Here is a 71,142-nt window from a genome sequence, read left to right as displayed (position 1 = left end):
TATTATATCATTTTTATGAGATCCTAATTGTCTTATATTGGATGGATATGAAAAGGAAAAAAAGAAAAATAATCTGATATCATTGAGAGGGCTATGAGGGAGTCCACAACTATTAACTTGAAATTAAATATTTTGAGTTATGCCTATCAAATTAATTGGTTAATTAATTAAAAATCTTATTGTAATATCTCAATTTATTCTCACATCAAATGTGAAAGAAAATTGGACTAAATTCACAATAAGATCACATTTAGTCTCTCTGTTGACAATTACCATTTATCAACAACTAAAATATTTTCTGAGCACAGTGTCTTCTGGTTGATACATCAAAGGTCAACAACTTATGGTCTTTAAAGATGTGGCAGCTTTAGAGCCTATCAAGGTTGCAGTAGGCACACGTGTGTGTGTGTGTGTGTGTGTGGAAGATAGAGAATACATAGTAAATGTACATGTAAAGGCACTTGTGCCTGTTTTAACACTCAAATAAATGCACAACTCACTGATGTTTTGTTGTTGCAACAAACTAGTAATATGTGTGTGTGGAAGAAAAAGACCAACACACAAATGTACACGTAAAGAAGAAGACAGGTATGTATGCCTGTGCAACTTAACACACGCAGCAAAACTCACTGATTAGCAAGCAATAGATCATGCGACTTCTTATAGGTTCGGTTCGATATCTCACTGCAAGAACTCGTGTCTGGTGAAAACTTGGTGTCAACTTTCAGCCTGGAGCATTGAAATGAAATAGCCAGGAGATGACAAAGGCAAACACCAGGCACGCAAGCAGCAAGTTGAGAAACCGGTGGCCCTGCCAAGAGCTCTGTGTTTCTGATGATGATGATGAAGGTGGTGGAGATGCAGTAGCAGCTTCGTTCCAGTGCTCGGTGGGTTCGGTCTCGCCTGAACCCACCACATTCTTCGCGATCGAGCCGCAAACCTCACATGTCCTGCAGACAGAAACAAAAGGAAGAACAAAGATCTCCATGGTGGAAGTAAAACCAGCTTCAAGGCTTGAGACCAAACATGAAAGCCACTTTGCGATGCAACAACCTGGCAATTGTCATGCATCACAGGATTCTAATAGTTTGTGAAATCAAGAAAGAAAACACAAACTTTCTAATGTCAGCTTTCAACAAGTGACAAACAGTAACAACCCAATAATAGGTTGGTTTTATGCATCACAGCAGCATTCTAATAGTTTGTGAAGTCAGATTTCAAGAAGCGCACAATCAACAAAAGAAGTAAAAAGTGTTCATCTCATCAGAGAAACAAAACCCTTTGAAACTTGAGTTCTTATTAGCTTCAGCAGGTTTGGTAGCCAGCTCGGTGAGGTGAAACCATTCAAAAGCTGAAACTAAAACCATGTTGTAGCTTCTTTGTCTGTCAAAATCAGTCTATTTTGGCTGAAACATCTGAGTCTCTATGGAGAAACACAACTGGTTCGTTAAACAATACCACAACAAACCAAAAACAGAGAAAGTATACCAAATGCAAAGGCACTTAAAGTATTTGTAAGATGGAGGGGGAGGACGGACGGACGGACGTTGGTACTATCTATATATCTATATATCTAAAGATAAAAAGACTGTCCCTAGATAAAAAGATTGTCATTTTGAGACGTGGAAACCAGGATTCAAGTCACCGAACAGTATCTATCTATATATCTAAAGATAAAAAGACTGTCCCTAGATCACCAAGGCAACATCTTTCTTTGATGTAATGCACAGAGTTCTGCTCCTACATCTAGAGCTTGGAAATGACGAGGAACAAAACAGCTATATGCTGGGCAATAAAATAATCAAATTTCTTATGAAACCCAACATTGACCTGAAACAATAATAAATCTAAACCATTGAGATTGATAGTTTGTATAGGTGACAGACTGACTTTTAATATGTCTAAACTACTAGTTTACGATGCTTACATTCATCATTAGACTCTTATAATTAATTCAAGTCTTCCCTAAATTTGAATACCTTCAGAAATTTGTTCCCACGCAATGGTTTCTGGCCACGGCTTAGGAATAACATCGGTTTACCAGTAGTAATTTACATAGTTCTGTGATGTTATGCTTTTCTCCCTCTAACAGTCCAAACAAGAATTCCTACTTACTATTGCATTCTGTCGATGATTCAGAATATACGGAGAAAAAGAACAAGAAAACGTTGAGATCATTTATGTTATAACGCTTACTTGTTTCCCTTGATCTTAAACCACGTCTCAGCGCATCGCTTGTGGGCAGCAGCCAGGTCGTCCTTGCAACAACACCCCAACTCGATCGGCGCACCCGCATCCGGAGATGCCTTCTCCAGGCTGAGATGACAAATCCGGCAATCGCTCCCACCTCTCTCCGGACTCGCCGTCTTACTCTCAGAAATCCCGCTCTCTAGGTCGCCCTCCAGCGAGCCGTCCGAGACCGAGACGCAGGATTTCCTGCAAGGCTCCGGAGATGCGCTTATTTCGCAGCTGGGATCGTGCGGCGAGTGCCCTGCCTCGTCGTCGCTGTCTTGGTCGCTCTCATCAGAAGGGAGCAGATGATGCCCTCCTTCGATATCCGAAGGGCATATACCTCCCTTGTCAGCCATTTGCCGATGAGTTCAGGAACAGACCTTGTGGTGTAGCATCAAACATGAGCACCGCGAATCCTTTGGAGATGGGAGAAGACTCTGCTGCTGCTATTTATTCGCAGGGGAGGGAGGGAGAGGTCGGTCCGGCATTGAAGTGGGTTGGGCTATTTGTCCGTGAAGTGAAGTAATTGTGTCGAGGGAATCGAAGAGTAAGAGAGCCTGCTGCTGCTGCTGCTGCTGCTGCTGCTGCTGCAGTGCAGCAGCATACAACAGCAGCGATGCCGTGAGTTCGTCTGCTTTCACCGTCGTCGCGGCTTTCACTCCGCCTCACTTATTTCGGTTCAGTTCACAGGTCACGCCGATCGACTGACTCCTTCCGCCGCTGCTGTCCGTGTCCTTTCAACGTGCTTTGCCTCCCCTTGCTCTGCTCGCGATCCGGCATTGAAGCGACGACGCGATGGCAATCACACGATCTTCCCCTTCGTCGTTCGACCCAGGGAAGGCGAAGGAGAAGATGGCGACGAAGCAAGAGGAGGATAATTCGAACCGAGTTGGCCGAGTGTGGAGAGGTACTAGGACAAAAAAAAGGAAACGATGATCGAGAACGGCGTCAACGCCGCCGTCAGGGAGGCCAAGGCTTCTGACACCGTTGTCTTCATCGTCAGTATCCCCACCCATTACCAAACATTACATAGCAAGCGAATCGAATAAAACACAGTCACACGGTTTAGACTTGCAACACAGACTGACCTCTCAAACTGCTAAAGCAAACGAACCACCACCAATCTCATTGTAGCTCGACGTCGTTGGTTGTGATCTTCTCGTCCTCTACTGTCTTCTTGTAGGTGTAGCACTTGGCGATCAAGAGATACACGCCGAAGTTCAGGAGGCTGAGAACGGCCAGCAGCCAGAAGAAGTAGTCGAGGTGGCCGCGATTGAGGTTGTCCGGAATCCATCCCAGCTTCCCGTTCCTCGTCGTAATGGACGTGACGATCGTGACGAGCAAGGTGCTCAAGTAGTTCCCCAGCGCCACCGTGGTAAGCGAGAGCGCGGAGCACATGCTCCTCATGGCGTCCGGTGCCTGGTCGTAGAAGAACTCCAGTTGGCCGATGAAGGTGAAGATTTCGGCCGCCCCCACGATGAAGTACTGAGGCACCTGCCAGAATATGGACATGGGAACATAGCCACTAGTGACGTCGTATAGGCCGTGCCGTGCCACGGTCCGCAGCCTCGCGACCTCCAGAATGCCAGCCGCCACCATGGAGAAGATGGAGATGACCAGGCCGATGCCCATGCGCGTCAGCTGCGTGAAGCCCCGCTCCCGGCCGGTGGACCTTCGGACCGCCGGAACGATGAAGCGGTCGTAAATCGGAACCCACACGATCACGCTGATGGTGTCGAAGATGGAGAGCGACGCCGACGGTATCTGGAAGTGGGGGCCCATGTGTCGGTCCAAGGTGTTGCCTTGCAGAACGAACATGGTGCTCATCTGGCTGTAGACGGTGGAGAAGACGATTCCACTTGCCCACACTGGAAGAATTCGCAGTATGCTCTTCAGCTCCTCCACTTGGGTGATCGTGCAGAGCCTCCATGGATTCACTGGACTCCTGGCCTTGTCTTCTTGAGTCTCTACAGCAGCCTTATCAAGGAACCTGAACAACACGCAGGAATACAGTGCGAGTACAAACCATTACCATAGGCACAAATTCTGTGGTCTCAACTGCAAACATCAAGCACTTGCAGGGATCCAAAACGAATGAAGTCAACATGATAAGCTAGAAACGGTTGCAGATTGCAGACAGTGTCACAGCTACCATAGCAATTGCATGTCTACGACAAACAGGAGAGTGATACAAAGAGTTTCGGTGAGCTTACTTGAACTGGTCTGTGTGGTCAAGCTTACGGCTGCCTTGTATGGCCGATTCCTTTTGTGTGATCTCGTAGAGCAGTGACTTATCAGCAGGCACTTTCACCCCAGCCTTCCTCAGAGATGCCACCATAACCTGGGCAATGCGTGTGAGGGGGCTTCCTCCAGGTTTCTGGTGCCTGTACAGCCGTGTGCCCATGAAAAAGCTGACGACTGCAATGGCCATGACGACCGCTGGGATTCCAAACCCCCATCCCCATCCGACGTCTGTCTGTATCCAAACTAGCACAGACGAAGCAATCAGGGCGCCTATGTTGATGGAGAAGTAGAACCAATTGAAGAACGAGCTCTTCCTCTTCTTCTCCGATTCGTCAGAGTCGTCGAATTGATCAGCGCCGAAGGAAGAGACGCATGGCTTGATTCCTCCCGTTCCCAGCGCAATAAGATAGAGCGCTGTGAAGACTGCTGCAGTCTGCGCTCTCGTTGGATCACAGACACCATTTTGGCATGAAGGTTTCAAACCTTTGACTGATGCGGTCATTGTCAGTAGTGTCAAACCCTGCAGGCAAGAAGATATCAGTGTCCAGCATCTGAATTCTCCAAGACAAGAATCCTCTACTTCCTTACCAAAATATAAACGATCATGAAGCTGGAAATTGTCCAGTATCTTCCTATGTAGGCATCAGCTATGAACGCCCCAAGCAGTGGCATTATATAGCATGTTCCTGACCAGTTAGTGACATTATTTGCTGCAGTGACATTCCCTTGGTGGAGACGATCCTTCATGTAGTTCACCAGGTTGGTGCTCATCCCATAGTAAGCCAGCCTTTCGCAGCACTCGTTTGCTGAGGTAAGCTTTGCGCAAGTCAAAAAGTTCGAACAATGCGCATGCTAATTGTACAATGAAAGGCTACAGGAACCTGAGAACTGTACCAAGAATGTAGGGACAAGCCCTCCAATTTCCGGTGTTCTTCTTGATAGCTGGGTTCCCATGGATATCGGTTGTCCCATCCTGGGTGTATTCATCTTTGATGTCCTCCATGAGCTCAAGGAAGCAAGGGAATTGCTTAGGGCGATTGTTCTTAGAAGCTCACCTGAATAAAAGCATTCAAAATATGCACACCCTGTTAATAAATACCAAGAAAGTCTCGAATCATCAGAATAGTGACTGGAGGAGAGAACAGAGTGTCCGACTCTGGTGTTGTCTGGTGTTGGATTTTAGTGTAATGCATTGTAAACTAGTGTCTTGGTATCAGATCGAGGAATATTTGTATCAGTTCTTTATAAAAGTAGTTTACGAAGAACTTGTCCACCATGTATAAACTCAGCAAAATTAAGCATCTTAAAAGATAAAATAGTTCATATATCAGAATTTTCGGTCAGAAATATGATGAATTTTGTCTACAACAGTTTTCTTCTCTGCCTATTTATATGTTCATGCAATGAGTCGCAATTTCTACGTTGTAAAGTATCAATATCAGCATACTCACAGTAAAAGAGACTAAGATGTAAACTATAAAATGAACAAGGGATAACAGTGTGAATTTAGCCTTATCCCACTTAATAGGACGCCAAGTTTGCCTCAAATGCGAACCACTGGAAAAAAGTAAACTATACAAATCGAAGGTACTTTCTCAAGTAACGATTAACTTGGACTAATCAATCATATAAGAAAGCTAGCAAAGAGGAATGGCGTATTCTTCCAGAGTAGAAACGATATCTTTAATTTAGAGTAAAAAGATCATCAAGGCAATGACTAGGCCCTCATCTTACCTGGTCTAGAAATCGAACTTGGAGCTGGTTATATCATATGGAAGAATGAATTCTTACAGATGATCTAGCGAGAACTACACGGAGTCACCAGATCCAGACGTTCTCTTCCTCCTTTTTTCTCTAGAGTACTAAGAGACGAGCGGATTGAGGCTCACAGAGGCCGCCGCACCTTTCCCACCCCTAAGCGAGAGAGGAGAGAGGGCAAGGAGATAGTTATAGAGATGAGATGAAGTGGCAATCAGATGCGGGAGTTCTGCCCCGTAACAATAGCAATTAGTGTGAAGCCTCCGTCTCTTGGAATGAATGCGGTGGTCGTTCGTCCTTAGACGGCTTTTGATGGATCTTTCCGATCCCCCTTGCGCGTTCGCGTGTGGGAGCGGAATCCACGGATGTTGTTGGCTAGCGTTCATGCGAACCCATCTAGAATCCGAATCCGTTTACTTCCGTTAATCTGAATCTCTATCAAATCAAGATACTTGACATCAAACACTATTATCCAATATTGAATCAAGATTCATAGACAAACTCAATAAGCTCATCGGGCCTGAAAACGTGGATCCAGAAAAGAATTTGACCACCACATCAGCACCATATGATCTGTTGTAGCTCAATCCACTCATTTACCACGTCATACTAGTAAATCAAAATAAAATGATTTCTATAAATATTTTGACGCTACTATTTCTCCACTTCGTCCTATTATCCTGTTGTTCACATTGTTGATGTCCTCTTCTATCATTTAGATTAATTGGTCTTGTATGCTCATCTCAGTACCCATCTCAAACTTATCCAACTCAGTTTTATTTATTTTGAAAAGACCTACCTCGATCTTTTTGAAAATTAATGATGAATTGTACAAAAGAAATAGATCAAACCGGCTCTAACTCATCTACTTCGATGATGGATCTAAATCTACCCTAGTCAATGCCCCATCCTCGATCGGATCTCAAAATATCAAGCGGATGGCCGGACTGGGCAATGGATGCGGAGGATAAATCCGAATCCGTATATTATCTCAAAATATCAGTCAACATCAGATTACCTCAAACACTGCGAGCGAAGAGGAGAGAGGAACAAAAGATTCAAACTCCAGCTGATGGAGTGTGAACGGGGCCGAGAACCGGTCCCGGATCGGCAGCTCTTTACATTATTTTTCTCTGGTGTTGACTGCTAGATCCCATCACAAGGTTCGGTCCACTCGAAAGAGACCCCCGCGGGTTCACTTCTCTTTCACCACTTGACTCACAGTGAGACCTAATCATACATAACTACATAAATGTCTATAATATATATACATATATACATAACGATCAGATGAAATCATGATGATGTAAGAAAAATCAACACAACAGATAACGGAGAAGCGACGAAATCGGAGAGGCAAGCGAAAAGTAAGATAGTGGACGAGGTTTTCCTGGCCTGCGAAGAAGAGTCATAGGCCTGTCCGTTTCGATCTCCAGGGGCGTCAGCCAGTACATTTAGATGGAGTTAAGTTCGCCAGATCGACGACGGTAAAGAGAAGGGAAGAGTTGAAAGCGAAAGACGAAAAAGATGAGGGGAAGAAAATTGAGACGATAAATTACTCCGTACCTCGACCAGATTCAGGCAATAGGTTGTCGATCCCCGACCGAGCGCATCCGGAAAGAGAGAGACGTAGAAAGAGACAACTCCTGCCTTGAATTGCTACTGAATCCACTTCACAGCGACGCCGGATCGGGATGAGAGAAGCGGATTCTCGCACGCTTATGTGATTCTTCGACGGCGTCTAACAGAAACGGGAGGTGGGCAATTCACTAGTAGAAGCAAAACTGACTTCAAGTGCAAATAAACAGCAATAATGACATTAGTAGGGCAAGATTCCCGACGAAAGTTGCGAAAGAAGAACGCCATCGCTGTAAAACTAAGACGAGAAATTACTCCGCACCTCGACCGAGAAGAGGGAGAGAACTTCTGCCTTCGAAATTTCTACTGAATCCACTTCATAGCGACGCCGGATGGGGATGAGAGAAGGGGAATCTTGCACGCTTCTGTGATTCCTCAACGGCGCCAACGTACAAGGGAGGTGGGCGGTTCGCATTCGCAGAAGCACGCAAAACTGACTTCCAAGGGACCGAACAAACACTAATAGGAGAAGGCGATGTCGTTGTCGACGATTGCAGTCGATTGATGACGCGTGGCGTAAATCGCACGCAGATGTTGATTCGATCGGTTAGCTCATCGGTTTGGACAACTCGTTCCCATGTGTGGTGTGTGAAACGACAGTGGCTTTGAGTGTTTGACTATTATAAGTCGACAGACACCACAGGTGAAGTGACTGTGACGCTGACAACGAACCCAAGTAATCATCGTTTATTTTTATAGCGTTTATTATTATTTTATTTTGCCTGATGTTTACAGTGATGAAATGACGATGGTAATTAATTTGCTCGTATTTTAGTTCGTTAGCAGTCTATTTTTACTCGTTGTTTATTATTATGTTTCTTGTGCCATCTTGACACTTGGGCAAAATCACGATGATAATTTGCTCGAACACATTTCTTCATCAATCCGTTCTTTCTTGTGTGAATTTTACGAGAGTAGAATTTAGTGCTTAGGTGAGACTAACAACTAACCTTTAATTTCGTGATGTTTGTTTTTATGAGATTAGAATTATTTTTGAATATTTTATTAATTATTTAGAAAAATTAATATATATATATATATATTATCCTAATTATAGTACGAGAATAGTAGAATAAGATTCTTAAAAAATGATGAAATTAGTGGGAGTGAAAAATCTCAAAAGATCAATTTTGATATTGAGGATATTTATATTAATTCTTCTATATCATCTCATATTCAAGAAATTATTATTCTTCAAATTAATGATAAAATTGACGAGGGTGAAAAGTAAAATAACATCAATAAACTCGTATATGATGTTGATGTTGTCGTTGATGATGTTGTAAAACAATTACAATTGACAGTTTTGAGAATATCTGAAAGGAAAAGAAAATATGTTATTTCTGATGATTATGTGATATATCTACGAGAATCATATTATGATATAGGAATAAAAACAGACCCCTTATCATTTTCACAAGCCATAGAAACTAACGGTTTTAAAAAATTATATAATAAAATAAAAAAAAGTTAAAATTAATGGACCATAATAGTATTTGAGAACTTGTTGAATTACTTAATAATTATAAAAGAGTCATCTTATAAATGAGTTTTTAAGATAAAACGTAACTTAGTGGGTAATATCGAATAATATAAAGCCAGACTTATTACTAAAGATTTTTCTCAAAAAAAGGGAATCGATTACAACGAGACATTTTCTTCGATTTCTAAAAAGGATTCGTTGAGAATCGTCATAACATTAGTAGCTCATTATGATCTTGAGTTAGTGGGAGCAAGTTTATTCTATTGATCTTATATGTAGATGATATTTTGCTTGTCAATAGTGATATTGGTTTATTATATAAAACTAAGATATTTCTCAAAAAGAACTTTAAGATGATTGATATGAATAAGGTGATATATGTTAATCGCATTGAGATATTCATGGATAAATCTCAAAGATTGTTAATACTATCTCAGAAAAGATATATTACTTATATATTGGTGAGATTTAATATATATTTTTGCTTAACTAATAATATACATATTATTATAGGTGAAAATTTCAGTCAAAACCAGTGCTCGAAAAATGACTTAGAAAGTCTATTATAGGTGTGTAGTTGGAAGTCTATTATATGCTTAAACATGTACAAGACCATATATCTATTTTGTAGTTGTAATACTAGGTAGATACCAGAGTAACCCAGAAATATAACATTGGAAAGTTACAAAGAAAATAATGAAATATCTATAGGGGACGAAAGATTATATGCTCACGTATAAGAGATCAGATCAGCTTGAAGTGACGGAATATTCATATGCTGATTTTATAAATTGTCTCAATAGTAGAAAGTCCACTTTAGGATTTGTATTCATATTAGTTGGTGGAGAAATTTCTTAAAAAATATAAAATAATCACTTATTGCATCATCAACAATGGAAACCGAATTTGTGACGTGCTTTGATGCCACAAATCAAGCTTTATGAACTTAGTGTGGTCGACTCAATTGCTAGGCCGCTAAAGATATTTTGTGATAATATCACAGAAGTTTTCTTCTCTAAGAATGATAAGTACTCCAGTAGTCCCAAGCACATAGAAATAAAGTACTTGATGATTAAAGAAATAGTTCAAAAATAAGTGTCAATTAAGAGCTTGAGCACTACTATAATAATTGCTAATCCATTTACCAAAGCTCTATAGTTTAAAATATTTAAAGAATATATTTTTAGAATAGGGTTTATGAGCAAGCCAAAATATATATGGTGATACATGTTTAGGTGGATGCTATTATTGATATTTTTCTTACTTAATTAAAGTTATTTATTTTTGTTATCCTATTCACATTTATGTTTATGTATTATATAATAACAGGATTGTCTTAACAAGACAAATTATAGATGTCATAGAATGGAGTATATCATTGATGATATACAACCGTTATGACCGCATTGATAGCTATAATTAATATAGTATTATTATGTTTATTGGACTTATTGGCATGTTTTAAAAATTCATGACCATGTATAAATGCTTTTCAAAATTTTTAAAATCCAATTAGGTAAAATTATTTTTAAATAAATTTTATTTTGTTTATTTTGATTTTGAATATCTTTTATATCTTTTATATCTTATCAATTAATTGACAAAGTGCACAAATATTAGATTATATGACCCTTTATAATTGGATATAATATAATTAATTAGATTCAGATAAATATATTAGCCAATAGAAAAGAAGTCAACATTATAGCAGGATTCCTTAGGAGATGTCCTTGATGGGAAGAACTCTCCTAATAACTTATCCTATACCCTTTACTCTCATCTATAAATAAACAGAACCTCATAGGATATAATTGAGATATTACGATTTCTCTCTCAACCTCCCTAACCATCAATAATAGTGGTCCTATGAAAAGATAGGAAGAGAGGAGAAGAAATGTCTGGTTCTCCTTGCAGATCGACGTCATTATGATATTCAGATCCGGAGGACAATACCTTTGCATATCAGACATATATCCCTTTCAGATGACATCGAAAGGTACATATCGTAAATCCAATCTATTGTTATTTGATTTCAATCCTAACATAAATTTTTTTTTCATATTACATATAGCATATTATAGATTTTATGCTAAGATAAGCAAAGTCACTATATTAAAATAATTTTATGGTAGCATTTTATATTTGTGATAGATGTGTTAATTTTATAGAAGATTAACTTCTTTATTAGTTTTATTTTCTTAGGTGATCACATAGAAAATTATCTTTTAAAAAATATTTTGATATAATTATTATCTTCGATCAATTAAGACTCAATATATAAAATATAATCAACCTAACACATCACGTCCACTATCAAGATCATAAGAGTCCAAGCATGCCACATTGATATATCATAAAAAAAAATATTTTTTTCTAATTAAATTAATTATTACATCAAAAACAATATATAGTATGATTTTATATATGTTTATATTCGAAACTAACTAAATGAATTCTTACAACCATTAAACACTTGCAGACGTGCACCAACTTGACAATCATCGTGATTTTGCCAAATAAGCATTCCACACGATAAAATACAAGATACAAAGCATATTCCACCCTTTGCCCTTTAACTAAAATGAGATTAAAAAATTAAAATGAGATAAGAGACATAAAATATAAACATTCTTCTAACTTTAAAAAAAATATCCCTTATCTAAATTCTAAATATTTAATGACTCATCTAAATATAAATAATCAACAAATGATAAAAAAAATCTAAGGTTCTTGGTCGCTTTCAACTAAATTATATATATATATATATATATATATATATATATATATATATATATATATATATTTATTTATATATATAAAACATCAATAAGTTACTTAAAAATATCATTCATATAAAAATAATGATATAATCAACACCTTAATATCATATGATTGATACCTCAAAGCCAAGTGATTGATACCTTGATATCATAACGTATGATTGAGGGATCGGATGTTACCACGTCCCAAGTTTGATGCACCATGACCACAATAAGCCTAGGAGAAGCACACTACCTCCTTTATAATCGATATATGCTATAGTGGTAACGATACCCAAACCTATAAAAGATTCCTTATGTACATTCCCAATATAAACAATTTTCTACTGTTAATCATAGTTGAATCATTTAAATATAGACTTATTGAGAATGTCCCCAAAATAATCTGTGTGAATCAGGAATATCCGAACCAATTGGGGTTGAATCCCTCTCAAACTTTACTGCTTAAACCCTCCCAGGTTCCAACATTCTTAGCTTAGCTACCGAGCCCATGGCAAACCACAATTTCCAAATGCTTAAACTGTTGATCTTCCATCAACTATTTTTTGATTTGACAACTAGTATACCTCTATTCGCTCAACAGCAAGCTCCACCAATTTCACCAACTAGGATGCCTCTGATGTAATCTTTCGAGATCGCCCAGAAGAACATGGTGTTAGATTATGTGGTCCTACATAAATGAGAAAAATATATTATAGATATAATTTGATTCTGATTATAGTTATCAATCAATAGAAAAAAAAATTAATTATAATATAATTTTTTAGGAGATATGCTTAACGGGAAAGACTCTCCTAATTATTCAGTATCTTTTGCTCTTGTTTATAAATAGATTGGATCTCATAGGGATAAAAAAAAATAGATATATATTACATATCTAGTTTTATTTTTTTTTAATCCTTATTTTATTGCTCATAGTAGTTCTATGAAGGATAAAAATAGAAGACAATATCATTATTTTTCTTACAAATCAATATCATTATTTTCTTTGGATTAGATAACGATATATTTATAGATCATAAGAAAAGTATTTTAAATAACATCAAAAGATGATTTGATATATTATTATTTGATTTCAAATTTTAACATTAAATTTTTTTCACAGCACAAAAATATTATTATAATTTTTATGTTTACAATTGATATTAAAGTATGTTTTAGAATCAAAGACTCTAAATCTAAATCATAAAGGTCTTAGATTTATTTATGTTATTAGCCTCCCATAATAAAAGGATTATCTATTTTATTTATTCTACCCATCCTTGTCACCTATTTACAAAGCGATGAAGTTTTTCTCATTGATGGAATTGTTGATAGAAACGTACTGCCCGATTGCGGAAGTGAACTACTATTTGGAAGGTAAGGTGCCAAACTCCTATCCAAATCTAAAGCACAGTGTCTTGCTTGTTTACTTGTTTAATGCATAACTTATCTACTTATTGAATACACAACTTATCTAATTGATTAACCTGACCTGGCTGATGACTCCTAACTCTAACCTAACTGCGAAACTAACCGTTTGCTTTAGCGCCCAAAGCCCTATCACTTGGCTTGCACCTTACGTTAGCTGTAGTAGAGTGGGGTTCCCTAAGAGAAGCCCTTGCTTGTTTGAATTGAGTGTTCCTAAAATGGTACATCTCCGCTAAAAGAGTCTTCACCTATCGATTCTTGGCCCAGGAACAAGACGGAACAAGCAAACTCGCTTAGTTAGATCGCAACGAGACGTGATACGTGCATTAACCCGGAAGTAGGGACAGGCTAGTCAACCTGGAATCAGATACCATGCATAGCTTGTTATCGACGATACCATCGTGAAGTACTAATGTCCCTGTTGAGGTTGTCGGTCGTATCGCTAGTCCTGCAATGGGCAACGACAGTGCTGTAAAGGGCGACAACCTTCCTCGTCGCCAGCCGTCCCATGGGCAACAGCAGGACATAACAGCGGCTACCTACGGTGGCGATGGTTTGGGTGCTGCTCGAGGTTGATGGCGTCGCCGGAAGTTGCGTGGCCTGCGGCAGTGAGTCTTGGCGCAAGTGGTCCATAAGGTGAATCACGGACAGCATTAGTGAAGCTGGTCGGGTTCTCATCTTCTGCTCAGTGGAGCAGCACCACAACAATGGGACTCGGCCGCAAGCTTGCGCGCGGGGGGCTAATGCAATTGTCATAGCCCACAGGCAAGTCAGGCGCAGGCGACGGCGAGCGACGATGGGGTCTTTAGGCAGCAGCCGAGGGCTGTGAGGTGATGGTGGTTCGCTGGTGAGGGGTCGTGCGGTGATCGTACGACAGAGATGCCACGAAGAGATGGTTGTGTGCGCCTCTGGTTGGGCGATCCAGTACGTCACTTGGCGGCTGTGCTTCACAATGTCGCAATCGCAGCGATGTGGGTTGTGGGCGGCGGACGATGACATGTGACAGCGGTATAGTGTCGCTGGCGCGGCAGAGGGTTTCGCCGGCGGCAGCGCAGCAGGCGATATGCACGCTTGGTGACCGTGTTGGGCTGATAGTCCAAAGTGGATTCAGCCAATGGTGGATTTTATCAGCCCATAATTCATACCCCCTCTTAATCTAATCCTAGATCAATATAAAGGGGGTATGGTAGTTACATTTTTAGAAGAAGGTGGTTGCGTTTTTTGGTAGAAAAGGACAGCAACGTGATGATCTTCGTAGCAACAAAGAGGAGAAAAAAAAAAGCAGAAAAATAAGAGAAAGAAAGGGAAGAAAATAAGAACAACGCTGAGAGACTATTCTCAATCATCTAGCAGTATTCTCATCTCAGGTTAGATCAAATCTATAGTAGACTCTTGCTGTGATTACTTGAGGAGGTTTTAGATATCGTAGACAGTGACATGATCCTTGCATCCTAGCTGTTCTCTTGTAATTGTTGCTAGGGTTTAGGACAAGAGATTAAGATTTGTATATTCATTATTCTCATAATTGATTATCTCTAGTTTGCCCTGTGGTTTTTACCCTTCATATTGGAGTGGTTTTCCACATATATCTTGGTATTCTATTTGATTGTGATTTCATTTAATTCCGCTGCATATCATAGCCTGCTAGTATTTGTTCATATACAAAGGTTATTCCACTTTATATCCCCATCAATTGGTATCAGAGCAAGGGTTTTGGTAATTTAATTTTTGTATTTGAACATAGAGGCCAGTAATGTTTCTCGCATAATTAGTTTAAATGAAAATAATTGGATGATATGGAAACCAAGAATGGAAGATCTCTTGTATTACAAAGATTTGTATGGACCTTTGCAGGAGGATAATGCAAAACCCACAACTATGACAGATGATGAGTGGAAGAGGTTAGATCGAAAAATAATTGGGTTTATTCGACAGTGGCTTGATGATAATGTCTTTCACCATGTTTCTACTGAAATTTCTGCATATTCTCTTTGGAAAAAGTTGGAAAGTCTCTATGAAAGAAAAACAGCTGGCAACAAAGATTTTTTGATCAGAAAACTTATGAACCTAAAATATAGAGAGGGTGCTTTTGTTATGCAGCATTTGAATGAAATGCAAAGTATTACTAACCAATTATCCTCTATGAAAATGTCTCTTGATGATGAGTTACAGGCATTGTTACTTCTCAGTTCATTACCAGAAAGTTTGGAGACACTGGTAGTTCCCCTTAATAATTCTGCTTCAGATGGTGTTGTCACTATGAGTCAAGTAACAAGCAGTTTGTTAATGAGAAGTTGAGAAGAAAGAGTTCAACAATATTTCAGAATGATTCACAGGCACTTATCTCAGAGAACAAAGGAAGGTCAAAGTCTAGAAGTAGTTCACGTATGAGTAGAAGCAAGTCAAGATCAAGAAAAGATATTGTTTGCTATAACTGTGATGAGAAAGGACATTATAAGAACCAATGTAAGCAACATAAAAAGAGCAAGAAAAACGGAAAAGAAGTGGAGTCTATAGAGTCAAAAGATAATATCACAACTACAGTGTAGGGTGGTGATTATTTGATTTTGTCTTCTTCTGATGATATTATTTCTTGTGTGTGTCAGGATTTTGAGTGGGAGATTAACACAGGTGCTTCTTATCATACTACACCACAGAGGGAGTTTTTTGCTACATACAGGCTTGGAAATTTTGGTGTTCTTAAGATGGGCAACTATGACACAGCAGACATCATAGGCATGGGTGATATTCATTTAAAGACCAACCTTGGTTGCAAGTTGGTGCTTAAGGATATGAGGCATGTGGTTGACTTAAGACTGAATTTAATTTCAGTTAAAAGGCTAGATGATAAAGACTATGATAGCAGATTTCACAGAGGGCAATGGAAGCTCAGTAAGGGATCTCTTGTGATAGCTAATGGAATGAAATGTCATACTTTATACAGGTTGCAGACTAAAACTTATGGTGAGCAGTTAAATGCTATAGAAAAAGACTTCAGCATGGAGTTGTGGCATAGACGACTAGGACACATGAGCGAGAAGGGGCTGCAAGCTCTTTCCAAGAGAGAGGTATTACCAGACCTCAAATGTATACATCTGAACCCTTGTATTGATTATTTGGCAGGTAAACAACATAGAGTTTCATTTGCTGGTCCTGCTTTGTCCAGAAAAATGCATGTCTTAGACCGTGTTTATACAGATATATGTGATCCTTTGAGGACAAAAACTCTTGGTGGATCTGTTGATATTCTTGGTATAAGTGGTGCACTTTATTTTGTCACTTTTATAGATGATTTTTTCAGGAAAGTTTGAGACTATGCTTTAAAGACCAAAGATCGGGTTATTAATGTCTTCAAAGAGTTTCATGCTAGAGTTGAAAGGGAAACAGAAAAGCAATTGAAATGCATAAGATCATATAATGGTGGTAAGTATATAGGATTATTTAATAATTATCCCAGGTCACATGAAATATAACATGAGATGATAGTTCCTAGTACACCTCAACATAATACAATTGCAGAAAGGATGAACCGCACCATCATGGAAAAGATTAGCTACGCTTTCACAGGCTAAGCTACCTAAAAGGTTTTGGGATGAGGCTTTGAGGACTGCAGCTGATGTGATCAACTTATCACCATGTACTGCCCTAGATGGTGATGTTGCAGAGCATGTATGGTCAGGGAAAGATGTTTCCTACAGGCATTTGAGAGTGTTTAGTTGTCGTACATTTGTACATATTCCAGACAATGAGAGGTCCAAGCTGGATGGTAAGTCTAAAGAATATATTTTTCTTGGCTACTCACATAATTATTTTGGTTACAGGCTTTGAGATCTAAAAAAGCAGAAGGTGTTTAGAAATAGAGACGTAGTCTTCTTTGAGGATCAAACTTTTGAATATTTGAAGAAGAAGGCACCAGCCAATACTTCTGTAGAAGGATTAGCAGATTGTGACCCAATTACTCCTCCAGTATATCAAGGTGATGGGGGAGGTGTGTAGGAAGATAGTGTTGAGCCTGATATTGATCTACCTGTAGGACATGTTGAGCAAGAAAAAGTTGGAGAGCAACTTCCCACAGAACCCTAGTTAAGAAGATCTTCTAGACAACGTCAACCTTCCAAAAGATACTCTATAGATGAGTATGTGATGCTTACTGATGCAGGTGAACTAGAAAGTTACCAGGAAGCAGTTGAAAGTGAGCAGAAAGAGAAGTGGTTAGTTGCTATATAGGAAGAGATGGATGCTCTTCAGAAGAACCACACTTATGATTTGGTGTTACTACTAAATGGAATGAAGGCCTTGAAGAACAAGTGAGTTTTCAGTTTGAAGACTTAAGAATATTATTCTTAACTAAAGTACAAAGCTAGATTGGTTGTAAAAGGCTTTGGTCAAAAGAAATGTATTGACTCTGAAGAGATTTTTTCTCCTATTGTTAAAATATCTTCTATTCGTGTTACTCTTGGTATTGCTGCTAGCCAGGACTTGGAGGTTAAGCAGTTAGATGTGAAGACAACTTTCCTTCATGGGGACTTAGAGGAGGAAATTTATATGGAGCAACCAGAAGGCTTCAAAGTCAAAGGTAAAGATAACTTTGTCTGCAAATTGAAGAAGAGCTTGTATGAGCTAAAGCAAGCTCTAAGACAGTGGTATAGAAAGTTTGATTCATTTATGATAGAAAATGGATACAAAAGAACGGCTTTAGATCATTATGTGTACATCAAATGGTTTGGTGAGGATTTTATTATTCTCTTACTTTATGTTGATGACATGCCTATTCTTGGGAAAGATATGTCTAAAATTGACTGATTGAAGAAGAAGCTAAGTGAGTCTTTTGCAATGAAGGACATGGGGCCAGTAAAGCAAATACTGGGTATGCAGATTTTCCATGATAGGAAAAATAAGAAGATTTGGTTGTCACAGGAGAAATACATCGAGAAGGTATTGGAAAGATTCAGTATGAGCAATGCAAAACCAATTGGTTCTCCTCTTGCATGTCACTTCAAGTTGTGCTCAGAACAGAATCCGTCAAGTGATGAGGAGAAGGAGAAAATGCAAAAGGTTCCTTATGCTTCAGCAGTTTGAAGTTTAATATATGCAATGGTATGTACGAGGCCAGACATCGCATGTGCAGTTGGTGTTACTAACTGATTTCTTGCAAATCCAAGCAAAGAGCATTGGGCAACAGTAAAGTGGATTTTTAGATATCTCAGAGGGAACTCTAAGGTTTGTTTAAGCTTTGGAGATGAACCACATGTGTTGACAGGTTACATAGATGCAGATATGGCAAGAGATATAGATACAAGGAAGTCTACTTCAGGTTATGTACTTACTTTTGTAGGGGGAGCTGTGTCATGGCAATCCAGGTTGCAAAGGTGTATTGCTCTCTACACTACAGAAGCAGAATATATTACTGCTATAGATGTATGCAAAGAAATATTATGGATGAAAGAATTCTTACAAGAATTGGGACTGAAACAGGAAAATTATGTTGTGCATTGTGACAGCCAAAGTGTCATCCATTTGTGTAAGAACCCAATGTTTCATTCCAAATCAAAGCATATAGATGTTAGATACCACTAGATTCGAAATATATTTGAAGAGAAGCAGTTGCAGTTTCAAAAAATTCACACTGATGACAACGGAGCAAACATGTTGACGATTTTACCAAAAGAAAGACAGGAGATATGCCGACAGCTAGTCGGCATGGCTTCACATTGAGGAGTCATGGGACAGCCTCCCTTATGGGCTGAAGGGGGAGGTTGTTGGGCTGACAACCCAAAGTGGGTTCAGCCCATAGTGGGTTTTATCAGCCCACACCAGGTGTGGTGGATGCGTTTTTAGAAGAAGGTGGCTGCGTTTTTTGGGCAGAAAAGGGCAGGAACGTGGTGATCTTCGCAGTAGCAAAGAGGAGAAGAAAAAGCCAAAAAATAAGAGAAAGAAAGAGAAGAAAATAAGGACAACGCAGAGAGATTGTTCTCAATCATCTAGTAGTGTTCTCATCTCATGTTAGATCAAATCTACAATAGACTCTTGCTGTGATTACTTAGGGAGGTTTTAGATATCATGGACAGTAACGTGATCCTTATATCCCAATTGTTCTCTTGTGATTGTTGCTAGGGTTTAGGGTAAGAGATTGAGATTTATATATTCATTATTCTCATAGTAGATTATCTCTAGTTTGCCCCGTGGTTTTTACCCTTCACATTGGAGGGATTTTTCACATATATCTTGGTATTATATTTGATTGTGATTTCATTTAATTCCGTTGCATATCATGGCGTGCTAGTATTTGTCCATATACAAAGGTTATTCCACTTTATATCCCCATCAAGCCGCGCCCTGGACTACGGTGGTTCAATGAGGCACCTGCATAGTGTGGTCGACCGTTGCTGTCGACCACACCATGCAACGACGAAGAAGCCACGATGAGAGATCGTGAAGGTGGTTAAAATAAATTTTGACCAGGTCAAAATTGATTTCGACCAAATCCGCTTTCGACCAATTTATTGATATCAGCTATCAACATATATGTATATATATACATATATATATACATATATATATATATATATGTATATATATGTATGTATATATATATGTATATACATATATATATGTGTATATATATATGTATATATGTATATATATATATATGTATATGTGTATACATATACATGTATATATATGTATACATGTATATATATATACATATATAAATATACATGTATACATGTATACATACATATATATACATATATATATGTATACATATGGATATATGTACATATATACATGTATATATATATTTATATTTATATATTTATACATATATATATATATATACATACACACACATATATATATATATATATATATATGTATATATATAAAGTGGATGAGATACTTTTTGGTTCCATTTTTGAAGTTATTGGGGTCTATAAATATCCATTACTTTTCTACATGAAAGTGCATGAAAGTATGAACAAATGCCTTAAGAATTTTGTTAGGATCGAGTCGACACCAAGAGAGTGGGGGTGAATTAGTGCGTATGTAAAATTATGTCGGTTCGAAAATCTTTCGTTCAATGAAAATTGATATCGAAAATGTTTAACTTTGAAAATATTTATAAGAATATGCAGCTAAAGTAATGAGCAAGTAAAGCAGTTTGCAGTAAAGGAATGAAAAGTAAAACAGAAATACAAACCGAGTTTTATAGTGATTCGATCGTCGTGACCTATATCCACTCTCGATTCCTCTTCACTCAAGGCTACCGGCTTCCACTACCGATTTTCTTTCAGTAGACGAAGATCAACTACCCTTATAATTCGATTCTCTTTTTGACAAGCTCAGAAGAGAACCTTTACACCCCCACTCACTCCTTTCTTAAATGTCACCTAATACTTAGAACTTGAAAGGAGTTTTCATAATATTATAATAGAGTTTTCCTTCCTTTTTACTCTCAGTTCTTATGTTTGCTGAATAGGGATGAATGAGACTTTTATAGGCTCCGAATGAAATAAAACTTAAAGCCTCATAGAGTTTTCCTTCTTTTTTACTCTCAGTTTCGATTTTTGATGTATTGGTGGTACCACCGCCTGATAGAGCCTCATAGACTGAGCTCTGGTGGTACCACCGCCTAGTTTGGGTAGTACCATTGCCCATACCTCCTTTGAGGCTGAGCCTTAAGTGGTTCCACCGCTCACCCTAGGCGGTGCCACCGCTTGGCATGGTTCCAAGTGGCTGAGTCAACCTTCTATTTGACCAAACTCAGCCCTTACTTAGGCTCAATAGCCCCCCTAATTGAGCTCGCCTAATTCTAACTCAATTATATCTTAACATTACTTTGATCTAGATAATTATTAAAAAACGTTAATCAAATATTTTTCGGTATGTCATTGGTTCATCGGCGCTTCGTCCAATCCTTCGGCGCATCATCCTCTTTTACAGCCTTTTATCCAATCGACATGTTGACCTCCACAATTCCAATCTCCTTAGTGCAATGTCTACTCTTTTAGGCTTGATGCCTGAACTCATGGCACGAAGCCTTCTGCTGATATGTCGACCGATCCTCCAACTCGACGTCCAATTTTCTAACATGTTTCACTCCAGTCCAATATTGATTCTTCCTACTTTAATTATCTCTTTATAATCGAAGCTAGTCCTACATTACTCAAAAACACGGATTAGATAATAAATTCTATCAGTTGGTTTCATTATCAAAATTTAAGATTTAACAATCTATCTATTTTTTATGATGACAACCAATTGATGACGAAGTTTAAACTAAACTCCTCATATTAATATGCTATATTGATAGAACCTTTAAATTTAGAGAAATTAAGTATTTATTCATTGCATGCATCATGAATATTGAAATAACTAATTAATCATATCATTGCATGCAACATAAAATCATGCATAATCAAAATATCTAAGTACATCATCCCATACATAATTATCATCATTATCATATCTTCTCATCATGATTCAATTCATCATCATATCTTCTCCCCTTCTGTTATTAACAAAAAGGAGAAGTGCAACTAGCAAGTTTTTAATTTTGTAAGCTAGTGAGTTCTTTCTTCTCTTTTGAGAAGTGCAAGCTAGCAATTTTTGCTTCCTTTGCAATGTTCAAGTTAACAATTTTTTAGAATGTGAAGTTTAGCAAAGTTTTTTTTTAGAATATGAAAGTTTAGCAAAGTTTTTACTTCTCTTGAGATAGTAACTTTTTGCTTCTCTTTAGATTACAAGCTAGTAATTCTAGCAAGTTTTACATCAAGCTAGCTAGCTTTAAGATGTACAAATTTAGCAATTCTTTCTCCCCTTTTGTTATTATCAAAAAGAAGGGAAGGCTACAATAGTGCAAAACTTTTTCCTTTACATGATTTTTCAAATCATCACATGAAATATATCAAGAAAAATTAACTTGATGATGAGATATACAATTCATGAATATAAATTTTAATTTATAAATATCAAAAGAAAAATTATGATTCTTTTAGATAAATCAAATTGTGAAAAGATGAATCATAGTACATGATCTTGATTAAAAAATATCTCAAGTTAAAATTTCGAGAAATCAAGATCATGATTTGGACTAACAACTAATTCAAATTCAAATCGTCAAATCATCAAAGTCACTTTGAAGAGATTCAAAGTGACATAATTAAATTCATTAATCTCTTATTGAAAAACTCGATAAGATTTTAAGAATAGAGACATTTTCAAGAATAATACATTCCCTTTTTTTTAGTTTGTGATTTATTTCATACAAGCATGTCTTTATCTTTTATGTCAAATAAAAACATACATCACTATTTAAAACTAAAAAATAAGATTTATTAAGATCAAATGTGTAACATTTAATTCTAAAATATCAAGATTTCAAATAATCATTGCATCATTAAATCATTGAGCATGATTTCATTGAATATCATTATGTTACCGATAGTTTTAATTCTAATGATCTTTCCTTTATTGTTTTAGCTAGGGAGCTTTATGAAGTATTTTGAATCTCCGATCATAAGCCTTCAGCATCAACTATCAAAATATCATTTTTGCTCTTAGCTTGTGATTGTAAATATATCTATAAGAAATGATGTTTTATTTTATGTACCTATTTTACCTTGGGTTACTCATAATAGATCTACCTAACTTATCATTTTATATTGAGTTATTTAAGGTTCCTTTAGGGATCCAAATTAACTTACATGGACTATACCTCTTAAATGGATATTTATGAATATAATATCCAAATTTATAATAAAAATTACATTTGTTTCGGGATGAAACATGCAAAGTTGGGCCTTTAACAAAGATGGTTAGTTTTTGGGGAGTATTACTCACAAAGCCGATTCCATCTCTTCTCCGAACATAGTCCCTTTTTGCAAGGATTATGTTTAAGGGTTTGTTTCATATTTCAAATTTTTCTAAGGTTTCATGTAGTAGCAAATTCTCCTTTTTAAGCATCTCTAATTCTTCACATTTTGTATAAAGAGGCAATATTACATTATCATGCTCAATGTTTAATCTATTTAATTCACTAACAAGAGAAACATGCTTATTTTTAAATAATTTATAATTTTTACTAACTAATTTATATTCATCAAACAAATCATTTAAAGCATTAAGTAATTTATCATAAGATAAATGAGATTCGTTTAGGTCACTTACCTCGTCATTGAGCACCATTAGAGCATAATTCTCAACTTCTTTGTTGGTTGATTCCTCGTCTTCAAATACACTCGAATCGTCCCAAGTAGCTTTTAGTGCTTTCTTCTTCGGTTGCTTCTTCCTTACTTGGGGACATTCACTTTTGAAGTGCTCCGGCTTCTTGCATTCGTAACAAATTATTTGATCCTTTTTAAATTTATTTTTGTTTTTAATGTCATGTTTAGTTTTGTTCCTTTTTATGAATTTTTTAAAATTTCTTGTTAGAAGTGTCAAGTCATCATCATCATTACTTGAGTTTTCTCTCAAGTGATCTTCTTGAGTTCTAAATGTCAAATCCTTTCTGTTCTTTGGAAGGTTGTTCTCAAGTTTTTCATGTGCATTGCATGTCATTTTGTAGGTCACCAAAGACCTAATAAGTTCTTCAATTGAAAAATGGTTCAAGTCCTTTGATTCTTGAATTACAGTTACTTTAGGATCTCAACTCCTTAGAAGGGATCTTAATATTTTGTTAACAAGTTCAAAATTAGGAAAACTTTTACCAAGTGCTTTTAGACCATTAACATCTGTAAACCAGGTGTATATATCTCCAATAGTCTCGCTTGATTTCATATGAAATAATTCATAACTATAAACCAAAAAATTAATTTTTGACTCCTTATCCCTATTTGTACCTTCGTGTGTGATTTCAAGTATATATCAAATGTCAAAAGTCATTTCACAAATAAAAACTCGATTGAATTCAATTTTATCCAAAGCACAAAACAAAGCATTCATAGCTTTGGCGTTCAAAGAAAAAGTCTTCTTCTCTAAATCATTCCAATTGTTTATTAGAAGAGAAAACTTTTAAAATATGTTTTCAACGATATTCTATAAATTGAAACCTAAAAAACATATAAAAACTCTTATTCGAGTTTTCCAATATGTGTAGTCTGTCCCATTGAACATGAGAGGATGTGTGATAGAATGACTCTCATAATTACTTGTAAAAGTCATCTCTCTTAGGTTTTAAACCAAATCGAGAGTAACTTTGCTCCGATACCATCAATTTGGCTCAACTCAGCCCTTATTTAGACCCAATGGCCCCCCTAATTGAATTGGCCTGATTTCGACCCAATTATATCTTAACACTACTTCGATCTAGATAATTATTACAAAGCGTTAATCAAATATTTTCTAGCATGTCATTGGTTCATTGGTGCTTCGTCTAATCCTTCGGCTTATCATCCTCTTTTACGGCTTTTTGCTCAATCGGCATATTGACCTTAGTAACTCTGATCTCTTTAGTGTAATATCTGCTTTTCTAGGCCCGATGCCCAAACTCATGGCACGAAACCTTCTGCCATTATGTCGATCGATCCTCCGGCTCGACGTCCAATCTTCTAACATGTTTTACTCTGGCCCAACATTGATTCTTCCTGCTTTAACTGTGTCTTCATGATTGAAGCTAGTCCTGTGTTACTCAAAAACACAGATTAGATCATAAACTCTATCAATTGGTTTCATCTTAAAAATATGAAATTCAACAATTTTGAGTTGTAAAAGTGCTAAGTGCCCTCCTCCTTCTTTCACTTTGTGATCATTCTAAAAGAGGTGTGAGGCTTACAAATATTATCTCCTAAACTTGTGAAAATGAGAAAGAGTTGCAATAGGGTAATTGAAGGAAGACCATTAGTATGTGCTGGCGGCCACGATGGAAAAGGAATCAGGAGTGGACGTAGGTCACGATGAGTGAACCATAATAAATTTGGTGTGTACTCTCTTTCTACTCTTCATTATTATTGTTCTTTGTTTTAATTACTTATTACATTTACTTCAAGTGAAGTATACTTTCAATATCATTTTCGATACGGGTTTCATGGAATCAAGCTTTTTCCAAATCATTGAAGTTTTTCAAATCGATATGATTTTTAGTGCAAGCACTAATTCACCCCCCTCTTAGTATTGATTTCGGTCCTAACACCAATAAACCCCTGAATTATTGGATTCCATTGATGAGATTCAATAAGAGCTAATAAGAGATTATTGGGTAGAGATACACTAATTTAAGAGGCTTGGGAAATTGAATAGAGATCCAATACATAATAGGATAGGATCCATTAGGGTTAAGTTAATTGAGGGCCTCTATAAATAGATAAAAACCAAATGGTCATAGGCTAGAGGCTTCCTAGTTCCTACCTCCTATTCACCTCAGATAACAAGTGTGGAGGTTTGGGCAATGATTGGAGGAGCGTTGTCGTAGCCCTGTTGTATCGATAGAGAGGAAGACGCTTGAACTTCTTCATCCAATCCCACAGATATATAGGAATTTAGGGATATATGATCTCTCTAGGTAAAAATAGTATCTCACATATGGATTCAAGTTTTACGGGTTTTTGCGCACCAATCTTTAAACAACGATGAACACCTTTTTGAAAAATTTAGGGTTTTGTTTTCTATTATTTTACTGCGCATATGATGTCACTCCTAGATTTTCCTACAATATTAGCTTGAAATGCTGAGATTTTCAAACGCTGATTCTACAAATTGTCTCGATAGTAGGAAGTTTATTTTACCATGCAAATTATATTATCAAAAAATAAAAGTTAATTTTATGACATGTTTTGAGGCCACTAATCAAGTTTTATAACTATGAAATTTTATTTCGGGACTTGATGTGGTTAGACTCAATTACTAAATCGTTAAAGATACTTTGTAACATGTCATAGTAATTTTTTTTTTAGAATAACAAGTATACTAGTGATTCTATGTATCATGGTATAAAATACTTAATAGTTAAAAAAAAGTTAAAAAATAATTAATATGAACTTAAGTTTCATTATATTGATTGTTGATCAATTTACTAAGGCTTTACAAATTAATATATTTAAAGAACATATTCTTGTGATTAGACTCATGAGCAATCCATAAAATATAAGATGATACATGTTTAAGTAAATATTATTATTACTATTTTTATTTATATAATTAAACTTATTTATTTCTATTATCCTATTCACATTTATGTATATATATATTATGATTGGATGTAATAATAGAATTGTCTTGATAGGACAAATTATAAGGGTTACTATGAATTATATTAGGAAAGACTAACAATGTTATGATATATTGAAGATATTATAATATTAATGACATATAATAATTATAACTCGTATTGACAATCTAACTTAATATAGTATTATTATATTTATTAGTCTATTTTAAAATTCATAGCCATGTGTAAAATATTTTTAATTTTTTTAGAATTTAATTATGTAAAAAGTTCTATACCTTACAAATTAATTGACGAAGTGGGAGAATATTATATTATGTTATTCTATTTAATTGAGTAAGATATATGATAGATCTAATTAGATTTTGATTATGATTATTGTCCAATAGAAATGAAGTTTAATTATGATATGATTCTTTATGAGATGATTTTAATATGAGGGACTTTCATAATTATTTCTCCTATATCATTTGCTCCATAACGTATATGGACGAAAAATTTATAGTACTGTTATCTTTTCTTAATCCTTATTCCATCACTTATTATGATATTATGAATGCTATAAAAAGAAGAAAAGATGAGTGTAGATCATCATTATTGTTTTTATTATTTTTTTAGAATCAAACAATGATATGTTTGCATATAGTATTATGAATAGTATTCGTTGTTTTCTTAGAATCAAACAATGATATGTGTGCATATAGTATTATGAATAGTATCAAAACAACGATATGTTTGCATATAGTATTATGAATAGTATAAAAACAATGATATGTTTGCATATAGTATTATGAATAGTATCAAAAGATACGCAAGTTAGATTTGATATATCATTATATGATTTTAAATTTTAATAATTAAAAATTATCATATAAAAAAAATATGATTTTAGTTTTTATGCTTACACATCAAATCAATCTTTAACTTTTTGGGTTTAAAAAATTGATTAACTTTAAATTAGCATATAAACAAAATTTGATTTAATAATAATAATAATAAAAGTTCATGCAGGTGTGATCGAAACTAAAGTCCCCATATTTTGATTAGATTATTTTTAAACAATGTTATACTATTTCTATTTGATTATTTAAAATAGTGTAAGCATGTATGGCTTACCTTATGTGGATTTATAGCTAGTTTTTTACATATATTTAAAAATAAAAAAATCAGACGATAGTGGTGATCGACAAGGGAGAAGAATTAGAAAAATATATAAATAAATTATATAAACCGAGTTGATAGATACATGGGTTTGTTTGGCAATCACATTGCAGATATAAAACATAACTATAAATTAATTTAAGTTCCATGGCCGTTAAGTTAGCTAAATATATAAAATACTATTGTTGGAATTCAAATTTCCCATATTAATTTGCCCCTTCCCTTTAGTTAATTTATTTCTTAATACAATAGAGGGAACCAATAACAACGATATCAAATTAATAATTGGGTAAATGCATAAAAGTTGTTGATTACAGATGTTTAACTTATAATATGGTAATATATTTTTTAATATTTAAGTTATACATCAACAGACGAATGAAAACCTTAATATTTAAAATTTTACAATAAATTATCTCATATTGAATTGAGACTATATTTACTCAAACAATGAAAATCTAATCATTCCTCAGCATATTTATTTTAGATGTCGAGAGATGAAGAGATTTAATAAGTTAGATAGTAAAAACTTTTGACTATTGATAGTAAAATAGGAAGATCGAATTATATTTTTATCATATATTTTTTTAAAAATAAAAAATATAATGTATAAATATTATATATTCATACTATCGAATCAAAAATTTTATAAATATTATATTTTCGTTCAAAATTATAGTTTGTTTATTTTAATTATTTTAAATATATTAAATTATGTATCAGACGTTTAAAACATGAAACCTATTAATAACGAGCAGTTCTAATAATGCTGTACAAAATAAACTACAAAAGATAGAATTCCGATAATGACCTTTTATCTTTCCCGCCAAAAAGATCTCAGATCTATCGTGGGTTTTCGTCTATGACTCTTTGCCACTTTCTTGGTTTAGGGTTTGGCGATGGGGATGGAATTGGAGATGGAGATGGACATCCCAGCACCCGAAGAACTCCAGTGGCTCGAGTCCATCGCTCTCCTCCCCGATGAAGGCGAAGAGGAAGAGGAGTTTTCCATGGAACACGATGGAGATGCCGCCGCCATCGCTTTCGACGACCATGAAGCCGACGGGGATGAACAGAATCGCCTACAAAGTGAAGTAACAGGCATCGCTCACGCATTCATCTCACTCGATGAGATCCCGACGCGCTGTACCTTATCCCTTTATCAATGGACAAGTCTTTCTTCTTAATCTTGTTGCTTAATCCGATATGCAGAGCGATCGGCAGCCGAGGCCATTCAGCATCAGACCACCAAGAAGCGGCTCTGGTCCGCGGAGAACGAAGACTCCTTGGGAGGCAGTCAAAAGCATATTCTTGATGAGGGGAGAGGGGCGAAGAGGTTCGCCTTGCAAGACGAGGCTGACGAGGATTGGCTCCGCTGTTCCCCCCAAAAGGACTCTGACACTGTTGGAGTCACATCAGTTCCGGATGTTTCGCTGCCTGATGTTGTTGCCGAGGAAACGATCCTGTCCCGATTCGCCACAGACATTGATGGGGAGTGCATGCCAGTGACCTCGCCCTCTGGAGTCAGGGTTTACGCTAAAATGAGCATTGCTGAGATTGGTGGAGGCCGTGGGAAGGTGTTGGCTTCGAGGCCAGAAAGAGGTCCGTGTAAAAGCATTCAAAAATTCTTTATCAGCCCTTGATACATTGGTCATTTTACTGCTATATGCATCTGCCATGACATAATTGATCTTGGTATGTATTATGTGCAAGTGGGAACCAAGGCTGGATCATCTATTTGTTACCAATTTAAACTAAAGCAGACTCGCAAAATTGCTGATATTCCAAATGAAACTCCACATGGTTAAGTCTCAGTAGTATCATGGCGAAACTTAGCAACTAGTCATTATTTCCTTTTCCACTGTACCACTCACAATGTGCTTCTTGGATTGGTGGCAAATCTTCTTAAAATTTAGTTAGTATTGCATCATGCTATTTTGGTCTTCTATATGCTTGCTTGCTAGGCTCATTATCTTATGTTTATATAGACTTTAACTAGACTGATAACATTGCTTGAACTCTAACAATATCAGTGACTCCTTTAAATTAATCATTTTGCAGGCCTTCTTTTGGAACCTATAAGTATATTAAGCAAAAAGGCAGAGGAAGAAGCTTTAGCAAAGGTATAGATGTTTTGACAATCCTACTGTTGATAATAAATCTATGAATTTGTTACCGTTATTCTTTTTCACAAGAGTAACATAGTAGATATATGGTTTATGGTAGATATAGTCAGTGCTAAGTTTGTTAAGTTCTTACAAGAAACTTGACAACTGCTACTTTATCAACAAAATATAAATGAATTACTATAATTATAACAGGATTTTTTTTCTGGCCACTATTAATGCTAAAGTAGGCATATAACAAATAAAAAATTGAAACACACTGATAAATAATTATGATATCTCTTGAGTGTAAACGGATAAGCAATTTATATTCTTTTGAGTGAGACATCAAATTGTTCTCTAGAGTGCTACCTTAAGGAATATCTTTTTACAAAGAAAAATGCTGTTTTAAAGTCTCACTCTCCTTTCTCTCTGTTTCTCTCTATCTCTCTCTCTCTCTCTCTCATCCAACTTATGTGCATATTATCTCACTTGAACAACCTTTAAAGCCTACCTTTATTATTTATAGTCGAAAACTTTTGTTCATTTTCATGATCTTCACTTCACAGAAATCATGCTTGATGCCTAATGCCCTTCTGGAATCCCTGACTTGCTGTCATAAAGAATAATGATCCTGTATCATAAACAAAGATGGATTATGTTAGTGCTAAGCAGGAATTGATTGCATGTTGATGCTAAAATCTATTTTAATGTTCCTCTATGTACCTTTTATTATACACTTCTCTATTAAGATTTGACTACATCTGTTTTCAAATTTTTTATAATCATCATGAAGGCTTTGCAAGACAGTCTTGGATCACGAGATCAGCCAACTCATGCAATACCTCACATGGTTGATGAGCAACTTTGGGTAGAGAAATATGCACCTAGTTCCTTTAAGGAGCTTCTAAGTGATGAACGGACAAATCGTGAGGTAAAACATAAATAGATTAGTGAAGTTCAGTTACCTTGTTTTGAACAAACCAGAAGTTTTTTGCTTCATATTGAGCTTAGTTGGGACTTATTTTGGACTGTTCCTACTTTTAACAGGTACTTCTATGGTTGAAGCAATGGGATTCTTCTGTATTTGGATCTCAGATTAGGGCTACTGAGGATGAAGTTTTATCTGCCTTAAGGCTTCATTCTTCAGTTGTTCAACATCGGAGGTTCGTTGGCCATAGAAGTTTCTCTCACAAAAATAAGGGTCCTCCTTTGAGCAATCAATACCTTAAGACTTCAAATTTCTTAGATGGAGAAGGCATGCTTGAATCATGGAGCAGAAAGTCCATGTTCAATCACCCACCAGAACAGAAGGTTGGTCAAAGTTTTTTATCTAGATGATTAAAATAATATATTTAATTTCTTTTGGCCTTAGGATCATGTTCAAACATTTACATTCTTGTAACAGCAGATTTACATTATTGTATCATATACCAAGCCATTCTTCACAACACTCTGATGGGAGATATGTTAGAAATCTAGAAGAATTGAATTGGATTCAAGATAACAAAATCCGAGAATGTCTCCTATATAGGATTAATGTGATATTGTTATCCTAGATCTGAGGTGGCAAGCATAAGATTTTCTTACCTGGTGTGTTACTTTTCCATCTAAAATCAGTTTGCATCATGGATTTGCTAGAAGAATCATACTACAGTCAGAAGATCAATTTGATAATAATGATTTTTTACATGCATGGACCAATCATAGCACTAACCAAACATTTTGGTCATTGTATCTTTGTTAATTATCAGAGAATTTAAAAATATTTTGGAGTTCTTGCCTCTTTGACGCACAAGATTTGTTATATAAGATCAATGATTTAAAAAGGCGCTTGGGCGCTCGCCTACGTGCTTGGGCGAGGCGAGGCCCAAGCGCCTCGTTTAAGGGCTAGGCAGTGCGCTTCAATGAGGCAATGCTTGGGCGTTCGCCCGAGCCCAAGCACCGGACGCTTTGGGTGAGTGCTCGATTGATATAAGGCGACCGAATCACTTAAATTTATGTTAGTTGGTTCGATTGAATCAACTAATGCATGCAGTTATATTAGCATGTGACCCTGACTCCCAACCCTACGCATGCTTCTCTCTCTGTTTTCGTCGTTGACGAATTCTTCCTCTGTGTTCACCGCTGACGATTTCTCCCTTTGCCTCTGCCGCCTACGGTTTCTCCTGTTGACTCCTCTGTCGCCGATTGAGTCTCCTTAGCTTTCGTTGCTATTTGTTGTCTGTCGTTGTTGTCCGCGACATGACTTTGCTGTCACTGCTGTTGTTCGCTGCCTCATGTTGTCTGCGATTCCGCTACTTCTGCTGTTATCTGCTGCCTGCCTGCGACTCAGCTTTTCATCGCGACTTCTCACCGCGATTTCTTCGATCTCTACTCTTCCCCATTGTTGTTAACAATAAATATACTATTAATAGTAGATTATTAATTACTATTCAAAATAATCTTTATTTATTAGATTAATAATATACTATATAGATTTTAACATTGCTAATCTTTGTTTTTAATTTAATATCATATTTTTATTTAAATAATTATATTTATTAATTATATTATATATTTTAATATTTTAATATTTTAGAGCGCCTCGTTTCGCTCGGGCAAGCGTCTAGTGCCTCGGGCGTTTTGAGACCTTGGCACATTTTGACTCCTAGCGCTTTTTAAATCACTGTATAAGATCCAACAAAGTTTCAATATTTGGCTACAGATTGATTAAGAAGAACAAAGTGTTAGGACCTTTTTATCTTCTCTAATATGAAACTTGGATGCACTTTTGTCTTTTGTAGAAGCTTATTTATTAATATTCTTCTTAGATAATACAACTTATTTTCTCCAAAATGAATATTCTAAACATTTATTGGTGACTCCTAATTTCTAATTGATTGAGGTTTCATCTTCACAGATTATCATGCTGAGCAACATGACTTATGTGGGCCGAGTGTGCCTTTGAAGCACTGACACGTGCTTTTGGTGGACGTATCCGTGTCCGACATGATACATTATTGACACGGCAGGAAACGTGTCCATGTCTGTGTCTGACACCTGCTCGTGTCTGACACATGTCCGTATCGTGTCTCGTGTCCATGTTCGTGTCGTGTTGTGGCTGAACACGTCTATGTCCTGTGTCCCTCTCTATGCTTCTTAGGTGTCATCATTTAAATATCCATGATTTGATGACAAAATGTCAGAATTCAACTTAAATTTTTGTCTCTTTCCTTTAACCTCTTTTTATTGTCTTTTCTACTTTCAATAGTGCCTTAGTCTTCTATGTGAAAAGTACCAAATATATTAGCCAACAAGTGGCCTAGGGCCTGCTATAGCATTTAAAAAACTGCTTATCAGAAATATTAATATGAAGTTTGAATACCTTATCAAAATGTGGAGGTTCACTAGAATTAAAGTGGTTTCAATAATCATTTCAATAGCCAACAGGCTTAAGTGTATCTGTAAAACTTGTAGTGATGCATCGAGAAATATACATTACTAAATCAAAGGCTGCTAAAAAATACTGTCGAACAGTTTCTGATGAATTGTGATAAATTTCACCTGCTGAAAATAGATATCTGATATTCATATTGATTGAAATGTATTGAAACATTTAAGAAAATTTTTCATTTTTCAAGATGTTTGTCTGAAACTAAGAACAAGATAACCAAACCTGAAACATGAAATGCATTGTTCTGCAAATAATTTCTTTATGCTTGTACTTTGCTGATTACTGTTTTAAAAATCCTTTTGTTCTTCACACACTGAGTACTGCATGAAGACTATGTGCTACATTAAACACCTTTATAGGTTTTCAATGCTCATTTGGTTTCTGACATCATTGTGGATGATCATGTTTGAACATTAGGTGCTTCTGCTATGTGGTCCACCAGGCCTTGGGAAGACTACACTTGCACATATAGCTGCTAAGCATTGTGGATATCATGTTCTTGAGGTATGGGCTCTTATCCATTTCAGGTATGTAGATCTTCTTGCCAACAAGCACCAATTTTAGGCTGTATATTTCTCAACAAAGATATTGAGAAATTCGCCAGTTAAATTGGATTTGTCATTTGGTACCATAAGTTATTTCATTTTGTGACAAACTGAGCCGTCTAGACTTCAAGATATACAATTTTGTTTCACATATAAGAATGAACAGGTAGCCCATTGCTTGAGACCATGGCAGGGTATATAGGCTGTTCAGTTGCATTCAGTATTACCTTTGTGTGAAGAGTGACTGCAACAATTATGTAGGCCATGATGCTTTAGTTGTAATGAAGTTACCTTGCTGCTGAACAAATTCTGCCTTTTTTTTTCAGAGATCACATTTTTAGACTTCGGTTAGCAGCAAGGTTAGTAATTTTGTCTACCAATGCTGTTCTGGTCAGGGCTTGGACCAATAATCTACCGGTGTACTGACACTCAGTACACCTGTAAATACAGAGTTTTGAAAAAAAATTGAAAAAGATTGAAAAAAAACCAAAAAGAAGAAACTGCCTGGGGCAAAGCTTATACCACGATGCACCAGACAAGTGGGTTACCGACCGGTCTATCTTTTGGCCCATGTACCGGTAACTTGTCGGATCGGTAAATACTGCTTGTACGGAATGTACCAGGTGGTATTGCAAACCTTCCTTAGCAGTCAAATTAATATTGTGGATGGTTGATCAAAACAGTCAAATCAGTAATGTGGATGGTTGATCTCATGAACCTTTCTCTAGAGTCCTAATAGCTTAATGTTGGTGGTGTAATTACCATCTGAAGACCCAATCTGTTTGTAGTTTCTGCCTGTGGACTTATTGACTAGAATTAAGTTATGTGACTTCTCTGTTCATAGGTTAAGGTTTGTATATTGACCTTAAAACCCACATAGGTTAGCAGGCGATTAAGCCTCAATCATTCCTGATTTGCAATTTAAACATGTTGGGTTGACCAAAAAGGTTTGTGCGAGGATTGATAGGTCATCACATGTTTCATACGGGAACACATGTAAACTTCAAAGTGGATGTTGGTCTAGAAAAGACAATTAAATTCATCTCTTTATTAACTATAATGCATACTATATTTAGGAATTATGATAAATTATTGTCAGGCTCGTTTGTATTTTTAAATCTTTTTCACCACTATTTCCAAGTCCAGAAGGGGAGGTGCTTGCATTGGACAACTGATAATCAGTGTAAAACTTTGTTAGATCTTACGAACATGAATCTAAACATGGATAGTTTTTTTATTAGGCTTCTTGCAAAGAAGCACAAGTAGAACAAGTAGTGTTTTGCAGATTATGATGACCATTTTGCTTCTTCTTGCAAGATGCAAGGCACTAGCAAAGTTAATAAATACTGCTTTGCAGATTAATGCTAGTGATGATCGTTCTGCTTCTATGATCGAGTCAAAAGTTCTTGATGTAGTACAGATGAATTCTGTCATGCCTCACTCAAAGCCTAAGTGTTTGGTAAGTTTAACCTTACCTTGTCATAAACTGCTTCTTCCAAGGTAATTTTTGTTGTTTATTTGCAGATCATTGACGAAATTGATGGGGCACTAGGTGAAGGAAAAGGTGCAGTTGATGTCATTCTGAAAATGGTATGTATTTTCTTGGTATTAAATCTTTGCTTATAAATTCTTATATATTATCAATACTGAAGTATGGAGTAGCAATGATGTGCCGTGACCAACTTTATGAGATAGTACTGGGTTATAAAGAGGAAGAAGACCCATAAATGAATTGAGAACCACAAGGTAGACAATAAGCAGAACACTGAGGAGAATGGAAGAACATAGGTAAATCAGGAATTAGTCATACAGCAATCAAACTTAAATTAATTGAAGCCCTGTATCAGATATGAATTTTCATGTACAATTCTTGCATATTACAGTTCATTCAGGATTCTAAGAACTTTCTGTTGCAGATTCCTGTGTTTCATACCTATCTGAAAGAGTAATTCTTTCTTATTCTTATAGATATCTGCTGAAAAGAAATCCATTGTTGATAAGGAAAATGCTGCTAACGAAGCTACACCAGGAAAGAATTCGTCAAGAAAAGGACACAAGACAACCATGCTGTGTAGACCTGTGAGAATAGGATTTTGACTTGATGCTTTCATTTTCATTTGGTTCTTCATGATTTAATATCGGATACCTCATTAGGTAATTTGCATATGCAATGATGTTTATGCACCAGCGTTGAGAGCACTACGTCAAGTGGCCAAGTGAGTGTCTTTGTATCAGCATGGATGCTATTCTTTAACATGGAACAATAATATTTGTATTTATCTGCTATTGAGACAAAAGATGTTGCCGTATTTTGACAAGGAATATTTTTTTTTGCTTTACAGGGTGCACATGTTCATGCAACCAACGGTTAGCCGTGTTGTGAATAGGTTGGTGAACTTGGAAGAATTCTTGAATGATATTAGCACTCTGTTTTGTCTTTAATATAATTTACATGCCATTAATTCTTAAGTATTTCTTTTTTTTTATCCTTTTTAAAAACAAACTGCACGTCTAAGAGTTTACTCATGATAGGCTTAAATTTATATGTGAAAGAGAAGGATTAAGGACAAATAGAAGTGCCCTTTCTGCACTTGCTGAATATACAGGTAAGCTTTCTTGCTTTTTCTTTTTGGTTTACGGAAGCTTGTGTTTATTTGTATTCATCATCAACTTTTTGCTTGGTAGAAATACTTGTGAGTTGTCTTCTATGTAAATGTAAATAAATTGATAATGACAACCAATTTTACAAATGTGGAGGATTTTGCTTTTGAAGATAGCCCATCCACACTACACGTTGACTGAGGTTCCCTATGGAAGCCAGACAAAGTTGAGAATATATGATTTGTCATGATTATATGCCTCTGTGGTTGTTTCGTTTTTGCTGATTTGCTAGTTGATTAATCATTTATTTAGTTTTTTTTGTCAATTTTTTCATGGTAACCATCATTTTCTCAGACATGCTATTTAGATCATCATTCTAAGTTCTCACTTTGTTTGCAAGCATCGTTGTGGATAATGCCATAGATTCCTGTCTGTTGTATAATTCAGAAACTACAGTATTCAATCACAGAATGCCATCATGTTATTTCATGTTTGTTTTCATGTATGAAAAATGTCATTTATCAAGGAATGCTTAATGCTTTTCTATGTCATATTGTTCTGACCTGACTACAAAGCAGTTTTTTAATGAGCTTGCAAGATCTCCTAGTTTCTTACATGGTACTTGTTCTGCACTGACCACAACACAGAAAAGAACATACATCATCATAGTTTTTCAATTGATGATGAGGATATGGTATTTTACAATTTAAAAATTTTGACCCAGAAAGGTAAACTGGGAACTTTCTACTAGTTATAACTTTTGACTCCCCTAATACTTAATTCTTTAAATATTCTCTCTTTACTCTCTTGCAAGTTTAAGATTTCTTCAGGGTACTTTCAGTGAGTTCCTAATTCAACTGTTGTTAAAAGATGCAATGTATAAACATCAGCCAAAGTCATCTAATTGTCCATTTACTTAACCAGTACAATAGATTGGGTGTGGTAACTGCACATGTATCAAATCTTATGAACAAACAATCAAGGAGATGGATAAAAACCAGTATGGTGTCAGAATATTTGTCTGCTCCTGAGTTGCCATTCAATCCAAAGCTTTGCTCATTTGACATGGAAATGGAACTTCGGATAGAACACTTGTTTATTTGTATGTTTTTGTCTGCAGATTGTGATATAAGATCTTGCTTAAACACACTACAATTTCTGAACAAGAAGAAAGAAGCGCTCAACATTGTAAGTCAAAATGTTCTTTTTTGTCTGGAACAAACTTTCTTGGTGGTAAATAGTTCATATCACTGTAGTATTGTTTTAGCCAGTTGGAGCTTGGTTCCCAAGTTGTTGGCCGGAAGGACATGACAAGAAGTGTTACTGATGTATGGAAAGAGGTAAATTGTCTCTTATTTTCACTGTAATTGTTGACATGTTTATATTATTCATGGGCTTTTTCTTTTGAGCTGTTGCTGATGAGTTTCTTTTAAATGTAGGTTTTTCAGAAGAGAAAATCAAAGGGTAAAACAAAACTCATCAATGGCTGCAGTGAACATGGTGCTTTTGATTTTACATACTCCCTGATTTCTAACCGGTAAAATAATGGATCCTTAAATTTATTTTGGCAGTTTTGTATATTTTATTTTAAGATCTAACAATGATAACTTCACTAGTGGTGAATATGAACTGACTATGGATGGTATCCATGAAAATTTTCTGCGGCTCTCTTACCATGATCCAATGATGAGAAAAACTGTGAGTTCATCTCAGCTGTCATTTTCAGTAGGATTTTTGACATTTATGTACCTGGTTTCTTGTATACTTGAACTACAGAACTTACTCTTACTTTGACAATATGAAGGTCAAATGTCTTAACCTACTTGGTGTTTCTGATTCGGTGCTTCGTTATGTTTTGAGAACTCAACAAATGTCTCTCCATGGTCAGATTGCTCTTGAACTTTAAGTTAGCTTTGACAATTTTGTAACTGAATTGATGGGTTGCGTTATTCTGTCACAGCTTACCAACCTCCCATTGCCATAGCTATGGGCCACCTGATAGCACAAGTCGAGAAGCCAAACATTGAATGGCCAAGGACTTACCATAGGTGCTTCCTCTAAACGCAGCTGTTTCTTCACATTGCAGTTTATAGTTATTGAATAATTTCAAACATTCCAGATTTCGAGCACTGCTTGCGGAGAAAAAAGAATCACTGAAGACATGGATAAGCAAGATATCACCATTGATTTCTAGGCATCTATTGACTAAGTCTTTTGTGGAAGATGTTGTTTCTCCACTGTTACATATTCTCTCACCACCAACTCTGAGACCAGTAAGTTCCCTATTTTCTTTTTTTACTGTACCCAACCTATGGTTGCTGCTTTTGCCAAAAAAAGATGGAGACCAAGAAAAAGGCATACTAAAAATAAAAATTTACCCAGTAGTTTTCATAATCCGACGTCAATTTATTTGCTTGGATTAGTGTATTACTTTGGATTACTGGTAGAAGTCAATAGATTATGGAAGTAATACAAGCATATGTCTTTTTTTTATTATCATCTACAATAATTTGTCATCTTTTCAATACCTTAGCAGATGGAAGAAAGCTTTTAGGATGGCTGATGAATCTGAATGTATCTCAGGCAAATGCGTCTACAGAATATTACTAATGGAGTTTTTTAAACTATGAAGATAATAAATTTAAAATATTCCATATATGCAATCTAAAAATATTCAGTCACCAGATTACCTTTTGTTTCTTTCAAAGATTGAACCATGATTCGATTTAATATATAATCTGAAAACCGAAATGACCATTGACCTAACAAATTCTCATGTCACTGAGTCATTGGTGAAATAACATGCCATGGACCAAACCATGGTTTAGAATGTCTAGATCAGCCAAATAGGTTAAAAGTATCATTTCTCTAAATTGACCAGGATCAGGTGACATTCTATCAGAATCAGTTGAATCAACTGGTATTAGGATGGTTATTGGTCCTGGTTAATGCTATCAGCTTGAGTAAACCTGATCAGCTTCTAATTGGTAGGACTTCTATTAATGACTAGAGGCTCAACTGCAATGGGATAGACCAACATGCTTAAGATAGCCCAACATGTTGCTGGTTCTGGCCGAGCTTAGGCCATGTGATGCAGACCTCTATCTCGGAACAGGCATGGGCCAAGCTTTGGTTCAGTCCATGGTGTGTTCCTATAACATGTCAGCCATGCTGGCCTTCTGTGGCCCATGGTCAGGTGAGCAGTTTGAGCAGTTTAGAGCCCATGCAAAAGTGTGTGCTCATGTTCAGTTCACTGAATGTGTGTGCTTGTGCTTCAAAAAACAAGAAGAATTTCCAAACTTGCAGCTAGAGGTATTATAGCAGCTTTTATACTGGCATGCATTTTGCATTAAGATCTGGAAACTATTGCTAGTATAGTTTACTTTGGACTCAGCAACATAACACTATCGGGATCTTTCACTGCACATGTCTTTTATCAATTAGATTGGAGTAGTTTCATCCTTTTTCATGTTTTTCATAATTTTTTCAAACTTTTACCAGGTGGCATTACATCTATTGTCAGAAAGAGAAAAAGATGATCTATGCCAACTTGTGGATACGATGGTTTGTTTCTCCATAACATATAGAAATTCAAAACCTGAGCTTCCAGAAAAGACTCAAAGATATGGAGCAACTACTAATGCTGTACCATTATCTCTTGACCCCCCACTTCATGATTATGTGAACTTTAAGGTTTGTTTTGATTCTGTTGTAGTTTATGCATTATGATTAGAAGTTAGCTCCCCATATTTAATGTCTGAGTGATAATAACAGGAATACCAGTCTCAGCATTTTGGACTATCTGGAGCTATGAAGCAGATTTTGGTGCATGAGGTGGGTCTCAATAACATCAGTATGAGATTAATCATCCTATTGAGTGTTCATATTTCCAAAATTGCTGGCAAATAGTGGAACTAGTATATCCAATTCTTGAAGCTTTGTGGAAATGGATTTTATCATGTTAGATTATGTTTGCAAAAATGGGAAAGTAACCTGGATGTTTTATTCAAAGACTTTTCCATAACCTGATCTTTGTCATGTCAGATAGATCATGTTTGCATTAATCTGGATATTCATAGATTTCTCATAACCTGATTTTCTTTTTTCCTTATACCTACTTAATTTTTCACTTGGTGTTCTTGAATGGTAGAAGCAAATGTGTAAGTGGAATCTCTCCTGTGGATTTCTATTAGTGCTGATACATGACATTACAGGCTGATAAACATCGAATTCTACGAGAAAGCACTGCCAAAAACATCAATCTATATGATCAATGCAACAATGGCAACCTGGCCCTTGCCAATGTAAGTGCGGAAGCTACACCTGTTATGAATGCTACTTCAGTTACATCTAATAGGGGGGACCACAAATCAAAAGTGCTTTTAGGTCAGAGGCAAAATGTAGCCATCTGTAGCTCAGTTTCAGTTCCAGAAGGCAAGAAATTTCTTTCTCGTGGCTTGAATTTAAAAGCTCCGGGAGCTTCAAAGAAGTCTTCAAAGGATTCATATAGTTTCTTTGATAGGTAATTTTCTAGTTTACTTGTATACATATAGGAAATATATTCTATGCAAAGAGGTTAGTTTTCTTATGTAAGAATGGGTATGCTGTTCATTTCAGAGTTTGATGGACTAAACTAATCAGGAAACAGTACACACATATTAAGTTAAAACTAAGTAGATTACTATGGAATGATAAAATTGCCTCCTTGTACTAATTAATGTTTTACAACTGCAGGTTTAGAAAAGGAAGCAACACAAACTCCAATGTTCCTGGAGAGGCTTTACAAGAGGTAGCAACTATTGAAAGAGATTCACGTCCATTAATCTTCAAATACAATGAGGTATACACAGTGATTCTTATATCTCATTTAATATGGAACTTTGTTCTGATATGTTTTTCAGTGTAAATGATGAAGTAAATAACTCCTTTGGTGAACTTAGATTCTCTAGTCTTCTGCATCTTCAGATATCAATCCATATCTAGAAGTGAATAGCATTAGAAATCTATCCTTGTTGAGCAATCTTTGGTTCCACACTCACCTAAGAATCTATTTCTAAACCTTCATATGTTCAAGTTATCCTGCAAAGCATTTATTCCTATTCCAATAATTTACTAGTCAATACAGTTTGTTGTGGCTGTTCTCTGATTTTTGCAGAGAACAGTTTAAATGACAGTTGATCCTCAGGGTTGAATGGTCCAATGGGTTAAATTTGTAAAGTGGGGAACAATGGCTTGCACAACATGTCATAGTCTTAAAGGTCGAATAGGACGAATGTCAGGTTAATATTTTTTGGAGATGTGGAAAGAATCAGGAAATGGAAATGCATAGAATGATATTGAGTCTGGATAAGGCTAATGGCAATCTACACTGTGAAATAGGGGACACTGAAAATTTATGTATTTCTTATGTGCATTATCAAACATGTTCTTGCTATGGCCCAGTTGGATATGTTGCTAAAGACTTGACATGTTATTGCTTTATCTGTCATGTAAATCTTTTGCTTTGGACTGTGAAATGCCATGGGGGAAGTCTTTATTCACAAACATTCTTGAGGGGCTTCATTTTGTTTTCTTACATTATTGTTACTATGAAATACCCAGAACCATGGGGAACTCTCTTCCTTTCGTTTCCTTACATTAGACCACTTAAAAAAGCATGGCAGCACTCACCTTATTTAGTCTACATGCAACTTGAAAGAAAATCTAATCTTTTGATTTGTTTGTGAATCCTTTCAATGTGATTATTGCAGGGTTTCACAAACGCAGTCAAAAGACCTGTCAGGATACGCGATCTGCTGTTATGACAAGGTTTGCAATTTTTAACATTCTATGACCCATTCTGTATCGGTAGAATATGGTTTTTTGGCAAATATTTCTATCTAGATCATAATACATTTTCTTTTTTCTTTTTTTCAGATTCCGAACGCATGTACTTGTTTACTAGAGATGTAACTATTATTTTTGGCTTTGTTATTTCAAGATTTGAACACACCCGACATGCTGCCTACTGATGTTATAACTTGTTACCGACTGTGGTAAGAAGGGATGGCCAGATGCGTCAGCTGTATGTCATGCCATTGTTGTTTAAGAGAGTTGGCATGTGACAACTTGTTACCTGCTCTTCCTCTCGAAGAACAGCTACTAATTAAGGAATTATGCTCTTCTTCCCAGTCCCAAGAGATTTCCTTTTACTCGTTTCTTTGACCGTTTGTTTACGAGAGTTGGTATGAAGGAATTCGTATTTCCGGTCGTGTATACATTGGGTTCGACACCGACGAGATTCGGCTCGTCGCGATGGATCCAATCTAACCCCAGCAAATACATTGGGTTCGATACCGACACGGGTTGGGAAAGGAGTACGATATCGGGCGCTGGTCGGATATTATCGGATCGCTTTGTTATCAACTTGCCAGCCGGATAGTCGAGTCGGATTTGCCTCGACCCAAACCAAGTAGCGTCTAACGGCCCAAAAAATCTTTTTCCCTCCCCCCGTCGTCCCCTCCGAATAGGATAAGATTCCTTCTCTCCGTCTCTTCTCTCTCTCGCTTCCGTGTACGGTGTACTCACTCCTTGTCTCCGTCTTCTTCCTTCCGGCGATCTCGTAAGTTCTGCTACCTTCAAGGACAGGCTGCGGTTGCCATCTGTCGTCTCGCTCGATATGAGCTGCGCGGTGGATCTTTTCCGCGGCTCGCAATGCTTCCATTGCTGCTCACTCCGCGCCGGGCCTTACCTCTGCACACCTGTGTTTGCATCGAGGAGTGTGTTCTTCTGGAGGAGCTCCCCCTCGACCTCGAGACCTCCATGCCTTCTCGGGTCTGCTATCCTGCCAATTTCATTCTTTTACTTCTCTTTTTCTCTTCCCCAGTCAATTAATTTCTCTTCCTTTGGGTTCAGTTTAAAGTTGAGGAGGCATCAGATTGTGTGCCAAGCCATGACGGAAACAGAGCCGGACAGCAACGACGAAAAGGTGCGCCTTATGTGGTAGTCTCCCTTTTGCTTGTCTACTGCCTCTCCTATCTTGCGGTGGGGTAATGTCGTTAGCTTTTATCGGCTGCTAATCTACTTCAGTCCTCAATCTTGTCTCCACAAACTGCCTAAAAAGAAGAAAAAAACTGAAAGAGCCACCTCTGGTGGCGTTCAATATGGAATGACTAGATCCCATCTCTTGCTGTTTCTTTCCAGTTTTCTAGTTGTGCTCCGTAGTTTGGCCATTTTACCTTCGGTCCAAGAGGTCTTAACCTGGTCAAGAAACAAATTCACCATCCATCTAAGATTTTATATGTTATACTTTCAATTATTTATTGGCTTGATACTGGTACTGGCATGGGATTCTCTTGAGACAAGCTTCAGCAAATTGTGAAACCTTTTTTGATTTGGATCAAGTCATGTGGTGATTTCATCTTTCAATACCAAGTGCATTTCTGCAGAAGGTGGCACCTGTGGAAGATACTTCCACACCATCAACTGCCGATCTGATCCAAAATAATGGCCATGCGGATTCCATCATTGACCAGGTAACCATGGACCTTTATCTCAGAAGCTTATAGTAAAGTTAAAACTTATATATTTTGCAGTGTCTGTTACATCGTCATTTGTCATAGTATTCAGTTTTATTGACAATTGATAGTTGAATTTTCATGTTCATGTTATTTGATAATTTGCAGAAATAATCTTTCTGCTTAAATAGATAAGACTGTCTACATTGACTTTTGCCATCCCCACATTGGCAAGAGCTTGTGCACTGGACCATCTTTTTTATGTTATTTGCCTGTATTGTCTATTCATAGTCTTAGCCTCTTAGGTTTCATTTTTTTCAGAATGTTTGTCCAACATGTACAAGAAGTAATTATTGTTACATTACAAGGGAACAACAAAGGTCCTGTGTGATGCACTGGGAGAACAAGTTAAATAAGTTTTGGATCAAGAAAGAAAAAAAAAGATAAAATATCTTAATCCAAGTTTTCAATAAAAATAATTGAATATAAATTACTAGCAAAAAATAACAACTAACTTTTAAAATTCATTAGTGATGTACTTTTCTGAATTCAAATAATTAATTCAGCTTTGACCAGTTCATAACATTTTCTTGAGATCAACATATATTCAGATTTGCAAAATCTTAGGATAACCCTTTTATATGCTATATAGTTTACTAAATATTAATTAGTACTCTAAAGTTAAAAAAAATATAATTATTAAAGGTGTAGAAGGATCCATAAGAAATGCTTTAAAGTTAAATTTGTATGTATATGATCGATTTGTATCCTTCATGCGAAAAAGGTTTCATGGCTGTTATATATTTCACCAGGATAAAGATGAGCCTTGTGACGACGAACTGTTGAATCAGGATATTACATTACAGAAGAACGAGGATGATCTTGTGGCTCACAATAATAACCAGGTACTTAGAGTGTAGTCTGCATGACTTTGTAGGTATTGCAAGTTTGGAACTATGATTATGTACTTAGTTTGTGTCTGAATTGAATGCCTGTTGTAGGAGAAGGATGATAATTTGGAGGTTGCAAGTGGGTCTCCTTTACCAGGAATGAAGGTTAAATTTTCATAGCATGTATGCCATTCTGATTACTCCTTTTATTAAGCATATATCTTCAATGCTTTTATGTACAGCAACAACTCGATGAAACAGTGAAGATCCCTAAGGCAACTATTGACATTCTTAAAGATCAAGTTTTTGGTTTCGACACTTTTTTTGTCACCAGCCAGGAACCTTATGAGGTGACTTGCTTTCTTGTAATTTAGAGGGCTTGACTTTAAGTAAATTACAGTTTACCAACATGTGGTTTATTCTGATTTCGCTTTGTCAACTTGTTCAAAAAGCATCCCTTATTCTACTTAGATTTGGCTCCGTGATCCAAAATAGGCTTGTGTTACCTCAATTGGAAAACTATGTTGTGATTTTAATGTCATCAACATTTGCATCTTTTGTTACATTAGGAGAGGGGTGATATAAGCATTTATTGATATTATTGAATGTCCTACCCATGTGAATATATGATTTGAATCCATTGACGTGTGTTTGCTCCTGTATAACACTAATGCAGTGCTGAGATGGAATATAGAATGGCTGAATTCTGGTGCACATGGGCCTCTCACATTGTCAAAACAAATGCCACATTGATGCTATGTCCATGCTAGGTTAAAATGGACTACCACATAGTCATGCATCTGGTGCTATGTGTTGTTGGCACAAAATAGTTATGGCTCTTGTGAACCACATAAATTCCAGCAAGTAGCACATGAATGCAATGCCATCATGAAGTGAGCACCATAGTTGTGGGATCAAGCTCACAATTTGTAAAATGAAACGTGTAATGAGACTACATTTGGAGTGAAGGGAAACTGAGGTTGTTAACTACGAATTCTCCCAATCATACTTGACAAAGCTTGGCGTGATAATAGGTGGGCAAAATGTGGATGTGTGTGTGTTTTTTTTTTTTTTTTGCCGTAGATGATCCTATTTGATAATGTTTGTACATCCTCAGATAATTTTGTTCAATATTTATGAGCCAAATGAGGTTATAAGTTAGTTTTCTTTAGCATAAACCACATGATCATGCTGACAAGAACACCTGTTTAAGGTGCGAAAGCTACACAGCTCTTATGGTTGTCACATTTATGATTTGCTTTCTCCAGTACAACTGGGTAATGTCATTTAACTTGTTTTAGTATAGGAACATCAAAATCTACATGATCTTGTTGATGAAACAACTTTTTTAACATGCCAAAGCTATTCAGTCTTGCATTGTCTGATTTGCTGTCTTTCAGCAAAACTGCTCAATGGCTGATGTGCAGTCTCTGATTTTTGCAGACCCTAACAGAAGTGCTTTCCATATTTTTCAATCTACTGCAAAGTTTTCTTGTTGGGCTATTCCAACATAACTGCTATAATGTATCTGGAGAAATCATCTTTATTAACTCTAATTCTATAATTAAGGCTGGTAATATTGTACATGAGAAGTAAAAAAAGGTTCCATTCAACTCATATGCTACCATTGCATTCCCGATAGGGTGGGGTGTTATTTAAGGGTAACCTTCGAGGAAAGCCAGCTAAAAGTTATGAGAAGATTACAAATCGGATGCAAGTGAGTTGTGCTTTTGTTCTTCCATTTAATTGTCAATGCAATCTACTAACTTTCCAGCACATATGGTTCACAGGGTAAGTTTGGTGATCAATATAAGCTTTTCCTTCTTATCAATCCAGAGGATGATAAACCAGTTGCTGTAGTGGTGCCTAAACGAACCTTGCAGCCAGAAACCACTGGTAATAAGAGTTTTCTTCTTGCTTTCCCCTAAAGAGCCTTTAAGTTGGAATTCAATGAAATCTTCTCTTTGTATGAAACTTCACTCCATCATTGTTATTGCTGATGTAACTTTATCTGCTCAGACTAGGCATGTCAGAGCAAGCTACCATGTGTGAGAGGTTGTATACTTCTGATATTGACATGCTTCGGATGTATTCTGATTTGCAGCTGTTCCAGAATGGTTTGCTGCTGGTGCATTTGGCTTGGTTACGATCTTCACGTTGCTTCTTCGGAATGTACCTGCTCTGCAGTCCAACTTGCTGTATGAGGTTTCCTGCACATGCTTACTATTTATTTATTACTTACCGTCCTCATCTTTGTTTTTTTTTTTTATTTTGTTTGTTCAAGATGTTGCAAATGGTGTGCAGAAAATCCTTATAAACTTTATTTAAAAGATTTATCTTCTTGTACCCTCTTTTCAAAATGTAGTTTAGTAATGTGGATTTATTTTGAGTTTCGTGCTGTACTTCAAGATATCAGTTACTTATGTTAGAAAATATGTTCTTTCAGATCAACATTTGATAATCTTGCACTGCTGAATGACGGTCTTCCAGGAGCCATTGTAACTGCTCTAATTGTAGGGTTCCATGAAATAGGTCACATTTTAGTTGCCAGAGATGCCGGAATCAAGTTGGGAGTGCCATATTTTGTCCCTAGTTGGCAGGTAGGTGCTGTTCTCTAGTTTTGATCTTTCAGTCATGTCTTGCATGATAGTCACATTAAGTTTCGTGAATAATAAAAGGATTTATATTGATTCACATTTCATTGATGGACTTCTTATAATAAAGGTGCAGGATGTGTGTTTCAATATTTTCTTTTTTTGCTAATTTTGATATGTATTTAATCTATTTGAAAGGAACTATCTGAAAAACATGGAAAATATTTTGTAGTTAATTGGACATGATTTCATGTTATGTATTTGTAAGTAAAGAAAATTTCTTGCAGTTTAGACATGCCAATTTGGCAAGAAAGTTTTTCTGCTTGCTCTGTGCTTTTTTCTACTTTGCTATCTGAAGGTATTTATAGATTATAGAGCACTATGAACTGAAGGAATGCAGTGTAAGAGTCAAATTTCTATCGTCTTATATTGGATGTTGATGCATGAATTAATTTTTATACAGATAGGATCTTTTGGTGCTATTACAAGGATCTTAAGTATTGTAGCCAACCGTGAGGATCTTCTCAAACTATCAGCTGCTGGGCCTTTAGCTGGATTTACAGTGGGACTCATTCTTTTGCTATTAGGGTTTGTCTTACCTCCTGTTGATGGCACCGGTATTGTGATTGATCCGGCAGTCTTTCATGAGTCATTTCTTGCTGGTGGTATTGGTGAGTTCTTTGTCCTACATCATTAATGGATTTATCTCATATGTTCAGCAACGATGGGGATGTTGTCCATGTGTGAGAATGTTCTTGTTTGTGCTAGTGCATGTAAGGGTACATGATTTCCATGCACCTCTGCGCACAGGCTTGCATAATTTGTATGCTTGTGTTGATTCCCCTACTTCAGTGTGTCTCAAAGAGACCATACGACCATGCCATTTTAAGCTGCATGTTGTCCACGTCCAATTTCTTTTTCCCATTTCTTTTTGGAGTAAGATATTGTAGCCTGATGAATATGCTTTGTTACCTCTTATGAAGTCATCAAAACATAGCCAAGAATATGCTACAAATTAGGACCTTGCATTTTTATCATCACACAGGAAGGGTCAAATGTTCTCAAGTCTGCACAACATTACAATGACAAAAGGCACATGTACTGTCTTATTCCAGCAAAATTGCAATTGATCTTAATCGGCTGAAGCATTCATATGCATATTTTTATTCATGTTCTATCTGATTTTAGTTGTCCCCATTTTGTACTTGGTATATATTTTATTCCAATACCAAGGCAATGAGTTATAACAGATGCATTGTGTCCCAAACTTGGACTCACTAACTGGATAATTTTCCATTCACTATCTTGCATGTCCTGCAGCAAAACTTTTCCTTGGTAATGCTCTGAAAGAAGGCGCTCCACTATCTATCAATCCACTTGTCTTATGGGCTTGGAGTGGGCTTCTTGTTAATGCTCTCAACAGTATACCTGCAGGAGAGCTTGATGGCGGTCGTATATCATTTGCCATTTGGGGAAGAAAGGTAAACTTTTATTTTTTATAAATCCATCCTTGTTTGCTCATGCATGCTATCGAGCACCGGAATGAGACTTTACTAGTGAGTTTATTTTATGGCAATCTATTTACCAACTATATGCAACAGTGGACTTCTGAGAACTTGATTAATTATTATTGAAAATTTAAGATAGTACATTGCTGGAAAATTTTCACAAGCATGTTAATCTGTTTGAAAATTATGTTGTCAACTTATACTTTGTTAACCTACTTGGTTTATACCATGATGCACTTTAAATGTACCCAGGCATGCTCAAAGATAGCTTATTATGATGCATAAAAGCAAGTGCATGTACGTGAAGAAATCTTCGTCCTAAATCATGTTTGCTTCTAATTTTCTTAATGTTCATGTCAATAAATTTTCTGCATTCCTTGACTTAAATTCTTATCTTCGAACCTTTGAGCCAGAAGACTTGAGTAGTCAAGTATTTTGTAACCTGTTCCATCAGTTTCATAACTTCGAGTGGTGAAAATTTTCTTGATTATACAACAGGCATCTACTCGATTGAGTGGCATCGCCCTTGCCCTACTTGGAATATCATCTCTCTTCAATGACGTGGCATTCTATTGGACAGTTTTAATATTTTTCTTACAGAGGGGGCCTATTGCTCCTCTTTCGGAGGAGATAACTGAACCGGAGAACAGATACGTTGGCCTTGGCATCGCAGTGTTGCTGTTGGGATTGCTTGTATGCTTACCATACCCCTTTCCCTTTAACACAGAAGTAACAAATTTTGATTTTTGAGTGGTGTTTCATGTACATGTATCACATATGAAGTTTGAATTTTGACATAGTGCTGACTAAATTCAATCATTAATTAGTTGATTACATGTAATAAAGGCAGTTGTTGCTGATGAATCCCAACGTATGTCTATTGTTTTGCTCCTATGTTCCCTCTGTGGCTTAGTCGTATGAGACTATACTCAACTCATGGTGAATCTTTTAAGTTAAGGTGACTAATGTGTTCGATGTTTCAGGCATAAAAATATTAAAGGATGAGGCTGTATTGGACGCACGATGCATGTGGAAGGTTTGGCTGATAATGCTTTGTCCAGATCAGGTTTGAGATCAAAATCCATCCAATTTTTTGTTTTATCACTTACTCTTTGCGAAAAAAGAAAAAAAAAAAGAACTTGTGACACTTGAGTTTAGTCCACATCTAAATTGAGGGATGGTTAACAATTCGAGTCAACTTATGAGTGGTTCAGGATCATCTAATTAATGAACCAATTATCACTTTACGACACACGATATCATATCCAACATAGTATTATTACACAATGATGGATTTAAGTATGGATGAGAGATGGCAAGGTGAAAAATCATTATTGGGTTTTTTTTTTCTTCCTTTTTTAAGAATAAACGGCGAAGATGATATTCTAAAAAATTATTAAATGAGGACGTACCACATTAGGATGAAATTTTAATAGTAACGATTCATCAAATTAATAAATCATTATTTCACGTTTAGATTCATCAAAGTAATAAATATCAGTTTTCCATCGGATCGGGTTGGATGAAATAAGGAGGATATCGTATCAACAACATCATTTCATAAACACAGGAGAAAAAAAAATATATATCAGCGGAATTATAGTTCATATTTATATGCTTTTATATGGTTCAACTCGCGCGAAGCATGTTTACGGGCGTGTGCTTTTCTCTTCACATTTTCCTACAATTTTCTGCATCAACTTATCATCGTCTATAAATAATTGCCCACATAATATTTATGCAAATTAATATATTGGTTCAAATTTAATTTAGATATCCTTTTCATTCGCTTGTTATTTTGTTCAATTATAATCCTTTTATTCCCCTTTAATCCAATTTACATATTTGTACTTCGTTTACATGATACGTTCATACAATTGTAATTTATCGTATTTACAGCTCCGGACGGCCACTGCCCCGGAGGGCGTAGCAGAGCGCCAGGTGGCAGCGGGAGAGCGCCCCGGTCCGGTTCGGCCCCCGGCTCCGTAACGGCAGGGAAGGACGGCCTAAATAATCCCTACCGCTTTCTCGGTTCCGATTCCCCAAGTGGTGACACCCGCGGCTCGCTCGGCGAGCCACGTTTCCGGTATCCGGGTCAGAGGCGCCTTGCGACACGCAGATCCATCCCTCCATCTCAGCCGTCGATTGGTCGTGCGGGCCCCCGGTCGAGTCCCCGTGATGCCCGGGTCCCATCTCTACTTAAAGCCGTTCCTCTTGGCCACTCACTCCATCGCATCGACGCGAGCTCTATCATGTGAAGGAAGAAAGTCCTTTGGAAGCTACTACACATTCGGAGTAGAGAGAGAGAGAGAGAGAGAGAGAGAGAGAGAGAGAGGGAGAGGGAAAGAGGAATCGATCCATGGAGGCACTCGCGGGAAACTGCATCAGAGGTTTCGTTAGGGACGGCAGCAAATTAGCTCCCTCCGTCGCCTATTCCGCTTCTTCTCGCCTGAGGTGGATCACCGTTCGGGCCCCGTTCCCCACCAAAAAGTTGGGCTCCGGCCATGCCGTCCTTTTCAGAGGGCAGCTGATCTGGCGGTCTTCCTCTTCCTTCCTCTCTGCAGCGTCGTCGGAGGTACAGCGTCCACGATCGTTTATCTTCTTTCTCTTTTGGGGCGATTCTTTAGGGCTTCGAGATTGGCCCTTTTTACTTCGGCTTTACCGGAGCTTTTGGCCCCGTTTGAATGCCCCTTTTTTGAGGTTGTTTCCTTTCGGCGGTGTCTCAGTGACTGCTTTGTGTAAGATTTTTGATATCTTTCCGAGATAAAAAGGCGAGCTTGTCATTCGTGTCCTCGACTCTTGTTCTGGGAATTATGTGTTCGTTTTTAGGGTTACTTTTCTCTTTCTAACTAGTCTTTTTAGGGTTATTCTTCTCCTTTGTGTTAGCATCTAAGAGCACAAGCAAGGCACTTTAGATCGACGCTTCCCTATAGTTCGTGCAGAAGCTACAGAGTCTCTGATAGCACAAGCAACATTTTTGAGTCATTGATTCTGTAGCTTACATGCTTTCAAATCTCATGATGCAGGTAGATAGGCTTACTCTTGATTCTTATGTCGAGAAGGCAGGTGAGACTTCGCTGTCGCCATCTCGGATCTCCTGCTTTGTTTAGTTTCTGAAGATAACATCATGCTCTAATTGCTCCTACTCAGATCGCTACAAGACCGTGCACGTAAGATTTGTTCTGCAGAAGGAGTGCTCGTTTGGCCAGCAATTCCTCCTGGTTGGAGATGATCCAATGTTTGGTCTGTGGGATCCAGAAAAGGCAGTTCCTTTGGAATGGTCTTCCGGCCATGAATGGACAGCTGAGCTGGTGAGACAAGGAAATGCTCCAGTTGTATTTGGAACCAAACGATAATTCTGGTTTTGATCAAACTCTGACATGTTTAATGTAGGATTTACCTGTGGGAAAACAAATCCAGTTCAAGTTTATACTCAAAGGTGACTCTGGGGAAATCAAGTGGCAGCCTGGCCCTGATAGATGCTTGCAGACATGGGAAACCTCCAATACTATTATGGTTTCAGAAGACTGGGAGGATGCTGAGTCTCAGAAGATTTCAGAGGAGGAACCATCACTTCTTATTCTGGTCGAGGAAACACGGTCCGTGGAGAGCAAGATCGGTAGCAATGTGGGAGCTGTAATGGATCTGACCCAGAATGGTGAGGCTCAGGACAAACCCAGAGGCGTAACTGATACCACTTTGCTTTTAGTCCCCGGCTTAGTGCCAATTCATGCTTTGGGGAGCGCTTTGGGTTCCCCACAAGAAACAATGCCTGTGAAGGCTGCTGTTGATGCTTCTCATGAATCTGATGAAGCTGCTGAACACTACAACTCATCAGCGCAGGTAAATGTTTGATGGGATGTAGCTCTTCGCTTTGGTTTGGTAACAGGCAAGAAATTCCTGCCTTGTGTCGATCACAATTTTGGAAGCTGCAGAGATTCTTTCTTTCGCAATTGGATTTCCTTAATAGTTCACAGATATATGTACTGCTTATGCTACTAATAAGTCTCCTTAGGCATTTTTTTTTCAACCATGAGTCAGGTCTACTTGTGCTTCTGCCACTACCATTAATAAGACGAGGCTGATATCTGCAATGTGAAAACCCGGTGCAATAGACATTTAACTTTAACCTATCTAGTCTCAGTATAAGAAGAATTTATAGTGATATGCTATATGCATCAATGTAATCAGATAACAAGAAGCGGCATTCATCATTTGTGGAATCAATATCTTTTATTTCTGAACACAATTGAGTGTGGAGATAAGTACTTTGTGTTTAATTTGAAACATCTGTTTCCATGTGTTTAACATAACACATCTAGTCTTAGTACGAGAACATTTTGTAATGATGTATCTATCATATGCATCAAAGTGATCAGAGACGAAGAAGTAGCATCCATGCTTCGTGTAATGTAAACAAAATCTTTTATTTCTGAATACCATAGTGTGGAGATGAGTACTGTGTGTTTATCTTGAAACATCTGTTTCCATGTGCTTAACCTAACCTATCGAGTCTTATTACAAGAAATTTATGGTGATATATCATATTGCATCAAAATAATAAGATACGAAGAAGTAAGTCAATATCTTTTATTTCTGAAGACCAATTATTGTGGAGATAAGTACTTTGTGTTTAACTTGAAACATCTGTTTCATGTGTTGCATGACTATGGATCAGTTATCTGTAAAGGAAGAAAAACCAGAGGGATCACACGAAAACTTGCTCGAAGAAGAAGAAACCACGATACTGTCGCAACAACCAGACAGCCATGAACATGAAGACATGGCAGTGAAGCAGAGTAACGGCAGCATGTTGGTTGAAGATAAAACTCTACCAAAAGAACCTAATTCTGAAGAAATAGCTAATGTTCTTCAGAACGACAAGCAATGGGGCCGTAGAACACTGAAGCAGCTTCTTTTAAATCTGGGTTTTAATGTCACGCCAACAGAAACTTCTTGAGAACCCAGTGTTGTTTGTTGCTTGTTCCTGTGGCCTTTCTTAATGGCTGTGGAGAATTATACTTGTAACCTTATTTTATTCATTACTAGTTTGTGGAGGATGTAGTTTTGTGTTGTACACTGGAATGTGAATGGCTGTGTTGCTGATTCTGTATCCATCTGCAATGCGAATGGCCATATGGCTCTCTTTAGATATTTTGAGAGAAAACAGAGCATTATATATATTCTGATTCAACTCAGTTCAAACACCAAGTTTTATTTTGTGGCCCAATCCAGGTGGAATGGAGATTTTTGTGCTATGTTGAGGAGGCACCTTCACCTTTTGCTATCTTTTCTACCACCGATGATGTTTTTGTTACTTGTTACGTAGGTTTTGTGCACAATTGCATTTAACAAAACATTGTTATTTAACACTTGTTGTTTATCCAACGGACACATGCATTTTTCAAATTCAAATATTCAGATACAAAATGATGTATGATTGTCTTCTTAATAACAAAGTTGTAAGAGTGTATGCACTGACATAGGATCAACCGCAATCATATATAACCTTTTCAAGTACTCAAGTAGGAGAGGTCTGAACATGAAGATAGTGGTACTCACTGCTTGAGAAATGGTTCTCTTCCTCCTGAGAGCTAAACTGATCTTTTGTACTCTTACATGAATCAACCGCTAAACCTCCTCCAGTTGAAAATTTCCGCCACTTGCAATAACTGATCTTTTGTACTCTTACATGAAGGCATTTCCTACAAATAAATCAATGTGCATCAAGAAAACTATAAGAAAGTGATGGGAGTTGAAGTTTGAGATATAACTTGTAGAATCTTTCTGAAAATGGGGATAGGCCTTACAGGAGAAATAATAATATGTAACAAATATATAACAAAGTCAATAAAGCTTATTCAGACAAATTTGGAAAGTAGAACTGTTGTTGTCAAAAGCACCAGATGGATTTTCTCATGAATTCCATTTTGACAGGTCCATGATTCCAAGAATGTGGAAGGTGTTGCCCCTAAGAAGAGCAAAATGGAAGAGAGCAGTGGCACCTGAAATAGTATATGTTTATCTTGCTTTCGTATTTTTCATATGCATCAACCATCAAGAACATGCCAAATTAAGATGCTCCTAACAAAGTGAAAAAAAGATTTAGAAAGCCAAATTATGTCTCATTGTATAGAAATAATAAATTGAACCCTGAAACTATAATATAATACTTTGACCTAAAACTATAGAATGCTTCAAAACTCTTGGAATATACAGAAACATCATAATCATGATCAATATATCTTTGAAAGTAGCCTTTTGAATGGACCATCTGGATGCAACCTTTGTCCATAACACTGCAGGAGGCTTCTGCCAAGTTTTGTCTCAGAACCAACTCAATTTACAAGTTCATAGGATTGGGATTACATCCATAGCACGCACATGTATTAATCTTTGATTTCTTATAGTACAAATTTTTTTATACAAGTTTGATCTTATTATACCAAATAGTGTCGGAAGTTCTTTTCTAGCTTTAATCATCAAGCATCAGTCATATTGGAAGGATTCTCATCAACCAGCTTTTTATTTCTCTGTTTCTCGTAATTATTATTTAGAGAACTTGTGCTACTTTGGTTAAACAGCCAAAGAGCAATAAGCTAAGCATTGCAGTCACAATGAAAAAAGTGTCTATTTACTACTATTCTCTTGAGGAAATTTGAAGTCCCCTTATACCCTCTTAAAGCTGATCATAGTAATAAGGAAAGCATCTCCTGACTGATAATAACCCTGCCAGTATGTATTGCATTGTTCTCTATCTTGTTCATGCTCCTGCACTAAAAGGCCATCATTCAGATTGCAAGGTTGCTGGTCGTATCTGTAACTCCAAATTCTATTTACTACAGTATTTTTAAGAGCTTAGACTTCAAGAAGTATAATCATATTAAGCACCATCAGATGGTTAATATTATCACCAACAATGTAGAATTGCATGATGAAGGAGATGACACGAGCTAGTAACAAATAGCAAATCTTATGGGAAGTGTGTCTTATGACTGACCACAAAGTTTATGTAGGAGGGAATCCAACATGAACAGCAAACTCAGTAGCTCCTTCAGTTGATTAAAGCAAGCATGGAAATACTTGGGAAGGAGAATATTGTCCTATTTCTTTATACCTTCAAAATTCATTCTAGCTTTTCTACCTATTAGTCCTATTTCTCACCTAGTTCTTCTAGTCCTATTTCAATGTAAAAAGTTCTTAAGGACAAAGATCTTGTGCATATCTATTCAAACAAAAAAGAGAAATTTTATTGTGTTTCGGTTAAATTGAGATTAAATTATTTTTTTAATGTTTCATAGATTTCAAACAGTTTCGTCTTTCGTTTACTTATTTCTAGTTATGTTTTGTGTTGTTTATACTTGCTTCGATCTTGTCTTTTACTTAGTTAGCAAGTAAGCTGACAAATTTGAGATATTTCAAAGTTGGGGAGTTCTTTAAATCACAAGAAGATTTGAGTCCTTATCTTACATGACCATGATTAAGCGTGAGAATTTCACTGAGCGAGTTGGTTTTAGGTTGTTTTGATTCGTTTTTCTCAGTTTAGGATAAACCAAGATGAATCTATGTCGAACCAAAACTGACCAAACTTAAGAGATCTTGTAGATTTGAATTAGGTTCTGTTTCTTTTTTCTAATTTAATCAAACCACTCTAGCGAGTGGGTGGTTTGGTGTTTATCCTGGAAGGTCAACAGGAAAAGCAAGAAGAGCCAGCAGGACAAAATTAGATTCTATGTTGACTTTCTGTATTTCCATGGACTTATACACGATTATAAGTCTTTAAAGGACTAAAATATAAAAGTTCCATTTTTCAGGACAATGGTATAAATATTGTTCCAATAGCTGTCTTACCTCCTCAATCAATTACAGGGACTTATTTGTAATTAACAATCTTTCACTCACTGGAATATAAAATCATACTTTTAAGCTGCTTCAGTCTTCACTGCCTCTTTTTCCTCTTTATAAAGAGGTTATTGCCTCAAATTACATGCAAAAATTAAGTAGATAGAGGAAGGAAAGAGGGAGAAACCTAAGTAGGTTTCCCATTCCTTTTTTGGTTCTTGTCATGTTAATTGTTATTTTAAATCACTAATAAATTTGTTAATTTTATAAAAAGAAAATATATGTTATGAAAGTGGTTAGAGATTAGTCAATTCGATAAAAAGTGCAGTCCACAGGTGCGTTTGCATGCCAGTCCACAAGCATGGTTCATGGGCTAGCCTGCGAACCAAGCCTGCAGGCCCGCCCAAGCCCATGAGCCTATAACATATGAAGAGAAAAATGAGATCTCTTTGATTAAGCTAAAACTTGACCTGAGTCAGCCCCCCCTAGTACTAAACCTTCACCTTATTTGAAACCCATACTCCTCTGGAGATGTTTTTCATCAATCTCTCAGGCTTTAGTAGTCATGTAATTACAGTAATAAAATCTGGATGGGCATCATAGTGTCAGATATGTCAACTAGACAAAAAAGAAGTTGGATTATACAGGGTAAACAAATTCTAATTTGACATAATTTATGTACTTACATACCAATGTACATAATTTATGTACTTGCAGCTGGAACAGGAAATCAAAACAAGAAAAGAGAGAAGAAGATGTTTGACTAAACCTCTCCTACTTGGATCTCTTCCTCTACACAATTACTTCTTGATCATGCTTGGATCTCTTAAGAGCAGTGAATTGAAAGCCATAGATGACTGGAGCAGATGCACTACTTTTGCTTGTACATCTATTATATTCTACAATTTGTGGGTTACTTTTCATTGTTTTGATCAATGATCTTATCATTTAAGAGCAGAATCCTTTATTCTTTTTCTCTCTATTAATTGATGTTGCTTTTCTATTACAAATAACTTGACTGAATTTAACAATTTAGTTTTGCACATTGTTCTTGCTCATTTGCTTCCCTTTCAGACTATTAGTACACAATTAAGAATGGAAGTACTCAGTGATCCAACATGAAGACTATAAGCCATCTGCTTAGAGACTATATGTTGACCAAGGTATATATATATATATATATATATATATATATATATATGTGTGTGTGTGTGTGTGTGTGTGTATACAAGTATATGTATGTATATCTGTGTATATATACATATACATATATACGTATATATTTATATAATTGATACATCTTAAATAAATGCATTATTCAGCAAGTTCTCCATGAAAAGTCATCAACATGTATACCTTAAAAAAAATTATAAGCTATTGGAGGCAATAGCTTTAAATTTATAAAAAAAATAGTCATCAACATTATTCATCAAGTTCTGCATGTTGCACCCCTTTTGGCACTTGTCGATTCCAAATAGTTTGGACTTTACAACTTTGTTCTTGTAGTTAAAGTAGTGGTATAAAAAATTTATATAGTTTCTTATTGCATGTTTCTGTGAAAATCGGAGTTCAACATGCAAAATAACTAAACATAAGAAACAACGACAACTGCTTTGCAAGATGGCCAATTGTCTATCTACTTCATTGTTCATGTATGTTTCAAGTTCCAGAAGCATCTGTTAATGTGTTTGATTCGATCATTTAATTTGAGGTTGATGTTGAAGATGAAAAATTTTGATCCTTAATGCATCACTGGTTGTTAGATTCCAATTACCCAGTTAGCTCATAGCATGTGTACTACATAAAAAAAAAAAAGGGGTTTAAGCATGTATGTAATAGGCTGTCAAAAAGTTAGGCAGTGTCATATTGGAAATTTGGACACCATTATGATGAGAAGCTGAACCAAAACAGTTGTTTAGTTCAAATGATCCTCACTGAAAAACTGTAGAAATTAAAAGTTGCAAGGAAAAGCAAGCAACTAAGTTATCTTTCATTGAGTAGAAAATATCATAGACACTCCATTAATTTCTAGAATTCCCTATTAAGAATACATATATAGACATTCTTTTATAATATCAATGATTTCTTAACTATGCATGTGATGAAATTTATGTTTCTAACTTGATATTGGTGTGCTTTTATGAGCACAGTACCACACTGTCTATTTAAGTGATGCTAGAACCATTAGTAAGATTACTTTGTCACTTCTTCAAGATTGATTACACTATTCTTTAATATTACTGTGAAAGAAGGGGATAAATGGTAACCATGTGAAAGCATGTATGAAATAGTAACAACATCTTTGAGATACATACTTGGATGCTTGAACTAGTAAAACATCATCATGAAACTTGAACCAATACATGTTTGTGAATCCAGTAAGTCGGTTTATCAGAGTAGCTAGCAACATCATTCTGGAACTAGTGCTCTGTATGTAATTTAAGATGTTTGAAATGTTTAAGAAAATGTCTGAAAATTTTTGCTGGAATAAGTTGCTCGAAAACGAAAGATGGAAAGTTTAAAAGAGTGGCACCAGCTTGACCGACCCCCTTTCGGGTTCTTTTGTCGCCGGGAAATTACGTAGCATCGACGGAGCATTTCGGGTGAACATTTGGGCTTTTTTAGCTCATAATTAAGATCGCTTCACACCCGACGTTTACACAACTTCTTCTATCGCAGGAACCACTAGTTCTTTGTGCTTCACTTCAGTGTGAGTGTAATTCAAATGGGCGAAACATCTATTCAAAGGGGGACGATCTAAAGCCACACGATCTTTTCACGCCTGAATGCTGACCTTCCCTTAGGGACGTAAAGCGATGTTGCCCCGAAAAGGGTTGTCACCGTCCTTTAGAAACTCCTCGCAGCACCCTCTCTCTCTCTCTCTCTTCTAAGTCTAGTCGCGGCTGATGCAATATACACGAGACCCCATATCGCGTACGGTAAGACCAGCATCCTTGCATCCCGTGAAAAAAAGGGTCTCCTCTCCCCCAAGCCTGCGCCGCCAACTCATGAGGAAAACTGGCCGCCTCACTTGCACCTCTTTTCCTGACAAGCAACAACCAAGTGGATGGGCATCAATCATTGTTTCGCGTGAAGATTTTGAAGCTTTTTTTTTTCTTCTTTTCTTTTCTTGGGGTGGCGGGGGTTCTTCTTATCGTACCTGATACGGAGAGAGCCCCTGCAGCTTTAGCTTTTGTGTCCTTCCTTCTGTACGAGTCGAGGAGGAAGCAGAGGGTTTTTATCAAGCTTGGATATTGTTTCACATCTGTTTGAAGAAAGAAAAAGGCCATTGTCATGTCAAAGCTACCCAAGCAATAACTGCCCGAGTTGGAGAACAACAGTACCGTACATAAAAGGATATCACTGGCGATGATCAAGTCCCAATCCGGTTCAGAAATCGGAAAGGTGTCTCCCCATGTATCTGAAGCATTCCATGGGACCAAAAAAAAAAAAAAAAAAAGCTCTAAATCAGAAAACACTCCAAATAATTCTCACATGTTGGCCTCAGCGGTAAACACTTTGCAAGATAATATTATATGAAACTTGTCAAAGAGTCGATTTTGCAATATACTATCATCAACCTACGCACCACCTATTGGACCAACATGACTCGTAAGAACAAATGAAACTTACGCTTGATGTGAGGCAGCACAGGTAGCCCATTAGCTCTACAATTGTAAGCTATATTTTCTTCTATTTCCAAGTCATCAAAATCAGAGGTTGTAATGTCCACCCCGAACGATTTTCTCAAGAAAATGGCTAAAGCTCCGGTTCCACTACATGTTTAGATATAGAAACAACTAGTTTATATAATGAATAGTCACTGCAATACAGAAGACAGATAATAACATGGTGAGGTGCAATATGTGATCATTACACTAAAAGTAGTAGGCCTAGCATCCAAATGTTAATCTCTCTCTTTTTTTTTTCCTCCAGAAAAATCAAAATCTGATCTATAAGACAACCTTTTCTGACTCCAGTTATTCGGTCACTTGTAGACAACATAACTGGCTTATCAGCCGAGTGTAGTATTATGTGATCATTACACTAATAGTAGTAGGCCTAGCATCAAATGCTAATCTCCTCCTAAGCCTCGACGGCTCTGAGATCATCCATATTCCTTCAGCAAATCAACCAATCCTCATAACCTAACTCATTCTCAGAATGTTCCACCATATTTTTCATTTATTTAAAGGATCAATTTGGATAGCTTAATTCTTAAATCCATGATAATCATCTGTATTTTGCATCCCCTTGTACTTAAACTGACGAAAAATGGAACAAGTAATCCAGATTCCACACAACAAATATATATAATGGATAATCTACACTATTCTGAAACTGAAGTAGCAATGAATTTCAACAAACAAGCTTTGGACTCAAAAAAGTATTACCATAGGTAACTTTTTGTAGCTTTAAGCAATAAATTGTACAACATGTGACTTTCTTCATAAATTAAATATGTTCATTAATAAAATTTGAATAAAGTGTCCTGTAGTGGCAATTTTCCACTAGAAGTATTAATCCATCATTAGTAAAAAAGGTTAACATGGAAGCAACCTAGAGCAAATAAAGATTCATCATACTATTAATTCCATCTGTATTACCACAAATACTGACTATAATTATACTTGAGAAGTTAAATTCTTCAAACAATAACATAAAGCATAAACAAACAAAACAAGTTGGCTAGGTTCCTTCTAACAGTTTTTCCACAAGTACTATACCAACAAAATATTGTTTTTCAAGGAAAATGTTGTTGCATACCTTCCTAACTCCAAGATGCGTGCTCCATGTAAAAGAGATTGATTCTCAACTAACCAATTGCTAAATGCAAATGTCCCAGGCCACAACAAATTGGCATTTAGCTGGTGAAATGAAAATTCTCGAAGATTCAACTCCTGCATGTCAATGGTCCAAGCAAAACATTATAACTAAAAAAATGTGAAGTATGGCTGCAATTTTCACTGGTATACCTATAGGGAAATACCCTATCAACTCTCAAATCTTTATCAGAAGGTTAATTAAATTAAAAATATGAAAGACAAAGGCCAGAGGGTTCTAGGCATTGTGTATATGACAATTCTAAGGGGATTCGAGTTAAATGCATGTCACCTATAACTTTTTGCTTAGGCTAAAATCTAAGCAACAGAGCAAATTTATCCTCAAATTTTAATAAGATTAGTTGAAAAAAGGCACAAGGTTGTTTGTGTCTTTTTTATTTAACTCTCATGTTAAATTCTTAGTCCAATGTTTTATAGCAGCTTGTCAAAAAAGAATCCAAGAAAAAAAGCTCTACAAGAATCTTCATTTTACGAAAAAATAGCAGGCTATGAAGTACAACAGCAAGACCTCATTTCCAAGCATCAGGGGCCATTCACATAGCTCCTTCTATGGCACATGGCCTTTTAGGATATCTTTCTCTCTAATTCAAGGGCCATCATATTCTTCACACAAGCCATTTTTCTCTTGTTTCTTGCACTTGCATGCTATCCACAAGGCCGTGTCATAAACCATCGGCATGAACACTGTCTATCAATGACATCAAACTCAGAATCCTAGGAAGAAATGGCCCATTGCAAATCTCTGAAGTCGTTAAGGATCCCCTCATCTGTCAAGTCATCAGGAAATAAATTTTTTGTAATGTGACAATTCAATCAGAATGCAAGGCATGACCATAATGTGTCATTAGGCAGCAATAGATGATAACTGAGTTCAGGAGACAAAACAGATCTTTTTTTTAATACATAGGAAGCTAGTAAAGGCTGTTGTTTGTGATTGTTACATCATACTTTGTCGGGAGATCTTTTGCTTCCCTAAGCCCATAATCTCTGTCACATCTTTAATTTTTTATGCCTCTAATTCACAATAAAAAAAGATAATTGTAAGTTTTACTTTGGGGTAATTTGATTCCTAATTATCCAGTATTATGCCAACATAGCATGCTTAGAAGCATAGTTGTGTTATCAATCTTCCTCCCAGTTTAAAGAACTTCTTAATTAATATCATCCTGCTCATATTGGATGAGAAAATATTCTTTTTAGAAACCACAGGTATGTTGACATTTTAATTCAAGACATTTTAATTCGAGACATGGGTCTTTAGTCAAACATTAAGGCAGACCTGATACATTGAAAAACCCAACAAATGCCTCCCAGAATGAAACAGAAGAAAGCCAAATTCCCAACTGGTAGCTGAGCATTCAACCATGTCGAGGCATCAGATAGTGGATTTGCAAGCCCCAACACACAGTGGCATGAAATTGAAACAGCATTCTGATTGTCTGGATGAAGGAACAGTATGAAAGCAATGTGTGGAGAGCAAAGAGTATGATACCGAGAATTATGCAAGTAATTAAACATTTGACATGTAATTTCCTACATATTGCATTGATCTGGACAGACAAGTTATGAAAGCATTATCCGATCAAGAGAAACACATCAGTTTATTAACTGTGTCATTAAATGTGTAGAATGTACTTAAGAGTTAAGACTAGATAAAGCTATGCAAACTAAAAGAACAAAACATAAAAAAAATGCTAGCCAATTTTTATTTTAGATTTCAATAAACAAATTGGACTTCTCAGAACTAGGCAGAGAGAGATCCAAATTAGGAGAGAGACACATAAGTGTTCTTTAGTCATACAATTCAACAGATTAGTGCTTTTAAGTACAGTATAAATTTCTTCCCATGATTCTATCACATTTTCAGTTACAGAAATAGGCAAACGACAACCTTTTGGTTTAATAATTTACAAGATCTCCTCTCTTTTTTGTTCTCATTAACGTGACAATAACTCTTAACTCAGGATCCTAAAACAATATTATATGTCGCCCACCACAATTGATCATATTTGTGCTTTTTGCAGCTTATCAAGCAGGAGACTGCATAAGCAGGTTGAGTATAGCCAGGGTAAACACTTCTTGCCCATTATAGGCACAATACTAGGGCACGGGCATGATTTCCTTCCTCTAGTTGAAACAAAGAAACTCCTCAGTCACCAACATCAACCTGTGGTATTTTATCTCGTATTAGGGCATTCACCTACAATCCTATGGATACCTGAACCCGAACCCTAATGATTCAATCTATTGAAGGTGATATGACAAAAAATGGCAGACCCCACTCCTGGCGTCGTCCCCCGCACGTGGACAGGCTCGGTGCCCCAGGGGAGGGCCATGAAGGCGACGGTCTGCGTCCGGACGTCAGCCTGACGGAGCCCACAGCCCCCTCGGTTGGACCCAGCACAGCCGGACGAGACAGAAGCAGGTAACGGTTGAAGCTCGCCCATACCCTGCGACCCCCCGGTCTCCCACGCAACATCCTCGGCGATGTCGGACGCCATCAGAGATACGAACCTGACCGATGTGATGGCGCGCCCGGTAATGCCAAGTTCCCCTATAAACATCCCCGAGCAAGAGGTCGAGAAGGAGAGGACTTTTCGGAGGAAAAAACCCCAAGACTTGAGCTAACTTGATCGTCGGAGGGGTCGGGCTGAGCGTCTCGACCCGACCTCTGTGCAGGTACGAAGCCGAGAAGCCCCCCACCCGGTGGAGGCTGCCGCGCCGCCCCAGATCGGAGGCCGCTCCCGACCGCCTCAGCGCAGACGAGGAACGCCCCAGGGAGATCTCCGCCATTCGGACCCCCGAACCAAGCCGCGACGACCCCGCGGGTCACGGCTAAGAAAAAGGTGTTTACACTAACATAATGGCGCTAGAAGGAGGGCCCGTCCGAATGTCGAGGGATCAACAGGCCCGCTCCGACGAACCCCCGGCCATCAGGCCGCACCCGACCGACGCAGCGGGAGAACATCCCCTGCAGGAGGGGGTTTGAGACGAGCGCCCCGCCGCGATCTCGGAGCGCTACTGGCGACTGTTCAACGACCCGGGTCTATCGCCGCCCATCGGCAATCCCGGTGGCCCATCACCTGTCCCACCCGAAGCCTTCTACGACCTCACACACCAGGTCAGAGCTCTCACGGGAGTGATGCAGACCATCATCCCGCTGGTCTCTCATCCGACGTCTTCACACTCAACCCTACCTCCCCAACGGCAACGGTCCGCCGCCCAGACCCACGCACCGCTTCCCGAGTCTCCCGCTTCACCTCTGGGCCAGTCGACCCAACCCGGGAGCCGAGGAGCGGGGGACCCAGCGGCGCACCCGACGCCCGAGGCCCCGCTATTAAACTCGACGGAGGGCCTGTGGGCCCAGCTGCGCCTCGTAGGTCACCGACTGGACGAGGTGCAGCGAGAGATTCGCAGGACCAAGGGAGACCCGGGGGCCGAGCAACACCAGGGGTCCCCTTTCACCCCCGAGATTCAAGAGCAAGCGATCCCGCCGCATTTTCGACTCCCTTCATTAGACGCCTACGATGGCGCCACCGACCCGGCTGACCACGTAGCCGCTTTTCGCGCCCAGATGGCGCTGTATGGGACGTCCGACGCCCTGATGTGCAGGGCATTCCCGACAACCCTGCGAGGCCCAGCCCGGGCGTGGTACAGCAATCTGAAGACCGCGTCCATCGCCTCTTTCGACCAGTTGGCCAAGGATTTCGAGCTTAACTTTCTGGCTTACGCCAAGCCGAAACCGTCGGTGGCAATGCTCCTCGGGCTCAACCAGAGGGAGGACGAGCCCCTTTCTCACTTCGTGGACCGCTTCACCATACAAATTCGCGGGTTGTCTGATGCTCACCCCTCTTTGATGATGCAGGCGTTCATGATGGGCCTGCGGCCTACCCGATTCTTTTGGTCTCTAGTGGAGCGACCCCCCGCTTCGGTACCCGAAATGTTACAACGCGCAAACCAGTTCGTCGCTGTTGAAGCATGGATGGTCGGAAGGCGCGACGAGCGCAAGAGGGTTAAGCCAGAGCAGCCCCGGCAGCCACAGCCCGCTACCTCCCGGCGTAGGGCTAGCGGACTCGACGATGCGGTACCTAGGTCCCCTCCCCCAGGCCTGAACTCCTCCCGGACTGAAATATTTCTCCACATCAAGGAGAAAGGCCTTCTCAAAGATCCTCACCCCATGAATAGCCCGCGCGAACTCGCGGACCGCTCCAAATACTGTCGTTTTCACCGACAGCCCGGTCACGACACCGAACAGTGTCGAGAATTAAAAAGGCAAATTGAGGAGCTCATCCGCCGTGGGCACCTCGGCCCATATCTCCGGCGAGACAAGGAGCTCTCACCACGCCCGGAGGGTCCCATCGAGCGGCACATAGACGTCATAACCGGCGGACCCGCGGCCGGAGGGAGCTCCGTGGCGGGCGGAAAGGCATACGCCAGGGCCTCCCGGGCTGAGGCTTCCAAACACGAAGAAGGGCCCGAAGTCACTTTCCCGACCGGGGAACCTGAGCTAGCCGAACATGATGACGCGCTGGTGATATCAGCCAGAATCGCCAACGCGCAAGTAAGAAGAATCATGGTCGACACTGGAAGCTCGGCCGACATACTTTATTGGGATGCCTTCCAGAAGCTCGGCCTGGTAAGGGAGCACATGAAGCCGGTATGCTCGACGCTCACGGGGTTTACCGGCGCTTCAATCTCGTCACTAGGAGCTGTCACCCTGCCCCTAATTTTGGGAGTTTCCCCAAAAACAAAAACGGTGATGACTTCCTTTCTGGTGGTCGACCTCCCCACGGCGTATAACGCCATCCTCGGACGACCAACCCTCAACAAGATCCGAGCCGTCATCTCGACTTACTACCAGACCCTCAAATTCCCGACCCACAATGGGGTCGGGGAAGTAGCCGGAAACTCCTGGGAGTCCAGGCGCTGCTACTTGACTGCTATGACGCTGAGTAAAAGAGCAAGGATCCAATCCCCGCTCGAGGACCCCCGAGAGGGAAAAAAGCCAGCTCCCCGCCCCGAACCAAAGGAATCCACCGTCGACTTACCGCTAATCAAAGGCAGGCCCGACCAAACAATCAAGATCGGGTCGGAACTACCCGAAGCGGAGCAACAGCAGCTCGTCGGCCTCCTGCAAGCCAACGCCGACATCTTCGCTTGGACGCCATCGGACCTAATAGGAGTCCACCCAGAGGTCGCGCTGCACCACCTGAACATCTCGTCCGATGCCCGCCCGGTGAAACAGAGGCCCAGGCGGCAGGCCCCGGATCGACAACTTGCCATCCGAGAAGAGGTAAACCGACTTCTGGCGGCCGGTTTCATAGAAGAAACCAGGTACCCACAGTGGCTCTCCAATGTAGTCCTTGTCAAAAAGCCTAATGGAAGCTGGCGGATGTGCATCGACTATACCAGTCTCAACAATGCCTGTCCGAAGGACTGCTATCCCCTACCAAAGATCGACCAGCTGGTCGACGCCACAGCCGGCCACGCCCGTCTCTCGTTTATGGATGCCTTCTCGGGGTACAACCAAATCAGGATGGCGCCCGAAGACCAAGAACACACAACCTTCCTCACCGAGCAAGGGGTATACTTTTACAAAGTCATGTCGTTCGGGCTGAAAAACGCCGGGGCCACGTACCAGAGGACGGTGAACAAGATGTTCGCCCATCAGATTGGACGAAACGTGGAGATATATGTCGACGACATGATCGTGAAAAGCCGAACAGCCGAGACTCATCCTTCCGACTTGGCTGAAACATTCGACACCCTGCGAAGGTTCGGCCTGCGCCTCAACCCTGCTAAGTGCGCCTTCGGCGTAACCTCGGGAAAATTCCTCGGATTCATCATACACGAGAGAGGGATTGACGCCAACCCGGAAAAGGTCCAGGCTCTCATTGACATGCAGCCCCCTCGGACGATCAGAGACCTACAATGCCTTAACGGGAGGTTAATCGCCCTATCACGCTTCCTTTCCCGATCGGGAGACCGCTGCCTCCCCTTCTTCAAGGCCTTGAAGGATCCAAAAAACTTCCAATGGACGGCGGAATGTGAAAGGGCCTTCGAGCAGATGAAGCAACACCTGGCCAACCTCCCCCGACTCGTGTCAGTCTCCCCGGGGGAGAAATTAAGCCTCTACCTCGCCGCCTCTCAGCACGCGGTCAGCTCGGTTCTGGTCAGGGAAAACTTCGGCGACCAACTGCCGGTCTACTATGTCAGCCACATGCTAAGCGGACCAGAGGGACGCTACCCGCCAATCGAAAAGCTGGCACTGGCGCTCGTCCTGTCAACGCGAAAGCTCCGCCCTTATTTCCAGGCCCACCCGATAGAGGTAATAACCGACCAACCGCTTCGGCTTGTTTTGTCCAAATTCGACGTTGCAGGGCGTCTCCTCAAATGGGCAGTGGAGCTAGGCGAACACGACATACGGTACATACCTCGGACCGCCATTAAAGCCCAGTCCGTAGCAGACTTTATCGCGGAGCTGACCCCGAGCACGGGCGAAGAACTCGAGCCACCGCGTGAGATGTGGACCCTCCACGTAGACGGGTCGGCCAACACGAAGGGCGCCGGCGCAGGGCTGGTGCTGGTGACACCTGACGGCCGCTCGATTGAGCGTTCCTTCCGCTTCGGATTCAGGGCCACCAATAACGAAGCAGAATACGAAGCCCTCCTGGCGGGACTCCAATTGGCGCTGGAAATGCGCGTGACCGACATACGCGTCGTCACCGACTCACAGCTGGTGGCTAGGCAGCTTGACGGCGGATACGAAGCCCGGGACCCCACCATGGCGAAATATCTGGCACGGGTAAGAAACCTTGCCACCAAGTTCGCCCATTTTGAATTGTCGAATGTTCCCAGGAGCGAAAACCAGCGAGCCGACACTCTGGCAAAACTGGCATCCGGTTCGACCCCCCGTGCTCGGCCCGGGACCGAAGAGCTCCCTCACCGAGCCATAGAGATCGTCACTACGGTCACGGACGGCGGGCCGGCCACTTGGGTACAGGAGATACTACGCTTCAAGCGGGACGGGACCCTACCCGATGATGAAACAGCGGCTCGACGCTTGCGCCGGACGCAGGCATGGTACTCTGAAGGAGGACGGCTGTACAAGCGGTCTTTCTCACGCCCCTTGCTACGCTGCCTAGAGCCAAACGAAGCCCGGACAGTTCTGTCCGACATGCATGAAGGGGCCTGCGGGGAACATATAGGCGAACGAGCCCTGACGCACAAGATACTCCGACAGGGGTACTACTGGCCGACCATGCGCCAGGACGCGAAAGCTTTCGTGCGGCGGTGCAGCTCATGCCAGGAGCACGCCCGCATCGCCCGACGGCCGGCGGTCTTGTTCACCCCCGTCGACTGTGCTTGGCCATTCGCGCAGTGGGGACTGGACATACTCGGACCTCTCCCGCCCGCCTCCGGGCAGCGGAAGTACATCATCGTAGGCGTGGACTACTTTACCAGGTGGGTCGAGGCCGAGCCTCTTGCAACCATCACGGAGTCACAAGTGGAGAAGTTCGTATGGAGGAACCTCGTAACTCGGTTTGGTCTGCCCCAGTCCATCGTCACCGACAATGGGCCTCAGTTCGCCAGCGGGAAATTCCAGGAGTTTTGCGCTAAGCACAAGATTCAGCTAAAGTTCAGCTCGGTGGCCTACCCCCAGGTGAACGGACTGGCTGAAGTAACCAACCGATCCATCATCGACGGTCTCGAGAGAAGGGTATCCGCTGCCCGGTCGGCTTGGATCGACGAGCTCCCAAGCGTCCTGTGGGCGCTACGCACTACCCCTAAAACCCCGACAGGGGAGTCCCCCTACAGCCTCACATTCGGAACCGAGGCCGTACTACCCCCCGAGGTGGCTGTCCCGACTCCGCGGACGGCGAGCTACAGCGAAGAGGCCTCGGGTGAAGGGCTCCGATCCAACCTGGACCTGCTCGAAGAGAGACGTGCCGACGCGCACCAAAAAACCCTCTCTTACAAGAGAACCGTAGCAAGGGTCTACAACCGGATGGTACGACCTCGACTGATAAAGCTAGAGGACCTGGTCCTGCGCAAAATTGAGGTCAGCCACCCGACCCGAGTAAGGGGGAAACTGGCCCCGAAGTGGGAAGGACCCTATCGGGTCATCGGAGTATCCCGACCGGGGACGTTCCGACTCGCTACTATGGATGGCAACCCTGTACCCAGGACTTGGAACATACAGAACCTTAGAAAATACTTCGTTTGAAGAGGCAGAAAACCCAGAGATCGGAAGAAAAAGCTCACTTTATTTCAAAAGAGGTACAGGGACTCGACCACAAGGAACAGACTGACCCCTAACCCCGACTCCGACATACAAAAATCAAACTCATCACTCTCCTGGAGTCTCTGGGCGGTCGTCGAATGGCACGTCCTCCGGCATGTCCACCTCCTGGTCCACAGGATGAGAGGCGAACGGATCTCTTTCCACCTCGGAGCCGGGAGGGCATGAGCCAAAGCGACCTAGGGCGATTCTGTATCCATACTCGTAGGATACTCGCCCCATTCGGGTCAGTCCGAGCTCGAAGTTCTCAGACTTCTTATAAGCTTCGATCGCCTCTCTGTCCTTTGACGGGCGAAGGCGAATCTCCTCGGCAAGAGCATCGGCAGCAGCATGGGCTTCAGCCTCGGCCTTCTCCACCCTCTTGGTGAGGTCAAGCGCCTCCGACTTCAATAGGCGAAGCTCGGCCCGATCCAAACGAAGAAACTCTTGGAGTTCCTTAACCGAATTGCCCGACTGCTCGAGCGCCGCCTTCAGACGCGCCACCTCCTCCTCGGAGTCAGTTGCGCGCTTCTCCGCGGCCGCCACCGCTTCTGGGCCCGACCCGGCCCGAACTTCCTCTAGCTGGTGGCACAACTCGGAGTTGCACTCGCTGAGGTTCCAGATTACCTGGCCGGCATCACGCACTCGGTCCATCAGCGCCGTCGAGTAGTGGAGGCCCTGCCACAGAAAAAGGGAGGGGTCGGCACACAGTCATGAAGGCGCCCGGAGTTAACAAAACACTTACCAGTGTCAGAAACCGCCCCGCCTTGCTGAGCATGGCCTCCGAAGGCAGGGTGTACAGGTCCCGAGCCAGGTCGGGGTGGAGCACACCTCGGAGAAAGGCGGCCGAGGGATCTCCCCCGGCCCACACTTTGTCCCCTCGGGACAACCCCTTCCAGCGGGCGACTAGCGGGTCGGAGGCCTCCCCCGGCGGAAGCTCGCCCATCACCAACGACCATAGGGGCTTGTCGGCCCCCGTGCGTAGCCCGCACAGGTCGCCCACCGTAGGCAGACTCGATCTCTTCCCGGTCGCCCCTTGACTGGGCCCATCCGCTCGGGAAGGCCCTTCGTCCCGGACAGTCCGCTTTGCGCCCTTGGTTCTCGAGGAGGCGACCCCCGCCTCAGCTCTCCC

At 39.0% G+C, this 71,142-nt stretch overlaps 6 protein-coding genes across 10 annotated transcripts in view; 3 read left to right on the top strand and 3 right to left on the bottom strand.

Annotated features, from left to right (window-relative positions):
• Positions 1-724: 724 nt before the first annotated feature.
• On the bottom strand, positions 725-2,588 carry LOC135613936 (uncharacterized). The gene is made up of 2 exons (XM_065110936.1): positions 2,197-2,588; positions 725-950 (listed from the first exon to the last, which is right to left on the bottom strand). The coding sequence occupies exons 1-2, from the start codon at positions 2,586-2,588 to the stop codon at positions 725-727; spliced, it is 618 nt and encodes a 205-aa protein (XP_064967008.1).
• Positions 2,589-3,143: 555 nt separating this feature from the next.
• LOC103988898 (protein NRT1/ PTR FAMILY 8.1) lies at positions 3,144-8,310 on the bottom strand. 5 transcript variants are annotated; one of them, XM_018828124.2, is made up of 6 exons: positions 8,135-8,310; positions 7,801-8,022; positions 5,371-5,531; positions 5,065-5,282; positions 4,446-4,996; positions 3,144-4,222 (listed from the first exon to the last, which is right to left on the bottom strand). In XM_018828124.2, exons 3-6 carry the CDS (start codon positions 5,477-5,479, stop codon positions 3,358-3,360), a joined length of 1,743 nt encoding a protein of 580 aa, XP_018683669.2. In that variant the 5' UTR covers positions 5,480-5,531; positions 7,801-8,022; positions 8,135-8,310; the 3' UTR covers positions 3,144-3,357. The 5 variants fall into 5 exon arrangements, with proteins under 5 accessions (XP_018683669.2, XP_009405848.2, XP_018683670.2 ...); XM_009407573.3 differs by having other exon boundaries at positions 7,801-8,018; XM_018828125.2 differs by having other exon boundaries at positions 7,801-7,975.
• A 20,428-nt stretch (positions 8,311-28,738) lies between these two features.
• On the top strand, positions 28,739-42,724 carry LOC103988696 (uncharacterized). The gene is made up of 25 exons (XM_009407307.3): positions 28,739-28,969; positions 29,081-29,470; positions 29,930-29,991; positions 30,770-30,907; positions 31,024-31,287; positions 33,827-33,913; positions 35,312-35,413; positions 35,479-35,544; positions 35,923-36,033; positions 36,109-36,170; positions 36,297-36,341; positions 36,487-36,560; positions 37,676-37,743; positions 37,827-37,895; positions 37,995-38,092; positions 38,172-38,253; positions 38,360-38,438; positions 38,516-38,603; positions 38,675-38,828; positions 40,057-40,248; positions 40,330-40,389; positions 40,770-41,077; positions 41,290-41,395; positions 42,306-42,363; positions 42,472-42,724. The coding sequence occupies exons 1-24, from the start codon at positions 28,768-28,770 to the stop codon at positions 42,357-42,359; spliced, it is 2,961 nt and encodes a 986-aa protein (XP_009405582.2). The 5' UTR covers positions 28,739-28,767; the 3' UTR covers positions 42,360-42,363; positions 42,472-42,724.
• A 280-nt stretch (positions 42,725-43,004) lies between these two features.
• LOC135615294 (probable zinc metalloprotease EGY2, chloroplastic) lies at positions 43,005-49,907 on the top strand. The gene is made up of 13 exons (XM_065113588.1): positions 43,005-43,368; positions 43,450-43,522; positions 43,983-44,069; positions 44,864-44,956; positions 45,053-45,106; positions 45,184-45,291; positions 46,584-46,658; positions 46,732-46,837; positions 47,046-47,139; positions 47,388-47,541; positions 47,999-48,206; positions 48,856-49,016; positions 49,542-49,907. Exons 1-13 carry the CDS (start codon positions 43,214-43,216, stop codon positions 49,791-49,793), a joined length of 1,620 nt encoding a protein of 539 aa, XP_064969660.1. The 5' UTR covers positions 43,005-43,213; the 3' UTR covers positions 49,794-49,907.
• Positions 49,908-51,263: 1,356 nt separating this feature from the next.
• LOC135615295 (uncharacterized) lies at positions 51,264-54,120 on the top strand. The gene is made up of 5 exons (XM_065113589.1): positions 51,264-51,618; positions 52,070-52,109; positions 52,194-52,354; positions 52,437-52,886; positions 53,722-54,120. The coding sequence occupies exons 1-5, from the start codon at positions 51,403-51,405 to the stop codon at positions 54,001-54,003; spliced, it is 1,149 nt and encodes a 382-aa protein (XP_064969661.1). The 5' UTR covers positions 51,264-51,402; the 3' UTR covers positions 54,004-54,120.
• Positions 54,121-66,871: 12,751 nt separating this feature from the next.
• Positions 66,872-71,142, bottom strand: part of LOC135615293 (uncharacterized) — a 7,862-nt gene continuing 3,591 nt past the window's right edge. Inside the window, exons 3-4 of the mRNA XM_065113587.1 lie at positions 70,756-71,142; positions 66,872-70,688 (exon numbers count right to left, since the gene is read on the bottom strand). The exon at positions 70,756-71,142 is cut by the window's right edge and continues 170 nt beyond it. Of these exons, the coding sequence (XP_064969659.1) occupies positions 70,080-70,688; positions 70,756-71,142 (996 nt within the window). The 3' untranslated portion in view covers positions 66,872-70,079. The remainder of the gene's footprint in view (positions 70,689-70,755) is intronic.

Source organism: Musa acuminata, chromosome BXJ2-6 (assembly GCF_036884655.1).
Source record: "Musa acuminata AAA Group cultivar baxijiao chromosome BXJ2-6, Cavendish_Baxijiao_AAA, whole genome shotgun sequence".
Classification (NCBI taxonomy): domain Eukaryota; kingdom Viridiplantae; phylum Streptophyta; class Magnoliopsida; order Zingiberales; family Musaceae; genus Musa; species Musa acuminata.
This window is presented reverse-complemented; position numbering and strand designations above follow the sequence as displayed.

Coding starts and splice junctions, on each gene's coding strand:
- LOC135615295 (XM_065113589.1), top strand. CDS start 51,403: ATGGAGGCACTCGCGGGAAACTGCATCAGAGGTTTCGTTAGGGACGGC. Junction 51,619..52,069: donor TCTCTGCAGCGTCGTCGGAG/GTACAGCGTCCA, acceptor CTCATGATGCAG/GTAGATAGGCTTACTCTTGA. Junction 52,110..52,193: donor TTCTTATGTCGAGAAGGCAG/GTGAGACTTCGC, acceptor GCTCCTACTCAG/ATCGCTACAAGACCGTGCAC.
- LOC103988696 (XM_009407307.3), top strand. CDS start 28,768: ATGGGGATGGAATTGGAGATGGAGATGGACATCCCAGCACCCGAAGAA. Junction 31,288..33,826: donor ATCACCCACCAGAACAGAAG/GTTGGTCAAAGT, acceptor TTTGAACATTAG/GTGCTTCTGCTATGTGGTCC. Junction 37,744..37,826: donor AGAAAGAAGCGCTCAACATT/GTAAGTCAAAAT, acceptor TGTTTTAGCCAG/TTGGAGCTTGGTTCCCAAGT.
- LOC135615294 (XM_065113588.1), top strand. CDS start 43,214: ATGAGCTGCGCGGTGGATCTTTTCCGCGGCTCGCAATGCTTCCATTGC. Junction 43,369..43,449: donor AGACCTCCATGCCTTCTCGG/GTCTGCTATCCT, acceptor CTTTGGGTTCAG/TTTAAAGTTGAGGAGGCATC. Junction 44,070..44,863: donor CGGATTCCATCATTGACCAG/GTAACCATGGAC, acceptor ATATTTCACCAG/GATAAAGATGAGCCTTGTGA.
- LOC135613936 (XM_065110936.1), bottom strand. CDS start 2,588: ATGGCTGACAAGGGAGGTATATGCCCTTCGGATATCGAAGGAGGGCAT. Junction 951..2,196: donor TTTAAGATCAAGGGAAACAA/GTAAGCGTTATA, acceptor TTCTGTCTGCAG/GACATGTGAGGTTTGCGGCT.
- LOC103988898 (XM_018828124.2), bottom strand. CDS start 5,479: ATGGAGGACATCAAAGATGAATACACCCAGGATGGGACAACCGATATC. Junction 5,283..5,370: donor GGCTTGTCCCTACATTCTTG/GTACAGTTCTCA, acceptor AGCTTACCTCAG/CAAACGAGTGCTGCGAAAGG. Junction 4,997..5,064: donor TCATGATCGTTTATATTTTG/GTAAGGAAGTAG, acceptor TCTTGCCTGCAG/GGTTTGACACTACTGACAAT.